General features: G+C 37.1%; 2 protein-coding genes and 1 long non-coding RNA gene across 3 annotated transcripts in view; all 3 read left to right on the top strand.

Moving 5' to 3' along the window:
• prkci (protein kinase C, iota) overlaps window positions 1–9,312 on the top strand; it is a 36,606-nt gene extending 27,294 nt beyond the window's left edge. The window contains 8 exon segments of the mRNA NM_131855.2: window positions 1–37; window positions 149–284; window positions 1,669–1,756; window positions 2,418–2,543; window positions 2,628–2,707; window positions 3,112–3,201; window positions 5,047–5,162; window positions 7,717–9,312. The exon segment at window positions 1–37 is cut by the window's left edge and continues 50 nt beyond it. Coding sequence (NP_571930.2) covers window positions 1–37; window positions 149–284; window positions 1,669–1,756; window positions 2,418–2,543; window positions 2,628–2,707; window positions 3,112–3,201; window positions 5,047–5,162; window positions 7,717–7,804 — 761 coding nt within the window. The 3' untranslated portion in view covers window positions 7,805–9,312.
• An 11,389-nt stretch (window positions 9,313–20,701) lies between these two features.
• skila (SKI-like proto-oncogene a) lies at window positions 20,702–70,439 on the top strand. Its single transcript, XM_017351932.4, has 8 exons — window positions 20,702–20,756; window positions 22,425–23,699; window positions 52,718–52,822; window positions 56,869–56,954; window positions 58,555–58,700; window positions 61,200–61,462; window positions 63,652–63,873; window positions 66,366–70,439. Exons 2-8 carry the CDS (start codon window positions 22,578–22,580, stop codon window positions 66,606–66,608), a joined length of 2,187 nt encoding a protein of 728 aa, XP_017207421.2. The 5' UTR covers window positions 20,702–20,756; window positions 22,425–22,577; the 3' UTR covers window positions 66,609–70,439.
• Window positions 42,053–49,017, top strand: LOC141378479 (uncharacterized). Its single transcript, XR_012393123.1, has 2 exons — window positions 42,053–46,960; window positions 47,009–49,017. It is a non-coding gene; the product is annotated as an uncharacterized lncRNA (long non-coding RNA).
• Window positions 70,440–72,089: the final 1,650 nt, after the last annotated feature.

Genomic DNA, 72,089 nt, shown 5'->3' with positions numbered 1-72,089 from the left:
TGCAGCGGCAGAGGAAACTTCCGGAAGAGCACGCCAGGTCTGAGGACATCCAATGCATAACACTTTTAACGTTGTCTGAACGCCTCGCCACAGGAACAGAAACAAAAATGAGGTCACTTACTGTGTGTCTTGTTCTTTCCGCTCGCAGGTTTTACTCTGCAGAGATCAGTCTTGCCTTGAACTACCTCCATGAGCGTGGCATTATTTACAGGGACCTGAAACTGGACAATGTTCTGCTGGATTCAGAGGGACACATCAAACTCACTGATTACGGCATGTGTAAGGTAAGTCTGAATGTGGTCATTGGTTAAATTTTCCACTTGCTCCAAACCGAAAGTAATTGTGAAAAAAGTTGGGTACCAAAATTTTGATGGTAACCTTTGAATGAGTACACCACCTTTAGAAAATGAATTTTTATACATGTCCTTGTGGATATTGAAAATGTATGTATTTTGGTCCATTTAAACAAAATACAGTTATTAAATATTTATTAAAATAAGAGTGTGATCACCTGACATTTTTAGGAATAAAAAATGCATTTAAATTTAATGTTGTCAAAAAAATGACAAACTGAAAAATTTCAATGCAATTTTCTATATTTTTGTGGTTCTCTTGATTTTTCTGTATTAAAGATTTATTTTACATTTTCCTTAAGATATTCATTAGTTGGTACTTATTTTTGCCCATCAATCTTAAGGTATTTTCTTAAGTAAGTTTTGGCTTTAGTACTGACTACTGTAATGTATGGACACAAATATCTTATTGTATAGCATCCTTTTCAATAGCAGACCCCCTAGTTTTCACTTTTTTAGAAAATATATATATTTTGTGGTGGTAATTCCCAGAAATTTTAGGAAAAATTTGTCAATAAAAAAATAGTTATTTTTATAAATTTATATATATTTACCATATTAGGTTGCCTACTTTGTTAGGTGTGCAATCTGACAATGACACAAATCATAAAAATAAAGCTTCTTTATTTTGGTCTCTTGTCAAGACAAGATCTAAAACAGTAAGGATTAAGTCAAAGGAAGGTTGTATAACTCTTAATTTTATCCATGATCCCAGATTTTACTCTCCGGAGCATCTGACATTGTGTACCTCACTCAGGACATACATTAGGGTTTCCCCTACTGTAATACACCTTAAAAACAGATTAACGTAAAACTCATCAATGGCAAGGAAGCGTTTTCTCTCGGTACCTGCAGGAAAAGAGTCGAACAAAAACATTTATCGATTTTATTCACATCGTATTACCAGCCATAGATGTAAAGCACAAATAATGTCCTTCAATTCAGTCACGTCCAGCGGCCGTCATCCTTGAATCAACCTCTATCTTTGTAAGCTGCTTGTTCTTCTGTCTGTTCCATTGCTCTGTTTGTTAGATGTTTTGCTCATTTTTTTTTTCAGTCTGAATTGTATCAAATGCACAGACTAATTCGTGCCACAGGATGCCTAATCTAGTCTTTGCATTGACTTCACATGTAAATCACTGGCGCTTCATCCGTGTCTGCTTACATTGTAAATCTCTCTGTCTGCTCTGACATTTCCATCAATCAATTTTTTATTTTGCTTGTATCCAAAATGTGCATAAAAATAGGTGCATGGAAACATAGCTAATGTGTGTTATAAGTTTTTTTGGTTTCATTATTGTTATCTATTACACAGGAGGGACTGAGACCAGGAGATACAACCAGCACTTTCTGTGGAACTCCCAATTACATTGCACCAGAGATTCTGAGAGGAGAAGACTATGGTAAACTCAATTCACACACAGCAGAGACTCTTTATGAAGATTTTCAGTTAGCAACTATGTTTGCTAACGCTGTAATCACAAATTTGCTTATGCATAAAGGTGCTGCATGTAAGTTTATGGCTCTTCTAAGTCTTAAAAATACCATATGTTATATATGCAGACATTTAAGATGAATGCTTAATGAACATACTTGTTTATCTGAAAAATGATGCTAGAGTCAGTTATTCTCCTTTTGAAAATGGGAGTTTTGTGTCAGAATGTCTTGGTCTCTGTAACTCCACCCACTGCCAGTTTACTCATTATATTTTGGCTCTCTGAGCTGCCAAAATATGACCTGTATATCTACATGAGCTAGTTTTTATTTAGCAAAAAACTACAAACATAAACATTAGCTGATCCGTTTACAGTGAAAGGCTAAACTGAAGGCACTCTTTCTCCTGTTGTTGTAATCAATCTGGCAACCTTTGTGTCAGCAGAAGGGCTAAGTGAGAAAAAACAAACTTCAATATTTTGAATTTGGACTGCAATACCTAGTTCAATCAAGCCTACATACTGCACCTTTGAAACCTTTATTATAGTTAGCGATTGCTTCATAACCCCACTGACGATTACATTTATACCAGTATTAAGCCTTGGAATGATGCATGTTATTTGTGTCCAGGTTTTAGTGTGGACTGGTGGGCTCTGGGCGTCCTGATGTTTGAGATGATGGCTGGAAGATCTCCCTTCGACATAGTCGGCAGCTCTGATAACCCTGACCAAAACACAGAGGATTATCTTTTCCAAGGTACATGACTGGCAGCATGAACGTTTCAATAATGCTTTGTTTTTCTGTGCATATCTCATGTTTTCCTTTACACTTCTTCTGCAGTCATTTTGGAGAAGCAGATCAGAATTCCCAGATCGTTATCGGTCAAAGCCGCAAGCGTGCTGAAGGGATTCCTCAACAAGGTGAAGCAGACCAGACAGATCAATGCTAATGTCCTTACGTCAGATGAGCTTGTTATAGTGCTGCCATAATCATTCTTTACTTTATTTCCTTCTGTTGTGTGTTAATCATTCTGTGTGTCTGTTCATCTCTTTGCATTTACACTTATTGATTTAGCAGATGTTTTTTTCAAAGCAACTCACAAATGAGGTCAATAGAAGCAAGTTAAATCACCAGAAAAGTAGCAATATATAGATCCTCTTTTTTAGTCTAATATTGTACATAATACTGTTTCGGTTTTATTCATACAAAGACCAGATGAATATCAAATTAGACCGCTAGCAAACAATTAGCTGGACAATTAGAGCAAAAAAGAACTAAAATATATCTTATTTCTTCTCACTGACATTTAGTCCTTTTTTTGTAGGAGTCGAAGGAACGGCTGGGATGTCATCCTCAGACAGGCTTCGCAGACATCATGGCCCATCCTTTTTTCCGAAATGTAGACTGGGATCTTGTGAGTCATTGTTATCTCCGTTTCCTTTATCTGTCTTCTTGGATGTTTTGACTCGAGACGCAGAGGAAGCAATGAGTCATTCTCTCTAGCCTGACGTTAGTGAAACTAAACAGAGGACTTACTGGAGCCTGAAGAGCTGTTTACTGTTGTTTATGACCTTGAGGAATCCTTCATTTGATTAGTCATTCCTGTAATTTGGTCGTGAGCTCTTACCACTTCAAGTAGCATTTCAGCAGCGTCAGCTTTGAAAGTATAGCTCACCCAAAAATGAGTCATTATAAACACATCCTATTAGTTTTGTGTATATTTTTTTTTTACACAAACAGAAAAGTGAGGGGTGTATTTTAAGATTACATACGTTAGATTCATAATAAGTCAAGAACTTATTTGTGGCGTCAAAATTAAAGGTTTTAAGACACCCTGGAGTACTTTTTTGAGTTTTTTGTGTCTTGAGCATTAGTTTAGACAGCATTAGCGTTTAAAATCCTCCAGATTACATTTTTTGTTTATTTTGCACAGATTTTTATCAAATTTAAAATACTTTTTTAGCATTAAATAACAAAAATTGCATGTTTTTAGATTAAGTTATTTTACAACACAATACCAATGTTTTAACTGTAAAAAATCAAGAGATCAATAATGTATAGGATAACAACCCTGCATTTCAATCACAACAAATGAAAATGTTTATTATAGAGACAAAATAAGTTGAAATTGAGACTTTTTTCAGACCTTTTTAGAATTAAACCAATATTAGTGTTTTACTTTAACCAATGGATATTATTTCCAGCAAATCCTCAAGCGGTTTATAATTCTTTTTTTGATTTCTGTCGAGTTTCCGTACTAATACATATTGGTATACTATATCTGAATCTGTAGAATGTATAAAAGTCTGAGTGTTTTATTTTATTGTGGTTGTATTATGATCGCGTGTAAGGGCAGTGATACAATGAAGGTGATAAGGTGTCATGTTATTGATTTTTCTGCTCTTAGGGTTGAGACTGTGAACTGTATCATGTGAGGCAGGTTTAAATGATGTCAAACCAGCAGATGAGACTCAGACAAACAGTGACCTCTTGTCCCTGTTTTGTCTGGGCAACACACACACAGACAGCTGTAGCGGTCAGACAGTTTGAACGATCAGATTACACTTTGCTCTCAGACAGACTGCGGTGTTTGTGGTGGCCTGCAGGGGGAGCTCATCCTGACCTTACAGAAAGGACAGAGTAAGAGCTGGGAAGAGCAGCCCTAAAAAACTCAGTATTAAGTTTTTGCTCAAAGTAACAAAATAAAAAATATCAGAGAATTATTATCACTCATTTTTATTCTTCAAAAAGATTTATGTCAAACACAATTGACAAATTTGTGTGTTATTTTAGCATAAACAGACAAAATGAAAATGCTTAATGTTGTTGTTTCTCGTGTATTACATAAAGGAATAAGTGAACATATATTTGTTACATATATAAAAGAATATTTAAATGTAGTACATTTGTATTGAATTAAAAACCCACTGACAAAAGGGTAAAATATAGTGGCTGGAAGGATAATTACAAAGGATGAGGTATCTAAAGTAGTATTTTTGGGCTGAACCTTTTAATAATTTTTAGGTGTATAAACTATTGCTACACTGAATGATCTTATCATGATTGTCTTTAGTAAATCATGGTTAAAATATACGGCATTTTTGGCTCAGACACATTGGAATGTACATGTAGAATTCTTGCTTCCTTTACTGAAACATCTGTTCTTTATAGTTAATGGTTAATTAACTTTAAGAAGTAGTAACCTCATTATGATGAATATATTTCAGTCATTATTTGACTCATGTTACCTGTATTTCAGATGGAGCAGAAGCAAGTAGTTCCACCGTTCAAACCTAACATCTCGGGCGAGTTTGGTCTGGATAACTTTGATGCCCAGTTCACCAACGAGCCCATTCAGCTCACGCCTGACGATGAGTGAGTGTCTGTTCATGTACATCTGTCACTGTCACGCCTCTTGCTTTCTGAATCACAGGCTCAGACGCCATTGATCTACTTCACATCTTCACCACAGCAATGCAGCTTTCATCAGGAATATTGCTTTTTACGATGTATGATGACACATTACAGACTCGATTCACTCATTTCCACATAACCCAGTTTTCCTGGAAGATATTTTAAAGCCTGTCTCTGTTTGAAAATAGTGGCTAACTCTTTGATGCGCACGATCACACTGGTGTGATTAAAATGATCAATGTGTCACATAATTAGCTGCTGAATAATAATATCATAAATGTAACATTGTTGGTGTTTTCAGAAAAATGACATTAATTTTAGGTTTCAGTCATTTAAATTAGGGCTGCATGATACTGGAAAAATCTGACATTGTGATATTTTATTTTATATTGTGATATGAATATAATTTTACCAGATTAATTTATTAGCTCTATTTGGAAATGTAGATTGACTGGGATGATTCAATGCAGTGGATCTGCATAAATTATTAAAAATTACAAGCAAAAGCAAATGGATAAACGGTACTTTATGATTTTTTGTTAAGTCTAAGAGTATTCATGTACAGAAATCGAACAATCAAATGTAAAACAACATGCTTATTATTGTATAAACAGTTTTAATAACAATAAAATGTAGTAATATCCTTATAGTTTAATCTTAAAAATAATCTAATCCTGGTATGTGACTATTGCAGATACACACATTGCGATATCGATGCTTTACGATATAATGTTCAGCCTTAATTTACCCAAGTGCTAGCAAAACATAACATTTATTGGTTTGTAAAACTTCACGCTAATGTTTATAATAGTCTATGATAATCATGTTACACATTATCTGAAGATGTGTGTCACACTGTTAATGTTACTAAAAGGTTTAAGGTCTTTGCACACTGAAGTCCAAAACAGTCCACGTCTCGTGTGTAAGACGGACAAATACAATGCTTTCATACTGAGTCCGATGCGTGTTAATCCATTCAGTAAAAAAATGCAAAACATTTCGGAGTCAATTCAAGCAGCGATACTTTATTCTCCTCTCTTTTCTGAAGTAGAATAAGAAAGAGGAATGTAAATGCAACACTTATTTCAGAAAATCAGTGGAATTTTGATACATTGCTTGTGATGCTTCACATAAACTGAACGGAGACTTGCAGTACCATAGACATTAGAATAAATGGCGGCCACATTGACATTGGAGCAACGAACCGAAAAAAAACATGAGGTGTCTTTTCTATTATAATGTCTATGGGCAGTACGTCAAATGTATCGACACATACACAGAGACACACACAGCCCAAACAGCAGCAGGTTAGAAGTGAACTAGTCACTGATTCTGACATATGGGTTTTCAACTCTTTGACATGTTTTGTCTTATATCATGCACTGTGTTTGTCATAAAGTTATCTGTGGCTCAATTAAGGGGATTTTGTGTTTTGCCTTTTGCTTGTATGGTGGCTCTGAACTGTCAAAACGCCTCTCAAAACGTCTTTTTGGACGTGAAAAATTAAAAAATCAAACCCGATTAAATTTCTTTTTATAACGGACGAAAGTTTCAGAGGCAGTCTGTCAACAGGATAGACACAACGTGAGGTTGAATTTATTTTTTAATGTGCAAAAATTACAGGCGAAAATTTTGGACTCATCGTGCAATAACTTTCACTCTGTTCATTTCTCAGTTAAACAGTAAGTTACTTTCATGTAATTTGGGTGAAGATGATGAATTACCATGTTTTAAATCCAGCAGCTCTGATCCCACATCAATATGATCTTTATTAAGGTTTTTGAATAATAAAGTCTGTGTGCTTACACATAAACATTCTGCAAGATATTTTATAGCCTGTCTCTTTTTGAGAATAGTGGTTAACTCTTTGATGCGCACGATCACAATGGTGTGATTAATAGTCAGTGCGTCACATGATCAGCTGCTGGATAATAATGTCATAAATTTAATATTGTTGGTGTTTTCAGACAACTTGCATTCAGTTTATGTCTTAGACATTTAAATTAGTCCATGTCCTTACACATATTTTAGTATTGGCATATCAGATATTTCTCAATAAAATTAGGATGTTTGTCAATATTTGCAGAATATACATAAAATGGGATATACATAAATCTGGTGTTGTGGCATTGCCATGGAAAAGTTGAAGTGATGCATTCTAAGTAATGGTCACATAAAAAATTAACTCATGCAGAGGCGTCAGTGAGAGTATTTCGACTTTACATGCAAAAGTGACCAAGTCCCAAAACAGACTTGCAGCCAATCAGCACCAAGAGATGTGTCTATAGGAACTTTAGTGGAGAAATCAAAAAATTGCTTTCAGATATCAACATTGTTTGGCCTCTTTAAATTTCACACTAAGAATTTTTTATTGAAATTTTGTTCCTACCACCACTCTAAGCTGATTTTGAGGTTTTTATTTGAATGAAAGTCAGTGGACCAAAGGTCAAGCAGACAGTTACGATGCCTGTTAAAGGGTTAAGACTGATTGATTATGTGTTTGCCTTTCCCCCAGTGATGCTGTAAAGAAGATCGACCAGTCTGAGTTTGAAGGCTTCGAGTACATCAACCCTCTGCTGATGTCTGCGGAGGAGTGTGTGTGAACGGTCGCTTTATCCCTCTGTTACACGCATATCATCGCTGCCTTTATTTGCATGGTCGCAAACAATCACACGAAAGGAAACAACAAGAACCTGACTTTGCTTTGTTGGGACCAGATGAAACAGTAACTTTGCCAAATGTCTTTCACTTTCTGCCATTTGTAACCACTAGTCCTTAAGTGTCTATTTTTTTCTCAATTATTTTTGTATCATGTTAATCAGCAGCACTGATGAAAGGACATTTGTTAGTGGCTTCGACCAACAGTTTTAGCTTTCCGGACTCTGCAAACTAAAGGAAAAAAGAATGACTGTGATGGTACGCAGGACCTCCCAATGCTAAAGATATGCATTTTATTTTGTAAATATGAAAGAGAATCCTTTGAGCATATATAGTAAGCCATTTTAAAACTCTATACCACATGGGATATTCTTGAAGAAAGTTTCTGATTATCTGTTTTCTGTAGCGTAAGGATGAGAACACTTTGTTTTATTACTATATTTTTTATTTAAGAGTACTGTCATCTATATAGAATGTGCACAATGTGTTGAATCAGAGTTTTCCAGAAGTTGTTTTAAGACGGTTGGACTTGTTTCCTCGTTTTAGATTGAAGATTGATTGGAGCAGGGAACATTATTGAACACTGTTGTAGATACTTACAACTGTGAATGGAGGAGACATTTTCTGTATAGAGAGGTGAAAACACAACAGCTTTCTTCAATGCAGGACCAAAATAAGACACTAAAATGAGTGTTCCTCTTGGCGATCTCCAAACAGACGAGGTAAACGCATGTTACTACTCTAACTGCAGCATGTATAAACTATTTCTCGCTTTCTTGTTTGATTTCTTGCTCTTTTTCTTGTGTTAAATGTTATATATTGCCTTTCTGGTTATGATATTCCGTTGATGTATTTTTGCATTGAACAAACTGAGCATCGGTGAGCATTGTTTTTCGATACAGTCACCGAAAAGTGGCTTCTTTCAGCCCTTTTGGGGATTTCAAGCCTGATCAGATGCATGATGAGGTTTGTGTTTACTCCACACGGCGCCCGGTTTTTGGGGTGATGCGTTTTTTTAAACATCATGTCTGGACGTGTTTTTTGTTTGTGGACTAAACTGAAAGGACCTTTGACCATAATGACCAAATGATGACATTAAACAGGCTACTCGTATGCAGCATCACCCTCTCTCATTCCACTCCATGCACGCTTCAACTCGCTTACTATTTCACAGATGTTCACACCGGTTTGGAGCTGCGAGGATCTCGTTAGCAACCCGGCGTTAGAAATGATCAAATCGCTTAAGGCCCTCGATGCATTCCCAGAAAAAAGAAAATGATGTGCTAATATGCTTTAAAGAAGCATCGGGGGGCTGAATTGGACCTGTTTTTTTCTTCTCTCTGTATGTTTTGTGTATTAATATGCACACTGAAAAACACTATCAACTGACTGGAATAATAAACTGTACCACTTATTTTGTTAACACCTCATTAAAGTATTTAAGAAAATCTCATTCTCTTTCAAGCGTGAAAGCAGTTTGTTTTGATGTGATTGGACAGTTCACACCTGACTTGTTACTTGTAATTAATTAATTCAGCTCAGAAGGACTGCATAAAACTAATAATTGCTCTTGGCAACGTTATGCAGATTTTATCCGGTGAAACATCTGTATGTAATACGAAAGAAAAAATATCTTGCATTTTTACCTCCAGTGTCAGACTAGCTAACTGCATCGCAGCGATGAAAGATGCTGAAGGTTTGTCTTATTTTGACCTACACTGTAAAAATGCTGGGTTGTGCACAATTTCTTCATGTTGTCTCAAAAAGAATCGATAACATTTTTTTTATAAACTGAAGTGGATTGAAGCAGAGTCCCTTTAAGGCTAGTCATTTCACTCAGCGGCCGTCTTTGAAACGCCTCTCGGGCATTTTGTTTAAATGGGGAAACAACAAATTCTCTAAAATTGCATGCCAAGCTTACATTTCATATTAGGAATCTCCAATAATATTAAACAACGACTGTTTTTTTAGATCAGAGATGCTCAAAGTTGGGCCTGCAGGCCAAAGTTGGCCCGTTGTAACCTTTGATTTGGTTCACCACCCCAACTGAGATGAGAGTGAGAATGATGGAGAGGGTTGGGGCAAATGCTTTTAACACCGAGATCATTAATTCTAATTTGACGTAACCTTTTTTGATAGTGCAAGGTCCCTTTTATTGCTGCTTGCAGTTTTAATTTGTTTGTTTTGTTGCTGAGCTACAAAAAAAGCAAACTGAAATTAAATCCTTAAATTAAATGTTGTAAATGAATCAGATTTTAAAAAATTTAAATGACGGACCTTTCGTACGATCTCGACGGACTATGCAGAAGACATCGACGAGCAAATCAAGGCAAAAATTAGATATTTAGTGTAATAAGTTCGTTGTAAAATGTTAAAAATACTGTATAAGTTCATATAAAGCAATGTAGTCTAGACATTTTTAAATCATTTTAAATAAATAAGGAAATTACACATGGAAACTATATTTGCCTTCTGCCCAATCAAGGTTTATGGCCCTTCATAAGAAAAAGTTTGGGCATCGCTGCATTTAGTTTATTTATAAATGTTCGAATCACACAAGATCTGTTGAAACCAAGCCCCTTTCCTGGAGAATCATCGATCTATAGCGATCAATGATAACTTTTCTTGAGATCTTTTGAGACCTCAGAGGAGATGATTCCAACCATAGAGGACTTCTAGAGGTCTCCATAATCCTTGACCAGGCCATATCCTGAGCAGATTCTGGAGCAGTCATAAAGAAGTGGAGAGCATAGGACTGAGTCCTGAAAAACTCCAGTGACAGACGAGTCTGTGCATCAATCTTGTGGCCAGCCTGAACAGCCGTCGCACCTGCAGCTTCTCCACGTCTCTTCTTTCTCCACATCCTGCATTCTCCAGCCTCTGGTGCCTAGACTGCAGTAATGCACATGAAGTTTGGCCAGAAAACTGTACTTGCCCAACTGAGCCTGGTTTCTCTTGAGTTTTTTTTTCTCTCTACACTTTTGTCAATTGGTGAAGTTTGTTTCTCGCCACTGGCTTGCTTGGTTTGTAAGTAGTGGAGCTGCACATCGATGGATTTGCCCTTCAGTATTTTGGACTTTTGAAAGTGAAAATTAAACCAAACTGAACTGAACCAAACTGAAAACTGGACTAACATTTTCAGTTTGCTAGAACTTCTATATTATGCTGCTTTTTACACAATCTTCACTGTAAAAGTGCTATAGAAATAAAGATAAATTGAATTGAATGATTGGCTCTTGTACTAAAAGGCAGTGCTTCATTCGTCATATTGACCGTCACAATTTTACCCGTTCAAAACTTTACGAGTGACACGTCTTGACTGTATATTATATAGTCTTTGGTTGAACAAAGTTGTTTTAAGAAACAATGTAAGAATTGTGTTTTCAACTCTAATAATTTCAAATAAGTAGTTTGAACTTGGTTTGAAGTTATTTTTGGAGTTTAGTTCATTATGCATACAGTATATCTTGTTTCATATAGCTAAATCAGAACCACTCTCACAAGTCATATAATGCGCATTTGTAGACTAAACAAACGAAGCTCAAAAAAGTTCCGACGTCAATCAGACTGTTTCTTTGCTGTAATTTCCTATGAACTTGAGCCGTCTGTAAACATGATGCAGAAATCCGTTACAGTAATATGAAGCAGTGGCCTCTGTGCATGCATATTCAGACTTCGAAGTTTACAAAAGTGAAAGCCACTTCCTGTGATTTAAATAAACATATGTAGAACATGGCAGTGTGTGGAGCTGCATCTTGTTGTCCAGATGGTTGAGGGCTTCACCTCGTGCGTCTGCCTTTGACGACTCACCTTGTGTGACTTTGGCCGTTACTGTAAAGCCCTGGAGGAGCGATGGTTGTGGCTGTTTTCTGCTGTGACATTGTCTCCGTGTCCTCTTTCTCTGGAGAACAGGGCACACGATTCCCTGCGGAAGACAGAGCCGAGCTGCCCTCCAAACTGGAGATGTGTGACCTTGTTTGATTAGTGGTAGAGAACAATGATACGCTGTGAGAGAAAAAAGAGTGGCTGTGTGATTTCCTTTGAACCCAGGCAACAGAACATTTCCCAGAAGGTACCATTTGGTTCCTGTTTTCTTATTTTTAGGGAACCAAATTGGAACATTTTGAGAGCGTTCTTTGGGTATACTTTTCTGGTAAACAAAAAGGAACCTTCATAAAATCTTTCTGGGAGGTTTTTTGTGACTGAGAACCTAAAAAGGTCCATCTTACCTGAAGGGTATGGGGAATGTTCTATTTGTGTAAAGAGCATTTCTTGCAAATTAACAGAGAACAATCTTGAAAACAAAGTATGTTACATGCACTAAAAAATGAATCATTGGATTTACTAAATTTTTAAGGTAAGTGGTTGCAAACAATTTCTATGGGCTGATCAACACAATCTCACGGCAATTTGTAACTTTTTGATTTAGTGGATAATTCGTAAGAATTCGTACGATCTAATTTGTACAATTTAGTATGATTTCCTCATCCCCCAGTGACGGTTGCGTTTAGGGGTGGGGTTAGGTGCCAAGCCTCCTTTTTAAAATCGTACAATTTCGTACGACTGAATTAACTGGCAAAACGTAAAATACTTATGTTTTCTCGTGAGATCAGCTGGGGCTGAATTTAAACAAAGAAATTTAGTTGAACATTACAACATTTAATTTCCAATTTAATGTCTACATTTAATTTACATTCAGCCCATATACACTGTTTGCAACTTACGTTAACCCTTATGTGCTGTTGGGCATATTTTCATCCACTCTGGGGTGAATGAATTCTTAATTTGGCCATAACTTTTTTTTTTAAAACACATTTGAAAAGTTTTCTATCAAAATGTTTACATTTTTAACTTCTATTAGTATGATTTGCATAGCATCTTGTATGTATGATTCCACTTTTTTTGTTGATGTTGTTGGAAGCACCCACACATCCTAAAAAAAAAATCCTTCTATTTACACCAAACACATCTGCCGTTTTGAATGGCTCTTTAGGGAGGAGGGATCCAGGTGCGTTTCCTTTACTTCATCTGTTTAAACAACAAGCAGAATCTCCTTTTCGGAGCAGGTCGCAGCACATGTAGCAGTAGTGTTGGCGATAAGCGTTTGTTTGTCTCTCTGATGATGCATTTGGCTATAGATTTTCTCTGAAGCTCCGTCCTTAGGGGGTGCTTAGGGTTTAGTCCCATAGTCTGTAATGAAGACAGCTGCCTGACTAACTGTGTGGCCCATCAGCGCTTAATCCATTTCCCTGCCATTCTTTATCCTTCATTCTCCTGCACGCAAACAGCATTATGTCAAGCTTTAAATGAACTATCAGCTATTGGAGAGTAATTACCCATATTAAGTTTAAATTACTCCTCACAATACCAGGATGATGTTATTACCCTCTGGAAAAAAAATCAATGTGGCAGTGTTTGGAGTTCTGTGTGTGTGTGTGTGTGTTTGTGTGCAAGTGTGTGTGGGCGCACCTGCTTTATAATACATCTGCTGACCTTGCTATCTGCAGCCAGAGCTGAAAACGCCACTGAAATGGGCCTTGATCACTGGAGCATCAAACCACACACAGCCTGCTGACATTGAGCTCAGGACATTTGATTTGATACACATCATGTTCAAATCATAGTTAGTAGCTTGTTGACAACTATCTTGTTCATATTATATTATATTATATTATATTATATTATATTATATTATATTATATTATATTATATTATCTGTCTATCTTTAATCTCTTTGATCTATCTCTAATATCCTTGGTCTGTCTATCTATTTATCTATCTACATTTCTGTCTGTCTATTCGTTTTTCCGTCCCTCCGTCTGACCATCTGTCTATCCATATATCCATATATCTATCTATCTATCTATCTATCTATCTATCTATCTATCTATCTATCTATCTATCTATCTATCTATCTATCTATCTATCATCTCATCTGCGTTAAGATTTATCCATCAATCCGTCCATCTACTATCTCTAATATCCTTGGTCTATCTATCTATCTATCTATCTATTTATCTATCTATCTATCTATCTATCTATCCATCTATTCATCTATCTATCTATCTATCTGTCTGTCTGTCTGTCTGTCTGTCTGTCTCTGTCCGTCTCTGTCTATCTATCTATCTGTCTGTCTGTCTGTCTGTCTGTCTGTCTATCTGTCTGTCTGTCTGTCTGTCTATCTGTCTCTCTGTCTGTCTATCTATCTATCTGTCTGTCTGTCTGTCTGTCTGTCTGTCTATCTATCTATCTATCTGTCTGTCTGTCTGTCTATCTATCTATCTATCTATCTATCTGTCTCTGTCTGTCTATCTATCTATCTATCTATCTATCTATCTATCTATCTATCTATCTATCTATCTATCTATCTATCTATCTATCTATCTATCTATCTATCTATCTCTCTATCTCTCTATCTGTCTCTCTGTCTGTCTATCTATCTATCTATCTATCTGTCTGTCTGTCTGTCTGTCTGTCTGTCTGTCTCTCTATCTATCTATCTATCTATCTATCTATCTATCTATCTATCTATCTATCTATCTATCTATCTGTCTGTCTGTCTGTCTGTCTGTCTGTCTGTCTCTCTATCTATCTATCTATCTATCTATCTATCTATCTATCTATCTATCTATCTATCTATCTATCTGTCTGTCTGTCTGTCTGTCTGTCTGTCTGTCTGTCTGTCTGTCTGTCTGTCTGTCTGTCTATCTGTCTGTCTGTCTGTCTGTCTGTCTGTCTGTCTGTCTGTCTGTCTACTTCTCTATCTCAAAATCTTTAATGTCTAATCTCCTTGGTGTTAATATCTATCCATCCACCCATCTCATCCATCCGTCACTTGCTCAAAATGGATAACTCATTCCTCAAAAGCAAGTATTGATGTCAGTCAAAGTGTCAGTGTAAGATGAAAAGTCCTGACAGCATTGTTTATGAACAAGATAGTCAAATGGCTTTGTCATGTTTTCATGGTTTCACAGTTTACACTAAGTTTTTTTCCAATGCAATAAAGTCAGATTTTGGTGACACTTGCTGAAAATGCTCAAGACAGGACTATATACTATTGGCACAGCCATTTGAAAACTACAGTAAAGTTAAGACATACCTGCATTTAATGAGGGATTTGAGTACAAGACACTGAATATGTAAGTTTCACATTTTACTGCATTTGCATTTTGCAATACTAATTTAGTCACAGCATTGTGCAGAAGAATAAACACACCCCTATTTACAACAAACATAAATTTCCTTTGGGTAGAGCTGTGCACAACTGGAAACAATAGAACTGAACCTACAACATACATAGTGTAGGTCTCTAAATCATTCATCAAATTGTTCAATTTAGAAGACATCTTCAGGAATTTTATTTATTTATTTTTTTTACTTTTTAAAAAAAATAAAATTTACATTTGACAGATTTTGACATCTAGTTCAACATTTTTGCATGTAATGACTCCAGTAATGAAATGAGGACTATTAGTTTTATATAAAATGACTATTCAGCATCAATTAATTTTGACTGACATGACATAAGCAAATTAAAATAATATAAAACAGCAGAGAGTTGTATGAAAGCAATTGATGCATGTCAAAAAGCATCTGCAGTTTATTGGAAGGATAAGAAACTGCTATTATGATGTGCACAAATGAACTAATTGCTTTGAGAAATGCATGAACTAACTGTTGTGCAAATGTAAATAGTGTTGGGAGAAATGCACCAAAGCGACTATAATGCAAAAACTATTTTAAAATACTTCATATTATATTATAATACTCTAAATTAAATTAACTAAAACAAAGCATCTAAGAAAATATGCTTTGTATTTGAAAAAAAGTCAAAATGAATAAATGTATATATATATATATATATATATATATATATATATATATATATATATATATATATATATATATATATATATATATTTACACTACCTGACAAATGTATTGTCGCCTATCCAAGTTTTAGGAACAACAAATAATAACTTCACTTCTAGTTGATCATTTGGTTTCAGAAGTGATTTATATGAAAGGCAAAGGTGTTAAAATTTCTGCTTATTTGACCAAAATAAAATATGATCATGCTTTGATTTTTAATTATTTAATTAAGACAGTAAGGTCTGAACAGAAATGATGTTCAGGATAGAATATAATGTCATGGTGCGGTGGTAAAAGAATGAATATTGTATATGACTCCCATGAGCTTGGAGGACTGCATCCATCTCTGCAGTGACTCAAATCACGTATTAATAAAGTCATTTGGAATGGCCAAGAAAGCGTTCATGCAGGACTCCCAGAGTTCATCAAGATTCTTCGGATTCATCTTCAGTGCCTTATCTTTCATCTTACCCCATGCTCAATATGTTCATGTCTGGTGACTGTGCTGGCCAATCCTGGAGCACCTTAACCTTCTTTGCTTTCAGGAACTTTGATGTGGAAGCTGAAGTATGAGAAGTTCTCTCCTGCTGAAGAATTTACCCTCTCTTGTGGTTTGTAATACCTCAGGCTGTTAATGTTGCCATCCACTCTGCAGATCTTTTCCACACCTCCAAACTGAATTTAACTCCAAACCATGATTTTTCTCTCATCAAACTTGACTGATTTCTGTAAGAATCTTGGGTCCATGCGGATTCCAATAGGTCTTCTGCAGTATTTGTGATGATCGTGATGCAGTTCAACAGATGATTCATCTGAAAAATCTACTTTCTGCATCTACCTTCTACCACTTTTCCAAATGATCAACTACAAGACAAGTAATTATTTGTTGTTCTTACAACTGGGATAGAAGACAAGACTTTTGTCAGGTAGTGTAATATTTTGTTGTTATAGTATACAAGTACACTAATAAAAATGTATATACGTGCATGTATATTATTCATTTAAACAACCTATTAACCCATACACTCTATTTTGAGCATTTTTTGCTTATTTGTAATTATTTACATATAATTTAAAAATTTTTGGATTTTAATATTTAAACCTAATTATACAAATCTCTAAATTAGTTTTTTTCTTTAATTAATTGAAAGCACTTTATTAAACACACACACTATGTATTTTCTCCTCTATTATTCCAATAAAGGTTTGCCGTTCCGCAACAACAAGACAATTTTTTAAGTGAAATGTAAGATTTTGCAACATAAGCCCTTGCTCTTTTGTGTGAGCTTTAAGTCTAAAGAAAAAACACAACACATAGGAGCACAAACATCAAAACTGTTGGAATCTCCCGAAAGCTGTCTTGCCTGAACATGACCTGGGTCAGTGTGGAGGAGGAGCCTTTAAAAGTGTTAATGTGCTGCTCTGGGCTTGTGAAGGAGCTGCTGAATGCTCTGCCTCTCCCATTTAACATTTAAATGACACCTAACAAATGGCTCACACAGAGATGGAAACCAAAGCAAAGGTGATCCCAGCACCCCATCATGGGTCCATTGACAAAAACATGAAGGCCATTGGATGGTTGAAGCCCTGTGGACCGAGCGAAATGCTGGATTGGCTCCAGGCCATTACTCAGCCATAGAGAATGTTCTAGTGTTATTACTTAATGTCCTTGGCTGAAGCCTCCACAACATTTGTACTAGCGTAACAGTTACTCACACACTAATGTCCATAAATATGTCTGGGTGGTTTAAAATGAGCTTAATTCGGACATCAAATCCGATAAAGTTCTTTTTAAGCTGTTATGGCCACAGAGTGAGATGAAAAAATCTTCTGTGGATTGATGGGTAGACTTTACTTCACAATATATTTTCATTTGAGTGGAGTTGATTACACTATCGCCTCACCGCAAGTAGGTCACTGATTTGAGTCCTGGCTGGGTCAGTTGGCATTTCTGTGTGGAGTTTGCAAGTTCTCCCTGTGTTCGCACGGGTTTCCTCCAAGTGCTCTGTTTTCCCTCACAGTCCAAGGACATGCGCTAAAAGTGAATTGAATAAGCTAAATTGGCTTTAGTGTATGTGAGAGTGTATGGGTGTTTCCCAGAACTGGGTTGCAGCTGGAAGTTCATGCGTGAAACATATGCTTGATAAGTTAGCGGTTCATTCCACTGTGGCGACCCCTGATGAATAAAGGGACTAAGCCCAAGGAAAATAAATAAATGAATGAATGAAGTGGACATGGGGAATTTGTACTTACTACAACTTTCGATTAAAATAAAAAAGGACAACAATAATTAAAAATGTGAACAAGAAATAAAATGCAAAATGAAATAAAATATTTTATCAAAACTTAATGAGTCTGAAAATGTATCCTTATAGGTGAAATAATTAAAACTTGGATTAAATTTCCCAAATGGAGGTGTAAAACTAAAACTGAATTAAAACCAAATTTGAAATAAAAAAATTCAAACTAACATAGTATACAAAAACAATGACAGCACAGTACAGTACACGATAAATTATTAAAACTACAATCTTTATTTTTATAGCGCTTTTACAATGTAGATTCTATTAAAGTTGCTTAACATAGAAGTTCTAGTAAATTGAAAATGACAGCCCAGTTTTCTGAGATGAAGTTCCGTTTAGTTGTTTAATGTGATTTAATTTTCACAAATTTTCAAATCCAAAAATAACAATAAAACAATAAAAAATAGTTTAAGGCGACACAGTGGCGCAGTAGGTAGCACTGTCACCTGACAGCAAAAAGGTTGCTGGTTTGAGCCTCGGCTGAGTCAGTTGGCGTTTCTGTGTGGAGTTTGCATGTTCTCCCTGCGTTAGGGTTTCCCCCACAGTCCAAAGACATGCGGTACATGTGAATTGGGCAGGCTAAATAGGCCTAGTGTATGAGTGTGAATGACTGTATGCATGTTTCCCAGAGATGGGTTACAGCTGGAAGGCCATCCGCTGCTTAAAACATGTGCTGGATAAATTGGCGATTCATTCCGCTCTGGCAACCCCAGATTAATAAAGGGACTAAACCAAAAAGAAAATGAATGAATGAATAAATAGTTTAAGAAACAATGACAGCACAATACACAATGTATTATAAAAATTACAAGTAAAATGGAAATATAGAAAAACATATCTTAAAAATGTAAAAAAAAAAACTAATAATTTTTCAACTTAACAAAACACATTGAAAGTAAACAGAAATTAAAGCTAAAACTGAAATAGAAATAAAATAAACAAAGCTAAATGGGTATTTTTTTGTAAATAAATACAATAAAATCTGTAAGTCATTTTTCGCAATTTTTGTCATATTTTATACATTTTTTTTGGTTTAGAAATAATATAAATGAAAATCATTTTAATTAAGAATAGGTTTAAAATGCTATTTATGCCAGTGATTCAAAGCTGAATATTTACTGAAAAAAGCATGATTTTCTGAAACCCATTTCCTAAAACTTTTGAACTACAGTTGAAGTAAGAATTATTTGCCCTCCTGAATTAATAGCCTAAATATAACAGGTAAGACTTTCTCCAGAACAAAAAAAAATATTACCAGACATCTGTTAAACATAATTTGTAAAATATTTTAAAAAGAAAACAAAGTTCAAAGGAGGGCTAGAATACTGACTTCAACTGTAAATTGTTATTGGGGAAAGTTATTTTTCAAAGTAATGCATTACAATTTTTAGTTACTCCTCAAAAAAGTAAGTTACATTACTAAGTTACTTTTTATAATAAGTAATGTGTCACGCTACTTTTGAGTTACTTTTGCATTACCTTTTCTGACCTGGCTGAGACTTGATCTGTTTCAGATCTTGCAGGATTTTTTCCTTCTTTTTTAAAATAAAGCAGCTCTGCAATAAACATCGCACTAAATAACCTACACCTTCATTTACCTTTTAAAAACACATCATAAAATAATAATGTAGGATAATCTTATCTTTTGAGAACTTCCTGACCCTCAAGGATATATGCCTATACAGGTAATAATGAAAGTCTAATGCAATGTGACTACTACTTTTGTCTTTTTTGTGCTATTAATAAAGTAAAATCACTATCCATTGAGACTATAATCCTGTTTTCCTTTTCTGTGATTCGTTCAGAATAATAAGAAAACTCCCATTGCAGAAATATAAGGCTCTGCCATGTTGGTTTCTGTCTTTTCCTGCATTCTATCATTGAGTGTGGGATTCAATCTGACATTTATTTTATTTCAGCCATTTGTTTTTATAAGCTAATTAATTAAGCTAAAAAGTCACTCAAATAGTATTACTTAATTTTTAAAAATATGCATTACTCATTACTTAGAAAAGTAATATTATTACGTAACTCGTTACTTGTAATGTGTTACGCCCTCAACACTATAATTGTAAAACAGAATAATGTTTTATGTCTTTACCAAGTACAAAAACTGTGATGTTTTGCATGATATGTATTTCATTTAAACAGCCCATTTCAGATGAGTCATTATCTGTGAAACATTGACAGACCTCAGCTCATGCTGCCATTCATTATTCCTCAAAAATCATGCTAAGTCATAGCGTGAATGGGGATGTGGCTAAAGTTACTATTTAATTTCCATTTACTCCTTTCTCTTACCATAAAGTGATTCAAATTCAGCATGCTCCACTATGACTGTCCCTAAGTAGACAGCAAAACTCCCTTATTTCTAAAGAAATGTCCCTTGGTTAGTCATGTGTGCAAGCGCAAGTTACTAGTAGACCACAGATGACAACTGAACATGTACTACATGCATTACATTACATTTACTGTAACCTGTAAATTCTTGCAAAGTTCATGAGAATCTGGCGGCGCGCTGCAGACAGACAGGACAGACAGACAGACAGACACACATACATAGACACGCCCGCGCAACATCATCCGCTCCGCCAGTGCGCGCTCTCGCTGTGTGTGACGCGCGATCTGTCTGAAGGCTTTGAGTGTGTGCGCGTGTTGTTGACGCTCAGACAGACTAGAGGAGAGACCGAGAGAGACAGCAGAGCAGATCGTTCATCCTGAGGCAAGTCCCTTTAAAACCCACATCTGATTCGCCTATACACTGCGTCCATTACTCTGGTGGATCAGCAGTTTGTCGCTGTGTTTTTTAAAACCGTTTTGAAGGTTTGTAATAGTTAAGTGACGTTTATTTCTGTCTCTGAACGGGGATTTGTAGCGTTAGCTCGGTTAGCGCGTGCTAAAGGGTCTAAATATTCTAGCCGCACTGCTAAAGCTGTCTGTGCGAACGAGCCAGTTTTTCAGATGTTAAACCGGTTTTGGTGCTGTCAATGAGCAATAATAATTTGCTTATAGGTGGCGTGTGAATTTTTGAGATGTGTGTTTTGATGTGCCATTTAAAAGGGTATAATATACGTGTATATTATGTGTTTAACCTGGTCATATTGGTGATCGAGCTGGGAGTATTTGTGTGATTGATTTAAATCTTAGATATGATCTATATTGTGTTTAATACAAATGTCTGTATTTCTGTTTTTCAAAAACAGTTTTGGGGATATCGCTGTTTAACGTATTTTGAGGGGGTGGTCAGGTGTCAGACTGGCTGAATGGTTGGCAAACGTTTCACTGCCGAATGAAGACATGGGAATGGATTTAAAATAGAAGCTTTCGATGTCGTGTTGGGATATTTAATGTGTAATAGCCGTGATCAGGTTTTCTTTTCATGTGAAGGGTTTTCCCGATTGCGGGGATGGTGATTGTCACACCGCGGGTGCTCAGCGCAGCTGTGCCCGGAGAAGGAGAGGGGAGAGACGGGTAGAGGCGGGGACAGAGCCGCGGTGTCCTTGCGGGGGTAAAAAGAGAGACGCTGTCATTCAGGGTTAAAAATAGACCGCGTTTTGCCAGTGTTTCTGGAAACTGGTTATTTTATGAGGAAATGAAACGACGTCTGCGGTCAGGGTCAGTCTGTTTGAGTTGACCCGCAAATCTGGTAACGTTAAAGCAAAACCAAGCGTTTATTTCGAGGAACTTGAGATTATTATGCTTTGGTGGCCCTTTAATTTTCGCCAAAATGAATGCATTCCGTTTGTAGAACAGAAACGCATGTTGTGATTCTGAAATGAAACGCGTTTTTCTGATGGATTTTGCCGAAACCCCACTGGCATGCGCTGAATTTGAGGCTGAGCTTTCATTTTGCCTTCATATTCGTGCTCGGAAATTCCGCCAGTTCAGGCTTTTGCTTGTACGATGAAAACATCCTTTTTTATTTACAATATAATATATACATTTAATCTTGCGTGGCAGAAGTGGTGTTTATGTGTCGTTAATACATTTTGTTTCAAGCCTGCTGTGGTTGGACAGGACTAAATGGCTGCTCGCTGTTAGTTACTGATGCTGTTGGTTATCTGTGTTAAACCGACGTTATTAGTGCACTGACTCATTTACCGCCTTGACGGATTCGGCATGTTGTCAGTAGAGAAAAACAGCGCACTAAACCAGCGAGAAACTGGCCTTAGATCGATTGCTTTCAAATTAGATTATCCTGATGAGGTGAAAATGTTTCTGTCGTCTAGTTTAGCACTGTGCCCAACGCTAAAACGCTTCTGGATGCCTTTTAATTGCTCTGGCAGCATTTTCCATTCATCCGCATTCACGTGGCTTCACATTCTGATTTGTGTTTGATTTAGTAAGAATTGTATTTTAATACAAGCCTTTTTTACCTTTTCATTCACAGGAAGCTCGTTGAACATTTAATTCTGTCAGCATCATGCATGTAGCTAGACGTAAAAGGATTTGCAACCTTTAACACAGCGAGCAAAGTAGGACCAACCCAAAGGTGTCGTGTCTGACGATTATTTTCCACCCAAGGAAGACCAGTTATCTGTGTATGGATATGGCCAGCCCTCAGACAGGTCTGAAAACCCCTTTTAAAGACCTGACCTCATTTAAAGGCAACATGAAGCGGCTGTACAGGGAGCGACTGGAAGATGCTCCCATTAAAAAACGGGTAATGGCAGAGATGCATTTGAAACGTCGCAGCCTGGAGAGCATCCCCAAACCCCTAAAAGTCAAGAAGGAGCGTGAGGAGCACACCAGCTCAGAAATGGACATGGAGGAAAGAGAATTCCACATTGTCGGAGCATCCAAGGCTTTAGATCTGAGCGCCGGCCTCAAGCACACGCTGGCACAGTTCACGCTGAGCAGCCAGAGCTCCCTGGGAGGTCCTGCTGCTTTCTCAGCAAAATCGGCACAGGAGTGCGCCTCTCCTGCTGGCATGGCTCCCCTACCGTCTCCCCCAGTCCTCGGAGGAGGCCCACTCTTAGTGCCCTGTGACAGCTCCACAGAGCTTACCCATTCTCTCCTTGAAGGAGAGTCCATCTCCTGCTTTGTTGTAGGTGGTGAGAAGCGTCTTTGTCTGCCCCAGGTACTCAATTCAGTGCTCCGAGACTTCTCTCTGCAGCAGATCAATGCTGTTTGTGATGAACTTTACGTTTACTGTTCGCGGTGTCATGCGGAGCAGCTGCACATTCTCAAGGTGCTGGGCATTTTGCCTTTTAATGCACCTTCCTGTGGCCTGATTACCCTAACTGATGCCCAACGGCTCTGCAATGCCCTGCTTCGCCCAGGTGCCACCATCTCAGCAGATCCCAACAGCAAACTGCCAGGCCAAGGCCTGCTGAAGGAGAGTGACATCAGTTTCCAGGTGGAGCACCAGTGTCTTGGCAAGTGCCAAGGCCTGTTTGTGCCCCATTTCTACGTCCAGCCGGATGCCCCTTGCATTCAGTGCATGGAGTGCCAGCTGCTGTTTTCCCCACAGAACTTTGTAATGCACTCACACAAGTCCCCTGACAAGAGGACCTGCCACTGGGGCTTCGATTCAGCCAAGTGGCCCTGCTACCTTCAGCTGGGGCGCAAGCATGAGGGCACACAGGAGGAGCCACAGCTCAAGCAGCTGCTGGACGAGATGAAGGAGAAGTTTCACTACCAGCTAAAGAGGCCTCTGGACAAAGTAAGTGTCTTTTTGTCTTGCATGTGTTCTGGTTCACTAAGGTCAAGTTTTGCTTCATGTTCACAAGTGGATTTGCACGTGTGTGACCAGATGGTAATGTGTGATAGTCCGCAGAGGAGACTGTTTGCTATTGTCTGGGCAAGGCTGCAGTTGTTTTGATAAACTAGTGCTGACCCAATTTTATGGGGTGGCACAAGCAGGTGACGCTTGCTTGGTTGGGACGTATGGCCGGAGGGAGGGAATTCCAGTTGGTCTGGCTGAAGGGGAAGTACATTATCTTCCTCTCAGGTCAGTACAGGGTCAGCTTTAGGGGGTGGATGATGACAGCACACATTAAAATGGTGGAATTTTGTTACCTTGGATGTACAAGGTTTTCTAGTACCTGTATTTTTTTTTTTTTTATAAATTCCAATTCAAAAATCTGTATTTAAATATTCAAAGCATTAAAACATATGCAACAGCAGTTTTACACTTACCCTTTCCATCCAAAATCATTAATTAATATATGCATAATGAGATGATAAGAATATAATGGATAATAATATATATTTTTGTATTTAATCTAGTCTATCTAGTGGCAATGTTAAGTTTAAAGGAAATGGATTTAAATAACTTTTTTCTGATTTCCAGTCTGAGATTGTACTAAATGATCACGAACAGTGTTTTTCTGCACACATACCACTTTGTTACTTCTAGTATTTTATCTACAATAGGGATGGGTGGGTATAAAATTCAGACGGTATGGTAACCTTTGATAAAAATATCATGGTTTGGTTTCACAGTATTGTGATTACTGCTCTAAAAAATCTTTTGAAATGTCTAAGTAAAGCAACAACGTTTTTTTTTTTCGCTTTGAACACAATGGCTCCGTACAAAATCACATACTTCCATAAAAACAGTATGCGAGCCGAGTAGTATGTTTGAATTCATAGAATTCGAAAATCAGTATGTGAGAAGTATCCGGATGACCTAGAGTGCGGTGAGATTCTGAAGTGTGTATCCGATGGACGCTTCGCTATCCCATGATGCACCGTTAGAGAATTTATGAATGGGAGTGAAGCGGGTATGTCACGTGATAATGACAAAATGCATCTGTACTACGTCCAAGCTCCATTCATACTAGCCACATTACTACTGTATAGAACGTCCGTTTTTGTCGGGTTGTAAATTTAAATTCAGATGCAGTACCTACTAAGTAGTAGGCGATTTTAGCCAATATATTTTGTTTTCAGAAACATTTAAAATATTTCAGAGCAGTAAACATGTCAGGCTAAAGCCTGGTTTAAACTTCTGCGTCAAGTAACCGGCGTAACCGACGGCGCATGTAACGCGCGTAGCTGTGTATTTATATGTCTGCGCGCTGTCTCTGTTGATCTGCATTAACACTTCCGAAACGCTAGTTGGCAGTGAGGTGTAAATGTGCCTTTTTGTCGAGTTTCTTCACTGTTTTGCTTTTCCTGAACGCTTCGGGGATGTACAAGTGGCTCAAACTCGCTCATTTTGAGGCAGGAACTGGCGGACGTGCAACAACTTTAACTATGAGGTAAACCCAAAACAAAACTTTCCATCCGGAGCTCCTTCACGGAACTCCACACTTGTAAACAATCGCTCTATCAGGCTCGCACCATTTGCGCGGCTCTCTGTCCCGCCCAGACTCGTCAGCGCTACCAAGCCGATCAATCACAGAGCTTGCGCTAAGCGTCATTGCCACGTGTAGTTAAATTTTTTGAGAGGTGCACGTCAGCGTCGCCAACGGCCACGGTGAAGGGCTATGCGTCAGCGCCGTAGCATACGCGTGCATTTGACGCAGAAGTATAAATCAGCCTTAAATAGTTCAAATGAACCATTGACTTTTGCTGTTTTCATTACTCTTAAAATTTATTTACATTTTAAATTTAAAACAGCATCGTTGAATATCTTTTCTGCTGGAGATACTGTTTTCCCAAAAAAGTAATAAAAAAAAAAATTCATTTCAAAATGTCAATGTCCCATGCCTAATCTACAACGGCTACAATGTTTCGAAAATCTTGCACACTGACAGGAAATCAGTGTTGACAAATAAAGTTCTATATTTTCCCATCTGTGAATTTGTCCCTTTAGATGGGGAAATTCCTGCATTGTGTAATTGCAAAATCCAAAAGCAGAACACTGGAGATTCTTCCACTTTCATAATGCAACCTTTGAAACAAAACTCAACAAAGTGTCCTCGTGCTGTAGAATCTATAGAAAGGTCAACCTAGTGCAAAAAAAGATCTGTATTGTTTCCCTCCCATTGACCAGCCATGTCTCATGACCCACTTGACCAAGCCAGAGCTTTTCTAGTTTTTTGTGCTCATGTTAGACAAAGATTGACCCCCTGTCGGTGCTGCCAGAGTCCCTTTTTTCTTTTTCGAATGCAAGTGGCAGCAGTTAATGGTTTAACCGTGCTGTAATGTTCCAGCACACACAATTATTTTTCTTCCGTTCCGACGAGAGCAAATGATTGTGTTCTGTCTGTGTGTGCGGAAGAAAAGCCTCAGTCTCTCCTGTGTGCTTATGCAAGTGTGCCGGAAATACCGTCTGGTGTCTCGTCTAGCACCCAAACCGCATTCCTCCTTCCACCCTCCCCCAACACACACTTCATGTACTAAAACAGACCTTGAGTCTGTCAGTCATACAGTCACATCTGCTACACAGACTGACCTCACCCTGACACACAAACAGCCAGCTACACTGTAACTCTCGGCTCACTTCTGCTTAACGCACACTAATGAAATTGATTCACACGCACACGCTAAACTTCCCCTGAGAGCGTCTCTGCTCCGCTCAGCTGAGGGTGAGATATCAAACTCCCAGAAACACGAGTGAGTCACTGACACCTGCTCTTTGCACAGCGAGCTGTTAACTGCCGAACTCCCGACACGTCCCTGTCTGGCAGTGTCTTGCACCTGACTTCATGCTTTTTTTTTCCTTTTTTTTTTTTACTTCCTGTAAGCTCTTAACTTTGAGTTTTATTTTAAGATGCAATGACCCAAAAAGGGATAGTTCACCCAAAAATGTATTCTGTCCTTATTTACTCACCCTTCACTTATTTCACACCTGTCTTTAGTTTATTTTTTACACTGCTCAGCATAAATGAGTAGACCCCATTTTGACAATCAATAATTTTATTCACATCTCGGTGAATATAGGCAATGTATTTTGGTGCATTTAAACAAAACAGATTTATTAAACAGAAATGTTTATTAAAATAGTATTTTAGTCACCAAACCAATTTAGTAATTGAAAGATAATACAGTTAAATTCAAGCAAAAAAAATGCAAAAAAAAAAAAATGTACAAACTACAATATATCAACAACTTTTTTCAATTTTTTTTCTTCTCTTGATTTTTCCTCATTTTAAAATTTGTATTTAATGTTTCTCTATAACATATGTGTTTGGGTGTACAAGTTTTTGTATCATTATCGTAAGTTATTTTGTTAGGTAAGTTCCAAATTTGGCTTCAGTACTGACTAATCTAATGTATTATGCATAAATATAATATTGTATAGCTTTATATTAAAATTATAAATTTGAAAGATAGATTTGTGAGGGGTCTAGTTATATATGCTGAGCACTGTATATTAAAAACAGTGGAACTTTTTTTTTGTAGATATCTGAAAACCTTGTAACCATTGACTTCTATAGTATTTGTTTTTCCTGCTATAGAAGAGAATGGTTTAAGGTTTTCTTGAAAATTTCTTGAAAATGTATTTTTTTGCGTTCAGTGGAAAAAAAAGAAATGAGGTTTCATTTTCATGTAAACAATACCTTTTATTGTGTTTTACATGTTCTAACACAGTTTTTTTAGCGTTATGATCTTACATACACAAATATATGTTGTTTTAAAAATTATTTATGATTTTTACAATTTATCGGCACACTATGTTTTCCTTGTAATTAGGCATGGGCCGGTATAAGATTCTAACGGTATGATAACCTTAGATAAAAACATCACGCTTTGACTGTATTGTGGTTACTGCTCTAAAATACATTCTTTTTAAATGTCTGGGTAAAAACTGAAACTTTTTTTTTTTCTCCTTTGAATACATTATATTATATTATAGTTTAAGAGACATTTAAAATATTTTAAAGCAGTAAACATGTCAGGCTAAATAATTCAAATGATTCCTTGACTTCTGTTTTAATTTGTTTCTAAAACTTTGTTTCTTCCCTTTACCATTTAAAACGGCATCTTGGATATATTTTCTGCTGGAGATACTGTTGTCCTAAAAAAAAATTTCCAAACGTGTTATACCTTGAAAATGGTTATCGTCTCATGCCTATTTGTGATACAAAAATAAAATTTTATTAAATTCTAGGTATCTGATAAGTTTACAAATTAAATAAGATTAAATTAAAATATTTAAAAATAAGATTGCAAAAACACTTAAGCTAATATTTCCCATCTTTGCTTTGCTTTTAAAGTAAATATAATAACTAAAATAAAAATAAAGCATTTTTTAAAAATTACTATTAATTCACAGATTACTAAAACAATGTTCAAAAATATTCTATTAATAACTTGCAACTAAAATTTGCAACTGCTAAACTTGTCTTCAACTTACTTGTTCCAGTTTATTGCCAAGGCAGAAACGTTTTTAAAACGTAAATTGTATCTCACTTTTTTCCTCACATTTTAATTAACAATCACTGCTTAAGATTGAAGTGATGTCAAGTACACAGGCGCTTGCAAGATTTGTTAAACTGCTTTTGGAGGAACCGTAAACAGGCATATGTGCTTACGTGAAAGGTCATTACCTAGACGCTGAGCTTACACGGGTCTAGCCGCTAAAGAGAAACAACATATGCATACTCTTCTGCTGGTGTCCAAATCAAGAAGTCACTGTTATGCGGGCGTCTGTGTGTGTGTGTGTGTGTGTGTGTGTGTGTGTGTGTGTGTGTCTGTGTACGGGAAGCAGGGCAGACAGGCTCATCAGTTTACTGGGTGAAATGTTAACTCTAAACATCTGTGATGCCGGAGCGGCAGAACAAGTGACTCAGAGTTTCCACAGGTGTCCGCGTGGATGTTGGTGACGATCAGACCCTCATCACAAGACTTCAGCACACGGCACTTCAGTCTGCTCGGATGCAGTCCTCTTCCACTTTATCAAGGACACTGACTCCCCTGTCTGCTGTGCTTTTGGAAACCCTGGCTGGGTTTTTTAAAACTAGTGAGTTGACCAGAGGAGGTGGCATATTCTGGTGGCATAGTCTATAAGGCCCTTAAATTCAACCTAGGTTGACAGATCGCTAGATTTTGAAACATGCCTGAAATATTTTAAGATTTTATTGCTTATTATTTATATAAGTATATATATATTTGTTTTCAGAGCATTATCAAAAAGCTTAATAAAACTACAAAATGGAGCATATTTCTGAGAAAATTGGTGATTTAAATATCCCTCAAATAGCAACAATAATAACATATTAATTACAATTACACAGCAAATTCCTCTGAGTATATTGTACTCAGTTCAGAGAGCATTTGGTCCCTCAAAGGACAATTATAAGTAAAGTTGCTCTTTGTTGAGTTGCTTAATGATCCTCTGCTGAGATTTTGAGAGATTCAATCTTTTATATTTCAGTTGATTTTATCAAAGGCTGTGACTGAAGTCAGTTGTAGTTTTGTGTTTCTCTTTGTGTTTGTTTATTAACAGCAGGTGTTCATCATCAGTGCACAATCATCACCTTATTAATCCTTTCGTTGTCTCATTAACTTGTATAACTTTAATTTAATTTAGAGAAGAAGCAAATACTATCTAAACTAAGTGAATTTTACTTAGAGGATTTTGCTGTAAATAATAATGAAGTAAAAAATATTTAGTTTTAGAACTTAAGAGATGTCCAGTTATTTTTGTATTCATTTTGGTGAAATGTGCATGCTTAAAGATGCTGCCTGGCTAGGTTTTGATGCACAGCTGCTGCTCCAGAGAATTCAGCGCAGGAACCTTCTTGGACAGTTTTTGTGTTTTTGTAAGTCTGTATTTATTTGTGTTGTCAAGCGCTGTATTCGGTTAGGGTGTCTATTCACCTTATTCTTGGCCGACGAGTGGCGCAGCCATTTGAATCTTTTTGGCTTGAGATTTCCAGTCTCATTCACTTCCATTTATTTTTAGACATTAAAAACTGCTCGTTTCGCTGTTTGATGTTGCAAACTGATATTTTCTTATTATATTATTCTACTTGGTCTGTATAGTCATGCAAACATTTGTTTGTAGAGCAAGTAGTTTGATCGTTTTCTGCCGTTTATTATTCCTAGTCATTTCTCCCATAGGCGACTGAATCGTAAGTTCTAAAACAATCGTCAAAACAGGCGCACTTCCGCATTTTACAATAAGGTCAATAGAGCACGAGTGGTTAAGGCTCATATGCTATATAGGGACCACCTGACAAGAAACACTATAGGAACACTTGTCGCACTGCTTTTTTTTCCTATTTACCAAACACAAATATATTTAGCTTTCTCACCCCAGTTTATATTTAGATTGATTTTAGAATTTCTTTCTAAAATGATTTCAGTAGTCTGCTTGGCACTTGTCAAAAACGATGCAAGTCACTGTGCATTCACACCGAGGGTGGCGAGTGTGTCAAAGTTCACTCTGGCCACCCTGGCGACAACGCTGTCTGACTTTACAGCTCCGGCCGCGAGAATTCACTACATTAATCTTGTATTTAAAGTTACAATCCCACATTAAAAGAACATGCTTTCTAGCGTGAAAGTGTTGTGTCCCTTTTATCAAATTAATTTAACAACGAAAAATGAAGTTGTTTCATGTGGTGTGGTTTTGCTCCACTTATCCAATATGTGTCCATATGTCGAAAATATTAAGTTGTTGTAGTTAGCATGAGATACCTGCTTTTTTTTTAAAGGAAAAAAACAAAAAATTAATGCGCATCACACATTTCCTAAAAGAAAACTTTGTAAATAATTGGAAATCCAGTAACCGCAATAATCAAACCCTTGGGAACAACTGTGGTCAGAACCAAAGTTCACAGGACTGTGTTCTCTGGACTCCTCTCAAGCGGTGGACTTGAACATGACTTGTTCCGATTGGTTGCCACTGAACTGCATCACAGCACATTACTATAACGTTGACTTTATTTCAACTCTCCTCGACGCCCACAACCGTGAAGACTTGTCGCTTATCGCTGCAGGCTCCCATTGAAAAAGAATGATTTCCAGCTACTTGGATGCTCTCGACGCCTTTGGTGTGAACGCAGTCATTTGGGCATGTGCCTGTACTTGGAGTTTTCATGATCCCATTAATTTAGCTGTCCTAGTCTTCCCACTTAGGTGGCATACAGTTAGCTCATGTGTGTTTGTTTGATTGTACGACAGTGATAGACATGCAGCTGTAATGGTTTGAGGGCTGGTGTGCCGTGTAGACGTGTCTGGCAGACAGATGGAGTCCTGTCGATCTCCCACAGAGGATGAGACAGCGACTGCGGTGCAGACACCAGACAGCTGCCTCTCTCTCTCTTCCTCTTTCGCTCTCTCTTTCTCGGTTTGCGTCTCTCTGTCTTCCTTTTGTAATTGTGAAATCAGTGACTTCATGCACCTCAGGCGAGGAGGCTAATTCTTCCACTATCGTGCTCTTATTTCCACTTTCATTTTTTTTTCTTCCATTTTAAATCTGCGAAAGAAAACCTGTAATTTTCCTGCCTAATGTATTTTGTTCTGCCGTCCTGTAGCTCGAACCGCAAACCTCATCTCTGACGTACCTTCGTTGTCAGATTTTTTACCCCCCTTGATTTTTTGCTTCCTATCTAATAGCTGCATTTCCTTTTTTTTTTTTGCTTTGCTTTGCTTTGCTGTTTCCATTTAGTCATGTGAGACACACCACTTGTTAGGGCTGGTGCGATTTGGCCTCAAATGTTGATTAATTGAACATTTTAACTCTATTACGATTGATGAACGATTATTTCGTTTATTTATTTTATTTTTTGTCCTCCATAGTTCCTTAAGTTTTATAGGGTAAATAAGCTCACATATCACAAGAGATTTTTGAATGAAGGGTGCATTACTTGATTTCAAAATAAGTGAACGAAGCACAAGCTACAATCTCTGATTATTTATTGAACTTCAACGTTGAACAACCGAAATTAAAACACACATTGCCTAAAACTTATAAAAAATAAAGATAAATAAATAACTTGCTCTTTTGGAAACAAAATGAATTGTTTTCAACGTTTTTCATATTCAAAGTATAAAATAAGCAGCATCTCTTCTAAATAAAATAACCTATCTGTATCCTGTAAATAATATTTAAGTTTTGAATCTTTTTGAATAAATGATAATTTTATTGTAATGGAAAATATGCTGTCTCAAGGCATTCAAAAATGTGAACAATTAGTGGTTTTAAATGTTGATTTCGACTACTTAACGATTAATCGCCCAGTCCTACCACCCTTGAACTAGTTCTGGTCCTCCAGTTTGACTGGATATATGGTGATGATAATTGTAATTAAAAGTGAAACTGACACTGACTTGAATTGTTTCGAAATGTGCATTGTTATTTGATGTTTGACGTTATTTCAACCAAAACACGAAGAGAGAGTGGGACATGGATTAGCTCCTCCCCTTTGTAAAACAACAAAGGAAATTTGCTCTATATATGTGAAAGTGACAAATTACAAGCTTTACATGTTTATATCAGCTTTATATCTTCTAAATGCAAATTTTGTCACTGTTTTGGGCACACTAACTTATAGATATCCTCCTACTATTCTGCCATTTTGGAGAAAAAGTAATCGTCCATCGATTTGTTCTTTTTGCTGTCGTGATGGCAAGCAGCTGCTTTGTTTTTTAATTATTTATTTAAAAAGCGCAATAACATTGAACCTGAAAGATGACAATACAACACTTACTAACACAATCATCAACACTTTTAATAGTTTATTTTACAGACTTATAATATGCTAAAGACTTGTTCTATTGGAATTTTCATTCCAAAATGGCCGCTGCGACACTAGATGCCGCGGCGAGTTTCCCAAATCACACTAGTGTCGCCTCTTAGTTATTCCATGCTCATTGATGCAAGTGTACCTGGGTTCAGAAGGAAAAAAGACTGTGTGAACACAAACCAGCAGAGAAGGTGGCAAAGGGGGGCAAATCGAACTTAGGTTCGGTCCAGGCAATTGAACCAAGTGTGAAAGCGTGCTTAATCTCATTAGACCTTTAATGGTAAATTTAAGCTAGACAAGATGTAACTTGAAGTAGCGTTGAATTGTAAAGCTTCAACAAATATAATCATATCTTTATGATCAGATGTTTCTTACAGTTGATTTCTAACCACTGCCTAATACCATATACCACACACATACCATCATGTATTTGTGTACTTGTTCTGTTTTTAACAAAATACACATACTTAAAATTATATTCAAAAAGCAGTAAATAAAGCATCGCACACACTGAAGTCACTTTCCAACCAAATAACACCTGATTGTATGATTTCCTGTTAAGATTACTGAATTTAACTTCCTAATTTTTTTTCTTTTAGCAGAAAAGGATTAATATGACTGTGCCTTCAGTCCAGTTTTACAAAGATTTCTGCTTTATTTTATACTCCCTGTCTGACCTCTGCAAACATGGCATTTTCAGGAATTTGCTTAGCATGACATTGTGTCTTTGGAGCTTTATCTTCATCCAGCATGTGTTTGGTGAGATATTGAAGGGTAATGAAAGGTCAGAGGTGGAAGAGCCTCGCGGTTTTGTCTGTTTGATGGAGGTTGTTGAGCTCCAGGTCTGCTCCAGTGTAAATATCAGAGACTCCAGTAGATGCAACGCAAGCCCTCAAAATAAGCAGCAGAATGACCTAATCAGTCTCTGTTTACATAAGGGGAGCGGAGGCCACTGAGTGTGTGTTTATGGGAGAGAGTGAGAGTGATTGAGGAGAATTATTGATCTGGCTCGAGTGGATGAATTCAGCAACTGTGTGTTGGAAAGAGAGAGAGAAACACAGTCTGAAGAAGAGTTAGACCCGATAATTATCATCAGTATATGATCCAGGATTTTTGACCTGGGAGATTTCTCAGTAGGCAGAGTTTCCAAGTTTGAAGATGAAATGCATGTCTTTGTGTTTTTAAAAAAATCTGCTCACAGCTACAGTGCATCCGGAAAGACAGGTCCTTTGTCTTCATGCTTGGTTTGTGCTTTGACAAGCACTATCAACCCTTATATAGGACAGGGCTCAACAATAAGGACTGCCCGATGGCCCGGGGCCAGTGTGTGAGATGCTCGGGACAGTAAACAGGATCGTTACTGGCCTGATCGGGCCACTGCTGCCTTGTCACTAAAGTTTTATTTGCCTGTGACTATTTGTCAATTGCGTGCAAATACAGTTTTAGAATTGAGAAACAGTTTGTGCTTTCAAGCCTTCAAATGCTACCTTCTTGGTTCTTATCCGATTGGATGTTGTGAGCATGTTATTAGTACAGCGAAGAGACAGCAACATGGCGGTAACATCAAATGATGATGCTAAAGGAAAACATTTGTTTCTAACATCTTGGAAGCAGACATATACGAGCGTACACCATGACTAAAAAAATTAAGTTATGTACAGTTTGCCGTCAGTTTGGCCGGTCTTTAGCCATCTTTTATTTCAAAACACTTTGAATTTTGCTCATTACACTTTTATTAACATTTTTTAAATATTTAAATTCTAGATTTACAAACATTTTGACACGTTTTCGTTTTATTTGTGGCTAAGAAATAGCTATAAACTTTTTTTGGTGGGGCCAGTGAGAATATTGGCAGGGCAAGTAAAAATCTGAACCACTGGTCCGATTGGGCCAGTAGAAACAATCCTTAGCGTTTGAACCTTGTAGGACCTTATATAGAAAGGTGTATGCGTTTTCAAATCAACTAAATTTACCACAAGTGATCTCCAATTAAGCTGCTGAAAAATCTCAGGAATGATCAGTGGAAACAAAATGTACCTGAGCTCAGTTTAGAGCTTCACGGCAAAGGCTGTGAATACTTATGTACATGTGATTTTTCAGGTTTTTTATTTTGAATAAATTTGCAACAATTAAAAAAAAATCACATTGTCATTATGGGCTATTGTGTGTAGAATGTTGAGGAAATAATTTAATCCATTTTGGAATAAATCTGTAACAAAAAATGTGGAATAAGTGAAGCGCTATGAATACTTTCCGGATGCACTGTATATACGCAGATAAATGTCGAAATGCTAATAATACATACAAATGTTTAAACGGATGAATTTGAACAGATGACAAGTGCATATTTAGGCTACTTGTGTATATATAAAAATAAAAACCTGGCAGGTGTCCGATTGAGGACATGCTTTTACTCTTTCCTTCTGCTCTATTCAATGTAAAGCTTTTATTTTATAGTTTTGCCACCAAATTCAGTGCAATCCATGTGCTCACGTACTCTGAGGTCTGTTCATTTATTCCCAACTGTTTGTCCTCATGCACAAACAAATCACTAACTAACTCTAAAGCCCCCCAAAGAAGCACACACTCTGAGATTTGGCAATCTGTCCTATTTATATAAAGCCCAGAGTTCCTGTTGGCCGTTAAGACAACATATTCCTCCCTGTTGGCTCAACATTCGGACGCTGTGGGCAGAATGGGGGCCCTGCCCTTTGTGCTCAAGCTGGGAATATTGTTGTACCGGTCTTTCGGCAAGACCCTGGAGAAGAGCCAGCGGCCAGAACAACCCAAGGATGGCGCAGACTGCGGCTAACCCAAATTTGTTAAGACATGCTTGACTGTTGAGCCAGGTGGTTCAACTGACATGGAAAAGATTGTCGTCACTTTTTTTCACTAGAAAAATTTCATGCGCTCAGGAGACATGAGCAATACCCTGGATTAGTTTGTTGTCATAGTAGCACTTCAATTTGGCAGCAGTGTTTAATTTATTCTTTCATGCATCAGGCATTGAGAGTAGAAAAGCTAAATAGGGTAGATGAAGCAATCAAGCGTTAATAATACTGGTCATTTGTTCATTTACATTTATGTATGTTTTTGCACAAGAATTTTAGGGCATTTTGAACTATAGGAATACAGTGGTCCCTCATTATTTGCGGGAGTTACGTAAAAAAAAAATCCTGCAATAGGTGAAATCTGAGAAGTAGTTACATAGCTTGCTAATATTACATTTAATGTTGCTAGTGTTTATTTTAAATACTAGCATTACCTACTACTATTTTCTTTAGGTATTGTTTATTCTTTATATACTACCTCTTTAAACACTATTGTATTTAATCAGACATTATTATTTATCAGATCAGCTTTACTAATTCATTGGATTCTAGTAGGCTACCTATTAAACTCAGTGGTCCCTCGTTATTCGTTGAAGTTACATTCTAAAAAATAATCCACAATAGACGAAATCTGCGTAGTAGTCCGCTTTATTTTTTATAGCTATTATAGATGTTGTAAGGCTGTAAAACCCCTCACTGCACACTTTATACACTTTTCTCAGTCAGGCATTAACATTTTTACACTTTTCTCTCTTGTTTAAACACTCTCAAAGTTCAAACCTTTAAATAAGTCCAGAGTTATAGAATGAAGTCAAAGATCAAAACCATTTGATCTTCATTTATTTATTTTATAATAGTGCCCTAAAGCTGCGTAACTTCTACTTTTCTTTAGCATGTTCAGACGTTCAATATTTTGTGCAACGATTAGCATCGCCTTTTTCCTTTGATGGCGCAAAATGTTTTGTCGACATTTTGGAGAGAAAACTTGCAAACATACATTGCAAACCAATCAGGATGCAGAACGCAATGAACACAAGAAAAAAAGCATGTCAAATTATGCTAAAAAGCTGCGAAACTGCGAGGGATCACTGTACATTCGAATGTGTACTTTTTTATGCCAGGACTATAGGAGCTAAAAATGTAACGCAAAGTAAAACATTTTTTAAAAAATTCTTAACTTTTTATTTGAGGTTAACAATCTGAAGCTTCAAGGTGTCCCTCATAATACAGCTACTAAAAGGCAGAAATATTACTTTACAAATTGTTTTGTACATGCATTACCGGTCAAAACTTTGGGGTCCGTTTATTTTATTTATTTTATTATTAATTTTAATTAATAATTAAAATTAGTGTGTTCAAGGCAGCATTTATTAAATGTAAAAAAAGTTAAATTGTTAAATATTTATTTATTATTTACTGTATGTATTTTCAAATGAAATTACTCCAGTCATTGTTGCTTTAATTACGATTTCCATTAATAATAATAATCATAATATTTAATATTAGAGTGATTTCTGAAGGATCAAGTGACTCTGAAGGCTGGAGTAATGAATCTGAAAATTCATCATTAAAATCACTGGAAATAATTATTAAATAAATGATAAACAACTTTTAAACAGTTATTTTATAGTGCAATAACATTACACAATTTTACAGTTTGTACTGTAATTTTTATTAAATAAATACAGCTTTGGTGAGCAGGATAAGCTTATTTTAAAACATTTAAAAATCCTACTGACTTTAAACTTTGGACCGGTAGCATAAATCATCTATAAATATACATACTTTTCAATATTATCACCGGAATTAATATGAAAACTGAATAAATATATATTTACACAGAATTACTTAATATTTAGACTGAATGATGGGCTGAATTTTTTTCTGCTGGTGCAGATTTATCATGGGCCTACTTATGACATACTCCTCTCCCTCCTCTGTGCAAATCCAGCATTGGGTGGACTCCTATTATATACTCCTAACCGGGACGCACAGTAAGTCCCTCTGCTCTACAAGACCGCCTCACCGTTCTGGCAAGTTATGTATCTTAATGTCTCCTCGCAGAACACTGAGAGCGCTATGATTGTGTGCTCACACTGTGGTCGAAGACCCTTCTGACGCATTCCAATGCATAGACCACGGCTGTCTGGCTTCATCAAGGAAGTTGCCAAAAATGGGTCATGAAGATGCATCCTGCAGCAACCCTCATCTATGCATGTGAGGCACTTTTTTCATGTAAAACTGCTGTTTCCAACCCCCGGTTCACCACAATCTCATTAGACAGCATTTTCGCCTCCCCCCATTGCTGCAGTGCTTTTGTTTCCTAACGCCAAGCTCATCCCATAGGAAGATGTGTCGTTCTGCAGACAGCTACGAAGACGCATGCACAACGTCACATGGTTGTGATTAATGCACTACATACGGCTACCTGTTCCGTAAATTTCTCCTCCCACTTGAGCAAATGGGAATGAGGGGCAGGCTGCTGTAGAAGAACATCGCCCTCCCCTCTAGTCTCTTCCCTCCTCTCCCTGCGGAGGCTCCAAACCTAGACTCTCCTGGCTCTATGAGGACAGTCTGTTCCAAGCTTGCGTCAAGCTGGGGGACTCCTCAACCCGAACAACGGTACCAGCCCACACGTTTGTGTCTCTCCAGAGAGCAGAAGGCATTTGAGTCTGAACAGTTCTAGGCAAAACAAAGGAGAGTCGTGTGAGATGTCATCACTATGAATGACTGGCCATCTGTCCAGTATATATTGATCACTAATACAAGACATCCTCAGTATCGATCTGTCCCAGAAAGCAATCCTGTGTGTCTGACATGCATCAGTCCCTGTTTATGTCTTGTCTCAGCACGTTTCAGCTCTCTAATGTGACGACAGTCTTGGGAATTAAGCAGTCATGATTTTTTGATCCAAAAAGCACCATGCGCTGCTGTAAATTTTCCTATTTTAGGATGCTCTCATGTAGCCTTTGTTTGATGAGAATGTTCCTGCAGGCACGTACAGTTGAAGTGAATGGATATGAAGTATGTAATAGAAGGTTACAATTTAATGTATGCGCTTGTGTTTATTCGTTGAATAAAACGGCAGTATTATTTTAGATTTTGTTTATTTATTATTTTAAAAAAAGTTATGTTTTATTTTAGTGCTCTAAAATTCTGCAGACATTTTTTGCTATTTCTGCTGAGAATTTTGTAAGTAATCTGCGGATATTACAGTGCTCCCAGGACAAATGTCATTCAACCGCACTAGTCAAGGCTAGAGCCAATGTAAAGATGCTGGACTTTAGCACTGTTTACGGGTTCAGTAACGAGCAAACAAAGAAAACAAAGCACAAAAGCAAAACATTTCATAGGTAAGATTTCGTTTTTTAAGTTTTTGTATGTTATGAACTTGTTCGAAACAAGTAACGTTAAAAGATGTTAATACAGTCTCTTACAGCACTGACAATAGGGCAAAATAGCACTAACTCGCACTAAATGCTAGGCTTATACTAGTTTTGTTTAATAAAATAACCCAACAATGTAAATGAAATATGACAAGATGCTGCAGTGCTAAAAATGTTTATTATTGTCGGCTAAGAGAGCAAGTCGTTCATAACGGAGATTCATTCACATACAAATCTCTCCCTCTGTTAGAATGAGAAGTGAAAGCAGGACAGGGGGTGTGTTTCAGTACACAGAATAGATCAAATTTAACAGGGAGGGAGGATAATACATTTCCATGCACACAAACACATGCTCTTTGTAAGGAATGCTCAGTTCAGTCACTAATCCATCAATGTAGAAAAGTGATGTAAAATGATAATTTTCGTAATTAGATTTTTTTTTTTTGCATACAGACCTTCGAGAAAACTCTCAATCATAGATATGTATATATGTGTATATGTCTCTGGTTCTGGATGGCCACAGTCCTCTGCTGCATCTTGGTTCCACATTCCTTTCAATGGAGCGCTGCCCTCTACTAAAATAGAGGCTCTATTGGCACAGTCTTTCCCATAGACAACAATAGCGTAGGTGACACCTAATGTAAATATCTATGGTTGCAATTAGTTTTTCAACAGACTTTGAAATAAATATGCTTCCCCAAAACATTAGCAGTAACCATAGCATTAGTTGCCAGAGTCTCTTCGTTTCTCTGCATAGATATTTACATTAGATGTTGCCTACGCTATTGTTGTCTACTGGAAGGATTGTGTCAATAGAGCTGCCATTTTAGTACTTTGCCTTATAGTCAATGCATTAAGAGACTGTATTATCATCAATAACGTGACTTAGCACAAATATTCATAACATACAAAAAACATAAACAAAATCCTACCTATGAAATGTTCTGCCTTTATGCTTTGTTTTCTTTGCTCGTTTTTTCAGCGCTAAATTCCAGCATCTTCATATTGGCTTTAGTTTTGTCCAGGGAGCACTGTACAAATGTGGCGGCGCTATTGAAGCATGCTCAGTGTCCGTATGTGATATCTAGTATATATATTTGATTTCTCTAGCGGAACACACGTGTTCAACAGCCGCTAAACACTGGCTTGTTGAGTTCTTTCATAAACTGAGTGGACATTTATGTTACATTTATTTTTCATTTTAAATAAAAGGAGAGTGTCCATTTGTGCTGCCAGTCTAGCTGAACCCATGTTGAACCCAGGTTACTACTTTAATGCCACAGACATTTAAAGGCAACTCTATCGTACGCTTGAGTGCTGAGGTTTGTAATGCAAGAACCCATGTAAAGCTGTACAGCGGAACCGCATGTTCATATTAGTGTAAGCATCTACTGTACACTACTGTTTAGGTGTTTGTGGTTTATCAGTTATCTAAAGGTTGTATATGATGGCAATATTGACCAGTGTTAGCTGTGTTGTTTTGTCTGTAAGGGCTCATGTTTGTTTATTTTGTCTAAAGCACCCACTTTACACGCGGTGTGTGACGTGCTGATCGCCTCTGCTGAATATTGAGTGTGATTGATGATTGATGGTGTGCGAGTGTGTATGCATGCTCCTATCAGGGTGGATGTGTGTTGACAGCTTCCTCTTGTAGGGATGGATAGGACACTGCTCTCTCTTTCTCTTTCGTTTTTTTTTTCTCAACTGCTCTTCTCTATGCAAAACCAGTCACTGTGGCCCCTAACAGGCTCTGCCATGCAAAATGCATGAGCCGCCTTGTGTAGAGCAAAAATGTGTATGTGTGTGTGCTGTCTGTAGCTCAAACTCTGCGGATGAGACTCTGCTCGCTGTGGGTGGGCAGTTGCTCTCTCTTTTTCTCTGTCTTTCTGTCTGTCTGTCTGTCTCTTCCTCTCTCTAGGGCTGTTGAAAATGGCAGAAGTGAAATGCACTGGTAGTTTTGTGTGTCAAGCTGCCGTGTTGTTGACTCTCTTGTGCCATACACAGGGTTTAATGACATACACCTATGGAGACCAGTTGCTTTCTCCCACTCACACAGCTAACATAATGTTTGGGTAGGCGGCATGCTTTGAAAATCTATCACATATCCATGTTCGATTTCGATTTTTCTTTTTTTCTTCATGACCTGGCCAACAAATCTGGCAAATATCAACAAATAATGAGTGATAATGACTATAATAAGTCTTTATTAGTACAATTATTCTTACCCCTGTCGATGTGTTTCTTATTGAAGGAGGTATGTTGGGCTTTTTTTTTAACCTCAACCAGGTTTTGCTGCTTGGTATTACTAGCTGGAGACGAGAAGCATTGGGGGAGGAGCATTCTGGTTATAAAAAGCATTTCATATGAAAATGTATGTACAGCAGGATGTGTTATCTGTGGTTTGATGCACACGTTGTAATTTTAAAGTGAATGTGCTCAATCTAGTACTATTACTATTATAGCATTATGTTTATTTGATTAAAATACACGTGCCTGCTAATATAGTGAAATATCTCTACACTTAAGGCTGACCTTTCTGTTTTCTCTTTATAAATTCTAGTCTATTCTTGTATAGTCTGGTCTGGTCTATGTAATCCTGTGATGTCGAAGCTAAATATTTAGCAGCCATTACTCCTTTCTTGGGTGTCACTTAATCCTGAAGAAATCCATTAATAGGCTTATTTGGTCCTCTAGAAACTATATATTGCCATATAAATACCAGATGACTTAAATATCTCTATTTGGAAGGAATGAATAATTTTAGATTGATTGGGAGGATTCTCTAGGGAAATGCATCTGAATAAAATAAAATAAACCTTTACACGCACATATCAATACAATTAAAATATACCATTGAGATGAACATGTTTTATCTTTTTCTGAGTCTAACATTATTCAGGTAATTCATTCATTCCTATACCTTCAACTTAGTCCCTTTATTTTACAGGTTATTGAATAATGAGAATAATGCAATAATATTATTCATTATTAACTTACAAATAATACAATTCCTTATCCCTGAATGCTTTTGAAATTAAAGCGATATATATATAGCGATATAAATAACATTTCATCAGTTGACTTGAATATATCTCTTTGGAAGGGATTAATCGTTTTAGATTGATTGGGGTGATTATATAGAGAAGTGCATCTGAATAAAATATAATAAACCATCTACAAGCAAATATCAATACAATTAAAAAAATATATGTAGAATTGAAATAAACAATGCTTTATCATTTTCAGAGTCCAACATTATTCAGGTAATTCATTCATTCATTTTCCTTTGATTTAGTGCCTTTATTATTCAGGTAATTGTATAAGAATTCTATAAAACTGTTCGTTATTAAAGTTACAGATGGTACAATTTCTTGTCCTTGAATGCTTTTAAAATCTTTTTACAATCACAGTACGGCTGTGCAATTTGGGGAAAATACCTAATTGCATGTTTTGTTTTTTGTTTTTATTGTGAGCGTTCCGCATAGTTCGGTTTCACAATTCTGATTGGGTAGAACGAAAGTGTGCTCACTGTATTGGTTAGTAAGACTGTCACACACAGGCTGCAGTCACACATTTGCTCTGGGTGGGGACAAAAAATAATAATCATATATTTCATATTGCAGTCTCTTGCGATTTATCTAATCGCAACGCTTTAAATCGTGATTGCGATTCGATTTCGATTAATCGCTCAGCCCTGATTCACAGACCTCAAAAACACATGAAAGAAAATTATAATATATAAAAAAATATAATCTCAACAATACAAATCCTGCGATGTAACCATTGTGAATGATCACATTGCGAAATTGATTCTAAAACGATATATTTTGCTGCCCTACTAGAAAACCTTTATTATTCTATTTTGTTCAAAAGAACAGCAGTTATTTTAAATGGAAATGTTTTTATTTTAAGTATCTCTTTCTTGTTTTAATTAGTTCAATGTATTCTTGCCAAATAAAACTATTGATTTTAAAAAAGTATTTATTATAAACAAAGTAGAAAATTGCAAACATTTGGAAATATATCGTACTGTGAATTGTTCTATTAGAAAGGATTTAGATTTTTAGGCCTATAACTCAATTTTTTGTTTCTAAATAATTTTTTAAAGCTCGTACACACATAAAATTGACTGACATTTTCCATTGATGTCAGTACAAAAAACTGCAGATCAAGTGCAAAACTCCCTTAGCTAATCAAAATAGATCCACGTTGTCCATGACCCCCTTCGTAACATGGCGCGGAGGTTCGCAGCTGCCACGCGAGCATCCAGATGTTTGTGTTTTGTCCTCTTTTGTTTTTGCCCTTTTGACCACAGACTATGCGTGTGTCCTGCTGAGAGAGAGAAGGTCACGTTCTGCCCCCCTTGCATCCTACAGAGAGCAGCGTGGGCCGTTGCCAACGTCAGAGTGTGTGATGACTCTGCTTGAGCTTCTGTAATGAACCATGGGGGTCCACAGCCCAAAGAACACACCTCAAAGACTCATCTCCGTCGAGACTGCGTCTGACAATGTCTTTGTGCATGTGCGAGTACGTGTGGGTGCATGTTAGCCTAGCGCCATGGGAGGCTTATGCGGTTGCTGCTTTTCAGCGGCGCACACTTGAGAGTACTCAGTTCTAACACGAGCGCATACAGATCTCCCATTCATAGACTATTTAAAGCCGCCCATGTGTAGGGAAGGGAACAGACAGAGCTCTGTTTGACTGTGTGAAATCTGAGAGCAGGAGAGGGGGAGAGAGACTGTTCCTCTGTGTGTTTATGGCTCTCAGCCTTCCAAGCCAATCTGTGATCACCGGCAGAGTATGTTAGTTTTGCACGCGCGAGTATGCGAGCGGTTTGTGTGTGTGGCTCTTATCAAGCTGTATGTTGTAGATTAGACTGTGGATGTGTGTAGACGGCTGTTGGGAAGGGCAGACAGACAGACAGACAGGCAGACTGTGCACTATTGATGACCGCGTCTAGACGGAATGTACGTCTCCCTCCCTCTTCCCTTAAAAAATTTGCCCCAGGCTGCCAGCCAAATCCTCTCAGGAATGAGCACGTCTGAGCCTGTGTGTTTTATCCCTGTGTGTGTGCGTATTGATATTTAGAGGTGTGTGTGTTTGCTCTTTCCGCAAGTGTTTTAGTTTGATTATGAATGTTTAGCTTGTTTTAGTGTGTTTTTGTAGGACGTGGGTTTCGGTACTCTGGTTTATGAATGGGCGTCGTAGGTAATGTCTGTTTATTTATGTCTGTGCCAAAGCCAACCATTCTGCCGTGAGCACTTCCAGGTCAGCTTTCGCTACTGAATTCTTTCCTAAAAGATTTAGGTGACAGCTGGATTTACATTAAACTACATGATGTTGCTGGATTTATTCAGTTTTTAATGGTGATTCTGTCTTTTCTGTACACTCATGAGGCTTGCTTGAAGAAAAGCCAGGGAAAAAAAGACAATTTAAACAAATACTTGTGCTTGCATTAATTGTTAACCTAATTTCAGTTTTGCAGTTTACAAATTAATTCATTAAAGTACTATAGTTCTGTGAAAAATGGCCAGCCTATAATGAAATTGGGTATTTGCATTATGTGTAAATGTCAAAAGTATAGAGCTCAAAAATAATCCATTTACAAAATAAAATTCATACATGCGCAGTACAATACACATTTACAAAATCCATTTTGTAAAATCAAAACACAATTCATAAGTACAAAACACAATTCGTCAATTCTCAAGTAAAAATCACAAGTATTTTTGCCAAATTAATTGGATTTGTGTAAATTATAAATTGTGTTATAAATTGCGTTTTTTTTTATTGTTTTGAATTTATGAATATGATTTGTGTGTTTGTGAATTATTTTGAATTTACAAATTGGATTTATGTTTTTAAATTATGTTTTGAATTTATGATTTGGATTTGTGTGTTATTGAATCGTGTTTGGAATTAACTAATTGAATTTGCATTTTTTTAAACCGCGTTTTGAATTTACGAATTGTATTTGTGTATATTTTAAATCGCGTATTGAATTTGCGAATTGGATTTGCATTTTTTTTTTTATTGTGTTTTGAATACACTAATTGGATTTGTGTATTTACAAATTGTGTTTTGAATTTAAGAATTGGATCTGCATATTTTTGAATCATGATTTGAATTTATGAATTGCATTAGCATATTTTTTATATTATGTTTTGATTTTCCAAATTTAGATTTTGTAATTGTGAAATGTCTTGTGGATGTATGAGTTATACTTTCTAAATATTTAATTTTTGAGACTAATCTGGCTCCATACAAACACGCTGTAATACACACGTTAATAATGCTTGATTATTTTGTGTGTGTGGTTAATTTCTGTGATGCCAAAGTAAACTTTTCAACAGCCATTACTCCAGTTTTCAGCCCATATAAAAAAAATCCCATTGATTCTGTGAGGAAGCTTTAATATTAATGGAAATTTCCTTTACACAAAAGGGTTTAATAGTGGAAAAAAAGTTATTTTGATTATAAAAACATTCATCAAGCTTATGAAAACATGGCTCTTTTAGGGGCTCTTAACTGAAGTTTTAATTAGGTTAACTTAGCTTCTTTAATGGCATTACATTGAAGACCTTATTTTGGAACCTTTATTTTAAAGAGTGTTGCTAATCAGAAAATAGATTGAAAAAAGAATTGTCACTATCTAGATCTTACTTTATTTCCTACTCTTCCCGTTTTACCTCCTAAGCCCACATCAAGTTGGCCTACATTTGTCCACCGTCCAGCCCACATGGAAAAGATGCCTCATCAGTATAGCACAGAGCGCACTAAGCTGCATCCCACAATACAGCGCACAAGGTTTTTTCCCTGTCAGATGCATGAAACGGAAGTAATATCCTTAGTGATATTTGAGTCATTATATGGTGTGACATTTTTACACATACTTGGATAACAAATGCAAAACGGATACATTTTTTGGGTGAACTCTCCTTTGTAATGTGGACGTGCAACAACAGTGTAGCACCCTACTGTTGGTATCATTACCAAACAATGTGCTAGTCTTCCATTGTTTAAAACAGAAATGATTTGCCTAATTTTTCTGAAATCAGCTTGGCCTACATTTAACCGCCATGCACCAGGCTCACACATGTTCCCTCTCTTATTTTTCCCCCTCTTGCCGTGCTAATGATGTGTGAATAGGAAACCTGTGTAGGGGGTACAGTGAAGGGGCCCCAGCAGCTCTCTGTGTGTTTGTGACTGAAAACTGCACGTTTGCGCTGCATTTCGCTTTATGCGTGCCCTCTGCCAGAACTACAACAGATGGACACACAATCACCCTCGTGTGCCGCCTTTCACACGGGTTGTGCTAAACAGTGTGTGCGTGCCCATAATAAAACAGCTACTCACTCACTTTGACAAACAGTCTCACAAACGAAACGTCTTTATAAACTGGCGCACGCATCAAAAACAACGGATATGCATAAGATGGCACTCCAAGGGTACGCGCACGCTTTCTGAAAGGTCATCACATAGTATGACGGAGTGAGGTTGGCCTAGATAAGATTCATCACCAGCCCGTGTGGCTCGTAATTTCCCACTAACGGCGTAGCTAATAAAACGTGCTCGTGCGGGAACTGCAAAGAACCTTGCGTGTGTTTACGACTCTTTCCTGTCAGCCTGTGTGTATGCGCGGTCATTTTTTTTCGTAGCTGTATTCATCAGGGGATCTCCACAGTTAGTAATACAGCAACGTGGTCAGGCGTTTACTTGTTGCGGTGTTCATTGTCAGAGGCAAAGTGGAATTCATGTTTGTGTGTCAGTGACCTCATTGAGCCCATTTCGAGGGAATGCACATGACTTTGATTGGCCTTTGAAGTTGCCATGAAATCAGAACTGAAACTCTCATGAAATTTTGCCTCCATTTATTTAAATGATTTATCTGTGGAGTTACCTTTCCTTTTCAGTGACATCTTTTTTTCTGATGATGTGTTTACGGGTGTGAGGACAGGGCAACCTGCCAGCGAGATTCAATTATATAGCACAAATAAAAACAACAAATGTTAACCAATGTGCTTTTCAGCATTGTCATTCACATGGAATAATGTGAATTTCAGCTGTACTATTATTTCTACTGGGATATTTTTAAAGGTCCATTGAAATTAAAATAAAGTTTTTACATGTATTATCAATATTATTCATTTTTAAGATATCTATAAGCTAGTGTGCTCCAAAACAGTGACAAAATCACATTTAAAAGAGATAAAACTGATTTATGTAAAGCTTGCAGTATGTTACTTCCACCCAAATTGATCAATGGTTTTATTCACATCACATCATACAGTTTCTCATCTCATCATAACCAATCAAATACTCTCTAGTATCTGACGTGCCCCGCCCCCTTCAAGACGCTTCTCATTTGCTTTTCATTTGATGAACTTGAGCTCAACTACTCTCAATGAGAATGGTATAAACCGAGGTTGGAGACGGCTCCATGTGGGTGGGAATTAGGCTCCAAGTGGGCTCTACAAAACTGGAGTTTTTGTTTATTTGTACATGCCATAGTCCAATTTTGTGCTTTATGAATGTCTACACCTACCCCAACCCTAAACCCAACCTCACAGTAACCTGTTGTATTCTATTAATGCATCTACCCTAACTCCTAACTCAACCTCAGAGTTGGCATGGGCCGGTATAAGAATTTGACAGTATGATAACCCTGGATAAAAAAAAAAAACATGTTTCCCTTTTAAAGACAATATATTTTATTTTAGGAAACATTTAAAATATTTTGGAACAGTTAACAAATGGATTCTTGATTTTGGCTGTCTTTATTTATTTCAAAAACCAATTATTATTATTATTTTGTTTTTTACAATTTAAAACGGCATCCTTGGATATTTTTTCTGCTACAGATACTGTTGTCCTAAAAAAAAAGTCATACACATACCTTAAGAATGGTATTGCAGAAACATTTGACTGCTGTGTAATATCTCCCACTTGGAGGTCTCTAGGCTGCAGCGATACCTAGTTGCTCTCACTGGCAGGGCGGTGATCAAACAAATTGCTATTGGTTGTTTTTCAGAAAGGGGAGAGGCTACACTAAATCTCAACCGAAACACAGAGAGAGGGTGGGACAAAGTCAAGCATCAAATAAAAAATGGACATTTGAAAGCACTTCATAGGACTTTTAAGTCTTAATCGAAGCATTATAAGCCATGGACTATTCCAACCAGCTACAAGGTGAATCAAATTTCAAACTTTCATTTGATACAAAGAATCAATAAACAACTTCTGAGATCAAATCTGTCTTTAAAGTTTTATCAATTATCGTAAAGTATAACTTTCATTGTGGCGTTATTAATTCTGGGACCTGACTGTTGTGCTTTGTGAAAAATGACAATAGTCCAACCATCAAAGACTATAAAAAACACAAGACATGTTACTTATATAGTTTTGAATAAGGGAAAAGTTTAACTGTCAATATGGCAAACGAAGCGCTTCTAGTTGTACAGGAGCCAAATCATTTATTGATATAGACTGACGTTTCCCTAGGGAAAAGCTCGAACCAGACATGGGTTTTTCCGACAGATTTTTTTTCTTTTTTTTGTGGTCAGCAAATGAACTGAAATCTCAGCAAATACGTGCTTCACAAAAAAAAGAAATATATCTTCATAAAGCGTGGTATCTGTACGTTTAAATCAAACAGCTACACTTAAAAACAAACGTTTTTTTTGGTTTGGAAATCTTTATGAAATGAACACTGGGTACAGTCCGTTCAGTCAAACGCACATCACATGACAACAACTACTCAAACGCCCGCAAACTTGTAAACAAAGAGTCTCTGTCATATCTGTAGGAGATTTGCCATCAAGATCAAGTTGAGAATGACTCTAGAAGACCAGCGTGATCTGACGACGGTGTCGTGATCTTGTTCCTTTTGAGTGCATATGTGCATTAGCTTGGGCAACCCAAGTGTTTGTTTAATTTTATTGATGATTCCAAATATGTAATCGTAAGCTTGACAAGCAGTTTTAAAGAATTTAATGTATCGCCATTGAGACCAAATGCCCTAGAGGCATTTCAAAGATGGCTGCCGAGTGAAATGACTTGCCTTAAAGGGATTTTGCAAACATTCACTTAACCATTCAAATTATCTCGGTTAGAAAACTCAAGTCCTTCCTACATTTTTTACATGTTCGAGAAGCTATTTCACTCAAATACATCCCGATAGAGAAGAAAAAGGCAACTGATACCGAAGAGCAAAGGTTTGCGCATTCAAACATGCGTGTGGTGTTGTGTTAGGAGTAGCGGGGTACGTTTCAAATGAGTGAGCTGCAGGAATGCCGGCTCCCACCGTTATGTTTGTGGGCTGCTTTCCCTTTCGCACACTTTTGCTTCTCACATACGCTTGTGACAAACAGACTTTGGGTCCTCAGGGTGTTTGTGTGTTGTTGTTCTGAATGCATGTTGGGTCATGAGGGATTGGTGTTCGTTACATTTGTCATCGGTGCAGAAGTCCGTAATGATACAGAGTGTGTGTGTATGTGTGTGTGAGGCTTTAACACACTAATTAAAAAGAGATTAGAGATGGCTGAGGTGTTGCGTCCCTTGAAGAGCGCAAAGAGAAACTCATAACAACCTGATACACAGGATTTTGGATCTTTAGTGACTTTACTGGTCATAAATTTACTGTACATTCAAATGCTTTCTGTGTGCTATACTGCCTGTTACTTTCTTGGCTCAGTGTTTATATTTATTTATATATATATATAGTGTGTGTGTGTGTGTTGATTTATATGGTGTCTCTCATGTTTGATCGTCTGAGAGCACGAGACACCTGTTCTAGTGTAATTTTCTCATGTCCTTGAGGAAAACAGAGCAATAACTCTCTTAGTAAACACACTATTCGCACCATGTGCTGCAGGCCAGCTAGATAAATCCTCTTGTTTTTGTGTTTGTTTTGCTTGAAGGTCTTGCATCAAGGCTGTACTGCGTTTGACGTGGTACGGCAGACGAGAAGCTCTGGTATCAAGCGCGTGTGTGGTGTCTTTATGACTGTGTTTAAAATGGCATACTACATTTGCTGTTTCTGCAGTATAGAAGCGCATACACTATGCATTATACGCACATTTTCAGTGTGTACAGAATCCCTGGATGACTAAAAATATAATGTGCTGTGTTCAACTGTATCCTCTAATGCAATATGCTAGATTTGACCTGGTGTTTTCAGTATGATGGATGAATCAGGGTTAATTTGTGTAAAAATAAAATAAAACTAATTTTATGTACAGTTGTGTGTATTATAAATCAGATATTTTCTTACATGTGCTTATTGCGAGTATACGCAATGTTGATTCTGTTACTGTGTGAGGGTTATGAAAGCATTTAGGCATAAGAAAATGTAACTTTGAAAAATTAAAATAAATTAATTTTATTTGTTTATAAAACACAGACTATGTAGTATTATTTTACATTTGTTTGTTTAATTACTGTATAACTGAATACAGTTTTGACTATTCGGAAAATACTAAAGCGCTAGCTACTTAATTAGCATTTTTTTATTGAATTCATCTATGATTGTATTTTATAAAATGTATTAAATGCAATTATGTATGTATGCATCTATATATGCATCTAAAGCAATATATTCTTTACAAACATTAATTCAACTCGTATAGTGAAATTGCATTCATATTACAATATATATCGTTAAATAAATATCTTGGCACGGCAGTCACCGACAGATCCCAAGTGATGCTCAAGCACTGGTCGTGTTTTTAAATACATTTAATGTTAGCCTTTTTAAATAAGACAATGTTTGACTTGATGTGATTATAAGATTAATGCTAAATGTGGTTGTTTTAGGTAGAAAAAAATTCACTTCAAATATCAGTTATTTGATATAATATTTAAGTAATTTAATGTTTAAGTAATAAAAGAATATTGAAATTTTAAATTATACATTATTAGTTAATTATAAATTATTTTATATACATCATATTTTCACTGTCATAGATGCATGTTGTATTAAGCCTCATATTAATTATATCGAATTTAATATTTAAATTGAATGTTTAATGTTTATTTTAATTTTAGTTTTAAATAAATATTCCTTTTTTTTCTTTAATAATCAGCTGTGTGTGTGTGTGAGTGCGTGTGCGTTTACATGTGCGTGTGTGTGTGTGTGTAATAAATTTTATATTTAAGTAATTATACATTAAAGTACGTCTTATTTAATTTATTTATTTTCTTTTCAGCTTAGTCCTTTTATTAATCAGGGGTCACCACTGCAGAATGAACCGCCAACTTACGTCATATTTTATTGAATTAAATATTTAAATAAATAAATGTCAATATGTTTGATTTAATATTAGTTCTAAACAAATAAACATGTATTTCTTTAATAATCAATTTATTTTAAATAATAAAAAGTACATTATTGAGATGCCACCTCATTTTGAGCCAGGAAAAATCAAGATAAGGTCATGATAGGTCTGATAGTTAACACTGCTGTGTGTGTGTGGAGGGTAAATATTATATAAATATTATGTTTATAATACTTATACCTATAATAATCGTTTACTTACTTTATTCTAATTATCACTTGAATCCCATTACTTTTAAATATCAATTATTTTATATAGAAAATGTAATATTTCATATCATTTAATATTTAATTAATAAAACATTTAAATATTAACTTGTGTATATATAAGTTAATTATAAGTTATTTTATATACATCATATTTACACTGTTACAGATGCATATTGTAATATATTAAACCTCATATTAATTATATTGAATTAAATATTTAAAGAATTCAATGTTAATCTGTTTAATATTAGTTAAATAACTATACATTTATTTCTTTAATAATCAATTAATTTTAAATAATAAACATTTTTCAGGTTCTTTTCCCCTAAATACAGCTATCTATGCACCAGTTATTTGTGCTTTTTCTGTCATGATGTATACTGGTCTGCTACTCATCAAAACACAGCATACCACACAAGTTTTAAGCATTAGAACTGCATACTTAGTTCTCGGGGGATGCGGACCATTTCACTGTAAACGTGAAGGAGACAGATCGGAGACTGTGTGATTGCATGTTTCATGGGTGAGGAGGGAGTGTTGGCTGGGCCATGAAGTGTGGAGAGATGGACCGCTAGACATAGTTTGCGTGTGCGTGTGTGCTTGTCAAGGTTAGACGGGCTTAGCACTGCAGTGTGCTCATTGTTCCTACCCCCCTCAGCAGCCGCCCACCCCTCCCTCGTGCTGCAGTTCTCCTCTACCCTCAAGAAAAACAGCCCTATCTCCAACACGCACATTTTCTTGCGTTTGGCACAGAGGTGTGGGGTTGCCATGTCACCCCGGCACCGCACAGCTGCTTTATGTTGAGCGGCGACGTTGCCATTCATTCTCCAGCCTGCAGGAAACAGGAGATCCCATAGTCTGCAGGAAGTTGTAATTTACTCCAGATAGAACATGTTTCTTCCTCCTCTGGCACGCACCCAGCCACTACTGTTAGTGTCTCTCTGATGAAGGGATGGGGAGGATGTGCATTGCGCTTTCTTTCTGCTGAATAGAGGATGTAATTTATTGTAAACATTAGAAATGCACAGAGATCTTCAGAAGAGTAGAGTTATGTCAGAAGAGTGTAAGGTCTCTTCCCTTCGGTGTCTGTTATATTAGGCTCTGACTGTGTCTGATAACTATCAGCTTGCTCTGGATTCACACACACATACACGCACGCATATGTACATGGCTCGCAGCGTGTTTAGTGAACACGTTGAGCAGAGGAGGTGACGGACAGATTGAGTGTGTTGATTTGTGCTCTGATATCAGATGTATTGCATGTCTGAGTGTAAACACTCTTGCGAATGAGGTTGTGCTCATAAAGCATGTGCTTGTGTGTTTTTTTACAGAAGGTGGTGGATGATGACGGCCACGGGAGGAAGTCCAGCCCTGCTCCCTGCCCTCCTAACAGCAAGCTGTCTGATAGCGGCCTGGAGGAAAAGCTAGCATCTAAGGTACTGCATCACTTTACACCCAAGTCTTTTTAAATGCAAGGTCACTTTACAGATCTTGGCAATATACCCCCCCCACTTCAACAACAGTTCAATCACTAATAAAGACAAAAATAATATCATACCTGCCTAATGCATTGTATTTGTGCATGTGTTGCATTGAAATCAAACAGCAGAACTGCGTTTGATAATTGCATACTATTTTATAGACACAAGAGGCATGTCTGAACTCATAAACGACTGGCAAATGAACTCTGCTATGATCTGCTGATGACTCAGAACTGTACAGACTAATATCATTTACTATTAAATGAGGCCACTGGAGAGGATTTGAGAAATGTATTGAAGCATAGCAATTGATACTAGTAGGCCATTTGATGATGACAACACTGCGTCACATGTCTAGTATGTTTAGACTAAATTTATACTACTACTCTTCATACACACATCAATGGGTGTAGTAAACCATATTTTATTTTCCGATAATTTGGGAACTAACAATAACATAAAGTAGCATTTATCAACAGATAACTAATATAGCTTCTGATATATTGTGCATTACAAAATGTAGGACTTCATTTGCCTTTCAAATGACACTATACGCCATGCTCCTGACTTAACCATGTGGTGTATAAATTTAGTGTCGTCCTGAATGGAACATGTTTTTTTTTACTTTATGGAAATTCAAACCCTTTCACTGTTGATGTTTTATTGGCTGCCAAATTAGTGAAAGAACAAACCAAACTACTAAATATACTCGCCAGCCACTTTATTAGGTACACCAGTCCAACTGCTCGTTAAGCAAATTTCTAATCAGCCAATCACATGGCAGCAACTCAATGCATTTAGGCATGTAGACATGGTCAAGACGATCTGCTGCAGTTCAAACCGAGCATCAGAATGGGGAAGAAATGTGATTTAGGTGACTTTAAATGTGGCATGGTTGTTGGTGCCAGACGGGCTGGTCTGAGTATTTCAGAAACTGCTGATCTACTGGGATTTTTACACACAACCATCTCTAGGGTTTACATCCAGTGAGTGGCAATTCTGGGAGCACAAATGCCTTGTTGATTCTAGAGGTCAGAGAATGGCCAGACTGGTCGTGCTGATAGAAAGGCAACAGTAACTCAAATAACCACTCGTTTCAACTGAGATGTGCAGGAGAGGATCTCTGAACCCACAACAAGTCAAATCTTGTGGTGGATGTGCTACAGCAACAGAAGACCACACCGGGTGCCACTCCTATCAGCTAAGAACAGGAAACTGAGGCTACAATTTACACAGGCTCACCAAAATTAGACAATAGAAGATTGAAAAAAAGTTGCCTGGTCTAATGAGTCTCGATTTTCTACATTTGGATGGTGGGGTCAGAATTTGGTGTCGACAACATGAAAGCATGGATCCATCCTGCCTTGTATCAACAGTTCAGGCTTGTGGTGGTGGTGTAATGGTGTGGGGGATATTTTCTTGGCACACTATGGGCTCATTAGTACCAATTGAGCATTTTGTCAATGCCACAGTCTACAGGAGTATTGTTGCTGACCATGTCCATCCCTTTATGACCACAGCGTACCCATCTTCTGATGCCTACTTCCAACTGGATAACGCGCCATGTCATTATGCATGAATCATCTTAGACTGGTTTTTTGAACATGACAATGAGTTCTCTGTTCTCAAATGGCCTTCACAGTCACCAGATCTCAGTCCAATAGAGCACATTTGGGATGTGGTGGAACGGGAAATTGGCATCATGAATGTGCAGCTGACAAATCTGCAGCATATATGTGATGCTTTCATGTCAATATGGACCAAAATCTCTGAGGAATATTTCCAGTACCTTGTTGACTTTATGCCACAAAGAATTAAGGCAGTTCTGAAGGCAATGAACTAGTAAGTACTGGTGTACTTTATTAGGTACATTAGTGAGGTGTACCTAATAAAGTGGCCGGTGAGTGTAATTCCCTGATGTGTTCAACACTCCATTTTATCAGTTAAATAAGTGCATCATCTGGGTATTTAAAGTACACATATTCTTTTTAAATTATGAATGCACTACTTACACTATTTATACTACAAAATGGCATAGAATAATGAATAAGTACGTGATTTGGGATGCACCTTTTATCATTTTGGAGAGTCAGAACTTTCATACAGCTGCCATATTAGGCTAAGCAAGTTGAGCAGATGAACTGTTATTTGTGTGGTCTATCTCCTCTTGTCTCTGTTTACACATGGGCTCCTCGTTTATCCCCACACACCCTCTTCCTCAAAGAATCACATGCAGGAAATGGCCTCTTTCTATCTTGCTCAGTCATACTCATCTCAGGCCTCAAAACTAACCTCACCCTTCTCTCCCAGCCCTAGGCAACACCCTCCTTCACACCCCTTCCTCTCATTTTCCCTTTCAGTCATTCATTCAGAAATATCTAACTGCACATACACACCAGAGCCTCAACAGTCATCTGGGTGCCACCTTGCGTCTTTATTTTTTCCATTTCTAGTGGGATAATCACAAGTGTGCAGTGCAAGGTATAACAGGGTCCATTCTGTTTCACGTAACCCACTTCATAGGGCTTATTTATTATTAACGTGCATTATATTCTAAGGTTTGTTGGAGGTTTTTGAATGATTTATTTATACTTGTTTTTATGCAGTAGTAAATTTTACAATACTGTTATTGGATATACTGTAAATATAAAAGTAAACAAGCAATTACAAGATTAAACTAGTATTTGTGTTAAATGATCCTTCAAATATGCTAATTTGAAGGTCAAGAAACATTCAACATGCTTAATATCAGAAACTTTTTTTATTTTTTTACCCCACACAACATACAATTCAAAATACATCAACATTCAGGAAACTAATGTAAACAAATTATAATAAAATAACAACAACACAAAAATTATAACCTAAATATAAAATACAACAGAAAGCCAAAATGACAACCCTTCAACAATTTTTTTACATGCTTTCCAAATACTGTAAAAAGCTACCCCATTTCTGATTGAAAGTATGCGTGAAGTATGTCCTGAAGCCTTCTCAACATATGTTCATATGACGCAGTAGAAGTCATCACCTCAATCAATCCTTAAAAGAGGGAGTATCTGAGTTCTTCCAATTTCGCTGCACCATTCTCACAGCCATAATACATCCTGCAACGGCTAGCCCAGCCTGTGCTTTAGACATTCCAAGAAGACAAACTCTTGTTGAATAAGGTAAAGGTTGTCCCAGCCATTTGTCAAGGTTTTGAATAACTCTTGTCCAGAATGGAGCCACCAAATGACAGTTCCACATTAAATGTAAAAAGGTTCCCACAGAATGACCACACTTCCATCTGTGGTTATTTTTCATTAATCCTGGCCTATACAAGACCCCCTATACCAGTAACTACTACTTCCCATTCACCCTCTTCTAATATCGTAAACTTTACGAAACGTTTGATCAATCAACTTTTAATCAGTTTAATTCATGCTTAGTAACATATTATTATAAATAGGGACCATTTTGTTCACATTGCTACAGTCTTTGTGAGACAATCTGAGACATATTACTATGTTACATATGTTACTAGAGCCAGTATACTTGACTCAACCTATACATCAACAGTCAAAAGGCCATAGACCCACCTGGGCTGTTTCCCTAAACGCCGTCTTCCTCTTATCCTCTTCATTAATGCTCTACCTGTCAGCCTCCGCTCTGTGGCCTCTGATGGATTAGCTCTTCTCATGCATACATGATATTACAGCAGGATGTTTATACTGCTCTGTTTGTGTACTCTGCTCCAGGCGTCCACACTCCCCTCACCAAGTTTCCCTCTGTGTGTTTGTACATTTTGTGTGTAATTATTGCTGTTCGCTTGCTCCTGTGCAAATGCACTTGATAATCTGTGTGTAATCAGACCTTAAAGAACTTCTTTATTATTCATGTACAGATTTGTGTAGACATGTATTTTAATGCTACTCAAACAGTCCATTTCATATTCAAACTGCCTTAAAGTGCTTCATTAATATTGATATGTGCTTGTTTGTGTGTATGTGTGTTTGCAGGGCAACTCGCAGTCTTCACTGGTATTCAGTCGACTGTTTCCTGACATCAAAGAGGAACCAGGACATGCTCCCATCATCCATCCGAGGTATGGCCCTTTTTCCTTAGTGTTTCCTTTTTGGCCTTGTTCCAAAATCCAACAAAAACAAGCAAGTGTATATGATAAAATGGACACAATTCCATAGATGTCATGTAGAGCAGTGGTCCCCAACCCCCAAGCTGCAAACTGGTATCAGTTCTGCGGATCAATTGGTACCAGGCCGCACAAAACATCATTAATTATTTCTATTTTATTTACTATCTTTACTATCTGAGTTTTATTATTGTAAAAAATTCTTTATTTTAAAAAATGACTGTATTTTCTCAGTTATGTCTTGGTCACTTGAGTGCCAAAATTAAATCCACAAGCTAGCAAAAACCGACCTCTTTGGAAAGTTTCTTTGTGATAATTAAAAGGGCCAGTGATTGAGTGAAACTAGGTGAAGCCAGTATGTCTGTGCTAGAAGATAAGCTGCTGGTGATCGTAAATGATGGCAGCTTTATGGGTCGTTCACATATCATGTTTTTGTGAGCAAGTTCGTTATTTCCCATGGAGACACTTGGCTTGCGCCACCCGCTCACATCTTCCAGGCGCACCTAGTTGAAACCATCTTTCAGAATGCTGCGAGTGCACCATGAGTCACGTAATAAGATCTGATCAAGCAGCTTCATACTTTGTATGGGATATACACATTTCGGTAGACTAACTCATACCTGCCATTATTGGTCTCTGAAAATGCGGGAGACTGGGGAGGGGGGGCGGTGGTGTTGGAAAACACAGTTCAGAACCGGGTTAGTCAATTGTACTGTGGTGTTAGTACCTGTACTATGGAACGGGTTTCAGGCGACCGCTGCGATCGAATGCTATACCAAAGTTGGTGACCCCGGGGGTGTTACAGACTATACCAAAAAAAGCTGTGGACCGAGGGGAGGTGGTTAAGGGGAGGTGAAATTACAGGAGGTTTCCGGGAGAAATAACAAAATGAGAGGGTGGCAGGAGATCGGTCTGAAATACATGAGACTCCCGGGAAAAACAGGACTGTTGGCAGGTATGGACTAACTAGTTCAGACAAACACAGGGCACCCAAACACTGCAGTGCTTTTTAATTTGCTTTATTAATAAAGCTTGTATCAGAGTTACAGCAATGTTTTGTCAGCTTGTCATCCTCAAAAAAAAAAAGTTGATGGTCGCCTAGCAATCTACGTTGAACTAAAACCCCCATATCCGCCAACCTTTGCATATGTATAGCAACACCCTTCAACCAGTCACATTGCCCTGGCAAACCTCAGACAGTGTAAAAGTGTTTTTAGGCCAGTTGTTAGCATGCGTTTTCAGAGATCTGATTAAAAAGGAATGTCATCTTCATGCATTCACATTCTTTTTAATCATTTGCAATTTTTCTTATTTCATCACTCTCTACGCCACTTAAAGTGATTAAATTGCATTGCCACACTTCAGCTATATCCTTTTCTTTAAAAATATGTTAATTAATCCCCAGTCTGATCTGATTATTGAGATTAGCTGTGTAGCGCATCATTACTTGTTCAGCTATAGACGTAAAAGCTCTCTCAGAGCGACAGTCCTCCTGTTATTGCTGGGATTTTCAGTTTAGTATGTGCACCAGTTTGAAGGATTTTATTGTTTGCAGCTACTACCTGTACACGTACGATAAGATGGTGGCCCCTAACGTGTCCCTGCGGAAGGAGAGAGAGGTGAGCCATGAGGTTCTGGGGGCCCTGCTCAAACAACACTACAGCAGGAGGACGTTCACCCATGACAACCAGCCCACCACAGGTCAGTGCACGCTCACCATTGACTTACACTAGTAAATGATTGTGCATACATGCGCAAGAGTGATAGGCTGTTAGAGGTCAGAAGTTTATGCACATGCGTGTGGTTGACTGTCTCAGAGCGTGAGGAGCTGCTGAGAGTGTCTTGCTAATGATTTATACAGCTCACATTTTATAGTGAAGAGAGGGAGAGAAAAGAGGCCGCCGTCCCTGTGAGCGCCAGATCGCTCTAGAGTAGAGTGCTGGGGGAGGGTCTCCAGTCTCCACCGCAACACGCCACATTTCCTCTCGTCCTCCTTCTGCCCATCTCTCTCTCTTTTCCTTTTTTTCTGCGCCTCGCTCTTTCTTTGTACACTTTTTAATACTCTTTCAACCCCCACTGGCCTACCACTCACCTCTTGATGATTTCCGCTTTCTATTTTTTCTTCTCTCTATCTTGCGTCCAGCTCTCCCTTTCATTGATGTACCCGATCTCCATCCTGGCTACTCTTTTCCCCCTTGCTTTCCTCCCTTTTCTCATCCTCAATTTTTCCTCGCTTTCCTCCATGTACCCGTTCTCCATTCTGGCTCCTTTAGTATTTCTAGCTTCATCGGTCTGTTATTTTCCTCTCTCTTGTTCTCAAGCTGTTCTGTCATTCTGCTTCCTCGACTCTTTTTCTTCCACTGCCGTCCTGCTACAGTCATAATTTCTTTTTTCTATATGCACTCATCCTTTATCCTGCCGCTGACTATCATTTCCTTTTCTTCCACATATCTGTTCTCTGTCCAGGAAATCCCTTATCTCTCTTACACGTACCTGTTCTCCATCCAGGTTCCTCCATCTCTCTTCCTACATCTGTTTATCTCTCTTCCTCCATCTCTCATCCTTAGTCTGTCTCTTTCTCTTTCACACACTCAGTTTTCCATACTGGCTCCACCTTTCTCTCCTAATCCATCTAGTCTACTTCCATATACTCAATACAGTTTTTTTCACATTTAATGCCTTATCTGTCTCTCTCTTTCTTCCTTCACCATCTGCACTTGTTCTCCATCCAGTCTCTTCCATCTTTCATGTCTTGTTTTCCTATTGGACTATATCTATTTTTCCGTTTTTTCTCTATCCAGGCTTTTCCCCGTCATTCTTTCTTTCTCATACTGTTCTCTATCCTAGCTTCCCCTTTCTCCCCCTCCATAACAATCTGTCTATCTCTCTTTTTTACATGTATCTGTTTTCTATCCAGATACCTTCTGTTTCTTTATCTTTTCCTCCCCTTATCTGACATTCCCAATCTGTCTCTATTCTGTGTACCCATTCTCCATTCTGGCTCCCTTCTTTCTCCCTTTTTAGTCCGTCTCATTTTCTTCTACATTTCCATTCTCTATCTAATCACTCTTTTCTGTCTTCCTTCATCTGTCTGTCTTTTTACCACTTATTATATCTCTAATTTCTGTATCTGTTCTCCATTCTGGCTCCCTTCTTTCCCTTGCATTATATCTTTATTTTTTTGTACCCGTTCTCCATTCTGGCTCCCTTCTTTCCCCTTTTAGTCTGTCTCACTTTCTTCTTTCCCCTTTTAGTCTATCTCACTTTTTTCCATTCTCTGTCCAATAACTCTTTCTTTCCTGTCTTTCTTCGTCTGTCTGTCTGTATCCCCCCTCATTATATATATATAATACCCAATCTCCATTTTGGCTCCCCTCTTTTCCCCCTTCAGTCTTTCACTTTCTTCTACCTTTTCATTCTCTATCCAATCACTATTTCCTGTTTTCCTTCATCTGTCTCTTTTTTTCCCCCCATCATTATCTCTTTCTTTTTTGTACCCGTTCTCCATTCTGGCTCCCCTCTTTCCCCCTTCTGTCTCTTTCTTACTTCTGTTTCTCAATCCAGGCATCATTTTTTCTGTCTTCCTTCATTCATCTCTCTTTTTCCCCTCTCATTATATACATTTTTGCTATACTCAATCTCCATTCTGTCTCCCCGATCTCTCATTTCTCTGTCTTCCATGTTGAAATTCTCCATCCTGGCGTTTCTGGTTCTCCATCTCTGACTCATTGCTGTGAGTGTGACAGACAGGTCTTAGTCACAGTAGAGGCCAGCAGCAGAGCGAGACTGTTATTCGGCTCTGCAGTGGCAGACCTGCAGCCTGCCTGTCCTACATTTAAATGAGCTGCATCTTGCACACACACACTCTCTCTCTCTCCCCCTCAGTCCCTCTGGACTCCCATATTGCTCATCTAAACACACACGCTAGGCTGCTGCGGTTTCCCTGGTGCAGGTGATTTGTATGTTAACAGCGTTAAAAAATACTTCAGATTGAGAAATCCTTCCCCCTCCACATGCCGCACGTTTCTGTGTCACACTTTCAGCTCTTCCCCTCTATGCTGACCTTCAAAGAGAGACACCCACAGAGAATTAGTCACACAGACTGTCAGCATATGACAGATAAGGTGTGTGTGTGTGTGTGTGTGTGTGTGTGTGTTTGATCGCGTGAATGTGGTTAACTCTTTCTTCCTTTTCCCTCAGATCTTCCTGCATCTCCTTCTTCCACTGCAGAGGAGGCCAAATCCCACCACACGGGCGAAGCACACGAGCGCCGCCAACCTCCTCCGCCGGTCGCCATGGAGACCAGCCCGGGTGGCAAGCAACACGCCCCCATTTCCATGGCGGGCAAAGACAGCGGCGCAGAGGATGACAAGGACAGGATCATGCTGGAGATCGTGCAGATGTACCGGCGGCAGCAAGAGAAGCTCAATTCCACGCTTCAGAAACAGCTGCAGCTAGAGATGGTGAGGAAGTTCAATTAGATGAATCATGCCTACTGGAGACGCACAGGCTCTGTTCTAAACTCTAATGAGCTGCCTTACTGTCTGCTGTCTACATGGGCAGCTACCTTCTAAGTTAGCATCATGACTTACAGGCTTCTCACTCCATGATTATGGTTGATTACACTTAAGCAGAATGCATCTAATAAGTAGGGTAAATATTTTTTTCAATTTCTGCTGACAGCTTTGTAAAAAATCAGTGGATTTATTATTGTGGGAGTATCGTAACTAAAAACAATAAATGAAATAATAAAATAGCTTTAACTTTTATTTAGTGTTTACAATGTAAATCTATTTAGATCTACTTATTTGGTAAACAAAGTAAGTCTCTCTTATAATATATGAACTAAAAGACAGAAAATCTTACTTTACAAACTGTATTGTAAATAAATTAAACTAACACTTTCATATTAGTCAATAATATTACTGAAAGTAATTTAAAAACTGAATATAAAATTACAAACATTTACTACGGATGCTCTGATTGATTGGCCGAAGATTGGAATCGGCCGATAATCACATTTCATGTCTTAATCGGTACTCGATCTGGCCAATCTCATGAACTGGTTGCAAGTGTTTGTTTACGTGTTTACAACCCAGGTTATAGATCCACAGTGGTACAACACATGCTCAGTGTTTCCAAATTGCAATGTCAGTAATTTTTCTTACCATTTTTTTCTATCTGTTTTATCTGTTATTTTTTGTTAAGCTGCTTCTAACCATTACATGTACGCAACATTCCTAATTTATTCTCTTAGGTAAGGTGAGTTCTTATACATAGAGGGAGAATGTGCTTATGCAATGGCAAAGTTATATAAAGCTTGAAGCATCAAAATCGGTGCTTGGTATTGGCTGATTAAAATGACGAGGGATTGCTACTCGAAATCAGCTGCAAAATTCCTGATCAGAGCATCCCTAACATTAACACAAGTAAATGAATAGACTCAACGATGGGCTATAATCTCCAGATTTCTGCACGCACAAATTTTGTGTGGGCCCTACAAATAAGCTGTTTAAAAGGCTAATTGTGATTTTATGATATATATATATATATATATATATATATATATATATATATATATATATATATATATATATATATATATATATATTATGTTATGTAGTAAAAATATAATATACAGGGAAACATACACACTAAAGTGACTACAGGAACAGAGTGGTAAACAATAATGCAAATAGTAATGTAGAAATAATTGTTATTTGTCATTAGTTCATTTTCCTTCGGCTTAGTCCCTTTATTCATCAGGGGTCACCACAGCGGAATGAACCGCTGATTTATCCAGCATATGTTTTCATGCAGCAAATGACCTTCCAGCTGCAACCCAGTACTGGGAAACACCCACACACTCACAATTACACATGTACACTACGGCCAGATTAGCTTATTCAATTCACCTATAGTGCATGTCTTTGGACTGTGGGGGAAACCATGTTATTTGTCAAGCCCAAGTATTTATGTTTTTTTTTTTTTGTTTTGTTGATAGTACACATCTTAATCTGCTCACAATGTTTGCTGATGAATGCTTAAAAAGGTTCAATGAAACTGATGTTAATTCAATGTGTCAATTGTAATACATTTCATTCATATCTATGTAAGTGGTTTATAAATTGCTTTGACACGTTTGAGTTTGAAAAAGAAAATACCCTTAAGCATCTCTGCTGCTTATAATTTGACATGTGAAATTACATATGGTAAAAATCTTGAGCTTCATAAGCACAAATAATGAAAAACAATCAATTTTCATCTGTACCCTTTTTTAATGCATGTATGCAACAATTCTTGCTGCCATTTTGGATGAAAATGCTCATTAAGCTTGCCATATTGCTTCTGGGATTGTCTCATCCTTAAAATGATACATGCGATTCTGCCCTAGATTTTATCTTGGAAGAGGCGGTGTGATTTTTGCGTCAGATGCATGCATATAATCTCTAAAAACAACTCGTCTAATAGGCAGTTTGATGAGGTTGGAACAGAGCCATAGTTGTCTTTTTATATATTATCATGAAAGCTCTTTTTTTTTTGGTCATGTGAAAAGTGAAAGGACTTGTTACAGCGTGAGCCCGGACTTGTCCACTGCAGACCCGTAAGCTCTGGCACAGATAGTTTGACGCATGTCATGTTGTGTGTGCAGGAGCTGGAGGCAGTGCGCGGGGGCGAGGCGGCCCGGCTCAGGGAGTTGTCTGCGGAGCAGCTGGAGCTGCAGAACGAGCTGGAGGCGGTGCACACTGAGCATGCTCAGAGACTGGGGGAGGTGCGGCAGGAGCAGAGGCAGCTGGAGCACCGGCTCGAGCAGCTCAAACAGCAGAGTTGCGCCTGTCAGCCTAAAGAGCAGGAGGCACAGTACAATGCACAGGTAAATGCATATCTGAGCATGCCCGAAATCACGATGTGATGCAACAACCACAACAACACAAACTATACCCAGTGTGAATTATCCCTGCACCCAGTGGAATATGCTGCTTGTATCAGCACGGCTCATCTGTGTGGGAGTGATTCAGTTATTTGTAGAGAGATACGCATGCACATTGAAACGGAGAGCCAGGATGACTTGCACAGTGGGCCTGATTCCTGCGTTTCAGTCATCAACTAGGTCAAGTGGCTTACAAATGTTTTAAAACAAATAAACAGTATAAAGGGCAGTTCACACCTTGCTGACAGACAGCACCAGACACTTTGTCGAAGCACTGTGTCAGAGGGTTGCCCATTGCATGTAGTGAATCTGCACTTATCAGATTGTAGGGGAAGTGATGTGTTATAATCTGATAATCGTCCACGTTTGTTATTGTCAATTGTCAATTGGCATTCATTATATCAGATCATAATACCTAATAGTACCAATTTATCCGTGCTGATATTAGCACACAGAGCAAATTGAAATCAAAATAAAATCTAAATAAGATTTGCATGTTTTCCTATTAAGGTTATTTCTTACAGAATTGTGTTAGAGGCCTTTATTAAGCACTTGTATTGTAATTAATGCATTGCAAACACATCATTAATGCTATATTGGATGCAAGTGATCTCTGAGCTGTGCATTTAATGTTACAAAATATTTTCATTTTAATATTTAGACATCATCAATTCCGTGTTACTATTGATGATAACATTTATGGAAATGGTCAATTTCAACTTCAGCTAGAAATTATTTTGATAGTTTAAATGAAGTACTTAAAGATTAGAAATGTTGCCTTTGGAACTAGCTGAATTTTATTTTAAATAATAAAAATGTTATATAGTAATATTGATAAAAATAGGCATCAACGATTAAAAATCCCCAATTTAAATAGAAATGTTAGGAATAAAGCTAGACAACACTTAACTTGAAGTTCACAAAATGTGCGTCGGATTTAAATGATTGAACTTCTCCGTTACTTAGAAAGTTAATTCTGTCCTTCTGAGCAAACTTGATGCTCAAAGGCAGCTGACTCATTTCTTGCTTTCCATGTTTTTCTTGCTTTAGATACTTGTAACTATTAAATAGACACCAGTACTTTGCTATTAAATGCTAATACCTTTCGATGCTGGAATTTAGATGCTAATACTCATTACATACTAGTCCCTATTATTAGAAACTAGTAGTTATTGTTTATTATACATGATCTTCTGAATTATTATGGTACTCCTCTTTTCTGATTAGCATTATTGGACACAGTGGAGTTCAGTAAAAAAAATTGACTAGTAAATTGAATTATCTTGCTAATAACATTTTAAGTAAGAACTAATATCTATTTTATAGACACAAGTACCTAATCAGTGAGTGCTAGCATTCATTAAATAAGAACTAGTGTTTGTTTTAATGCAACAGTATCTTATAGGTAAATACTAGTATGTAAGGATTAAGTACTAGTATCTAGTATTCTTGCTTGTTTTCTTTAGCCCCTGAGCTCATTAGTTGGGTGTATTTTTCACTCCATAATTCTGTGAACAGCCAGAAAACAAATGCTTCATATGATCAGGCTAATTTTGTATGAACAAATACCTTCATAAAAACCTGCAAAATAGTAAGTTTGGAGTATGTAAGTGCTGCTGAAGTGGAGATTTGTCTGTACTCTGGGCTGATTTTGAGTATTAATTTGCCCGCAGTTTTCTCCGTGTTTCAGCAAATGGAATGATTTTTGGTGACCAATCTTATTTTGACGCAAATGTTCAAATACTCAACAATACACTCTGCAAATTTAATATCCTTCCATTGTGTTAGTGACCTTTTTGCCCCATTTACTTTCTTTTTTTTATTTCAAAGCCTCTGCATCATATTAGTATGCATTCTTGATTGTTGCTGGTTTTCCCTGTTGGGAAGAGGTACGATTTGTCATTTTTACCGTTGATCATCAGTTGCAGTGCAAAACAAATGTTGTTTCTGGCTTTTATGTGGAGTATAGTGTGTGTGTGAGAGACCTTTGCGCACTTATCTTGATATATCTGAGGAAATCAAAATGCTGCTTGGCTCTCAGAGCATAGTAAGTGTGTTTAAAGCATGTTTGCACAGGCCTTTCTAAAGGGTTTATGCTGCCAACTCATGATCAACAGCAAAAATGACACATTTTACCTCTTCCTAACAGGGAGGAGTGCGTGATTATTTGGCGTCATGGCTTTGCAATCAAAGAATGTTGTTGTAGTGGAAGATAGTAACGCAAAAACAGCCACCAACATAACAAAAGTGTAGTCAAACTGAACAATACACAGGGGTTAATGACAAGTTCAAATGCCTTAAATTGAGATGTTGATGAGCAAACTGCTTTTGCCTGCAGTGTCATGCATAAAATGCAGTGCAGAAATCACTGATGTTTAGATTTGATGTAATCATTTCCAACCCCTTTCTCTTTCTCTCTCTGCATGTGTGTTCAGCTGTGTGAGCTGCGCTGTCGTCTAGAGCGGGCCGAGGCGGAGCGGCAGGAGCTGCAGGAGGAGCTGTGCAGAGAGCGAGAGGCCAGAGAGAAGCTGGAGCTGATGATCGCTCAGCTTCAGCAGCAGATGAGCCGCTCCGCCAGCAAAGGCAGCAACAGCCCTGCCCAGCCTCCGACCCCTTCCGCCAGCCCTCAGTCCCAGCATTCACCCTGTTCACCAACCCCTGAGGTAACATCCGGATAAACCCCACACTTCAGGAACACGCAGAGCCCTACACAAAACACAAGACAACAGCTCTGCTGAGAAAGAGCAGCTCTCCCATCACGACCATCGCACCCAGACTCAACCTTTGTGTTTAATTTAAAGACTCTTGGTGTCGCCCGGCCTGCAACCAGTCGTTTAGCGTTTTTGGATGTACATGTTTGTTCTAATTTATAGTCGTGCTAAGGGGCTGATGGGACGCAGGAGGCCTTTTTTTTTTCTTTTTTAGGACTTCTTGCCTCCTGTGGAGTTGCTCGAGTGTTTCTTTTTCCTGTCCCGGCTCTTTGCAACAGGAAATGACACTGACACTCACTAAAATACTACCTGTCACGCGGAATCCCAGGATGCCGAGTGACAAAGACGCCAATGCCCTGCAGCAGCAAGAAAACCATGTGGATGTTTACTTTTTTATTTAAATCCTGTGTATTGGTTATTTCGTACAGAAAAATGGGAGAATGTGCTTTTTTTTCTTCTTCTTAAAATATTATTTAGTTATTTTACTTGATAGACAAGAGTCCCTTACTGAGGCCCCCCTGCTTTAAGATCATAATCCTCCTCTTTTCCTCAGCGCTTTTGTTTCCCAGCCTGCCGTTTGTCTTTTTGGGGTCTGGTGTTGATTATGCGTTTCCTGTCTGCGCTGCTGACCCTTTGCAGACTGCTGTAAAACACCAGGCCGCCTCATTCCTATGAGAAGCCGAACGCAAAAACACACACATTTGCCCTCTGCTGGAGAACACTATGTATAACAAGCTATTTAACGTTTCATCTATAAAAAAACCTACTTGTATCAATTCCCGTGCTACTACTAACTATTTTTAAATTCTAGTATCATAACTTTAAGTATTAGTAATTATTTATTAGCTACTGTTTCTCATTTTTATTTATGTAGTAGTGCCTATTCATTAGTTCATATTAATTAGATGCTAATACTTCATTATTAGATACTTGTAACTATTAAATAGACACCAGTACTTTGCTATTAAATGCTAATACCTTTCGATGCTGGAATTTAGATGCTAATAGTCATTACATACTAGTACCTATTATTAGAAACTAGTAGTTATTATTTATTATACATTATCTTCTGAATATTATGGTACTCCTCTTTTCTGATTAGCATTATTGGACACAGTGGAGTTCAGTTAAAAAATTGACTAGTAAATTGAGTTATCTTGCTAATAACATTTTAAGTAAGAACTAATATCTATTTTATAGACACAAGTACCTAATCAGTAAGTGCTAGCATTCATTAAATAAGAACTAGTGTTTGTTTAAATGCAACAATATCTAATAGGTAAATACTAGTATGTAAGGATTAAGTACTAGTATCTAATAAGAGGAACTAGTACTAACTACAATTACATGAACATGTGTAAAAGGCACCGCTGGAATACATACTGATCTAAACAGCCAGTTATTTATTTATTGTTTACTAGTAACTAAAAAAAGTACTTGTGTGTGTATTTTAATAAGTACTAGTATCTAATAAATAAGAACTAATGTGTAACAAATTCTAGTATGTTGCTAGTAACTAAACAGTAATATTATAAGCATCTAAAGTGTTCGCACTAGTAAATAATAAGAATTAATATCTAATAAATAACAAATAATGTGTAACATAAAGGTAGCACTTTAGTTTTGGTCACAATTTACACCATTAACAAATCATTAACTAACGCCACTAGCTTAATAAACCACTAATTAGCTGTTTATTAATAGTAAGGTAGAAGTTGGGTTTAGGTTTTGGATAGGATGAGGGATGCAGTATAAGATCATACTTTATAACTGCTAATAAAAAGTTAATATCTTAATAACAAGCAGGTTATAAGCCAGTAGTTAATAGCATGAATTGAGACCTAAACTAAAGTGTTACCTAAATAAATACTAGTATGTTGCTAGTAACTAGATGCTTATAATGTTAATGTTTAAAGCACTTTTAAGCAGGTACCAGTATCTAATAAATAGGAACTATGTAAAAATAAATACTAGTATGTTGCTAGTTACTAGAAATTTATTTTATAAGCATCTAAAGTAGACACACTAGTAAATAGGTACTAGTATCTACTAAAGACCTAATGTGTATTTTAATATGTACTAGTATTTAATAAATCAGAACTAATGTAAAAAAATAGATACTAGTCTGTTGCTAGTAACTAAACATTATTTACTAGTGCTTATACTTCAGGTGCTTATATTAACATTTAGTTACTAGCAACATATTAGTGTTTATTTATTACACATTAGTTACTATTTATTAGATACTAGTAAATATTATTTACTAGTGTTTATACTTAAGATGCTTATAATATTAATAATTATTAGTATCTAATAAATAAAAACTAATGTGTAATAAATAAATACTAGTATGCTGCTACTAACTAAACATGAATATTATAAGCATCTGAAGCATAAGCACTAGTAAATAAGTCCTAGTATCTTATAAATAAGAACTAATGTGTGACAATAAATACAAGTATGTTGCTAATAATTAGATGCTTATAAAATTAATGTTGAAAGTATAAGTACTAGTATTTAATAAATAAAAACTAATGTGTAATAAATAAATACTAGTATGCTGCTACTAACTAAACATGAATATTATACGCATTTGAAGTATAAGCACTAGTAAATAAGTACTAGTATGAAATAAATAAGAACTATATGCAACCAACAAATACCAGTATGTTGCTAGTAACTAGATGCTTATAATATTAATGTTTAAAGTATTTGCACTAGTAAACAATACGTACTCGTATCTAATAAATACGAACTAATGTGTAACAAATAAATACTTGTTTGCAGCTGGTAACTAAACATTAACATTATAATCATCTAAAACTGGAGTGCCCAAACTCTGTCCTGGAGGGCCGGTGTCCTGCATATTTTAGTTGCAATCCCAATTAAACACACCTGAACTAGGTAATTAAGCTCTTTCTGGGTATACTAGAAACCTCCAGGCAGGCGTGTTGAAGGAAGTTGGAGCTAAACTATGTTTGGGCACCCCTGATCTAAAGTATAAGCACTAGTAGATGATATGTACTTGTAATAAAATAAAAACATCATAACCCAGAAAAATAGGTACTAGTAGCATGAAGGAAATCAACACTAGTACGGTTTATAGATTAAATTTAACACTATGAAAATCTGCCCCCTTTGAGCAAGATGTGCAGTTGTGCAAACGAGCTATCAGGATGTTGCAGTTCACACTTTCTACCGTTGCGTCAAAGGAATTAATTGGTTGTAGTTGCTAAATAATTGCAGAACAACGTCCTATCTAGAAGCAGAGCAGACCTTATATTTTGACATCTTCCTAGTGTTAGGATATATCAGGATAGATAAGTGCAGCTCTCGTCTCTTCGTTCATTATTCCGGGTGACTGAATAAACAGGTCTGATGGAGAGAAACAGAGGCAGTCAGGAGGCCAAAGGAGGGACGCTGAGGAGTGAATGAATGCGCTCGCGTTTGCTCTCTGGGGTTGAGGAGGCTCAGAACGGGGCAGCTGCATCTGATGCAGTTCTTCATTTCAATGAGAGTATGTAAACAATACCAAGCAGAAATCGGGGCTTCTTTCCTTCACGATGTACATATATCTCGCATCAAACATTCCACTGTGCACAGCTCATCAGCCAAGAGACTAAATGTACAGTGCAAAAAAACAACCCGACTTATGTGAATACATCCAGCAATGAAGAAGAATCCATAAAAAAGAATTAAGACTATATTGTAAATGAGTGCTTTTTTTGCCATTTTGGAACTTTATTCAGAAATTATTTAATGTATTATTAACTAATAAAGATTTATATACACTTTGTACATACAGTAGTCATTAATATATTAACGAAATTCTTATAAATGATAACCTTTCAAGCTTTTTTTTTTATGACACTTACTAAAAGATGGGTGGTTAACATTTATTTTTAGTTTATTAGTCTTTTTTTTGGGGGGCCTGAAGAGTGGTTGTTGCTGAAGGTGGTCTCTCTGAACCCCTGCTCTCTATCCCATAGGAAACAGCGACGTTTGCTTGTCCGGTGCCTCATTTCATCCATTTCATTGGAGCCCACTGAGACTGACAACAACCTTTTGTTATTTTAGTGGGGTTCAATCGTTATAAATAAAAATGATATATAAATATATTTAAAAATATAAATAATATTTAAATTAAGGGCGTGAGATAATGCATGTATTGTTAGCTACTATATTGTTATGCTAAAACAGATTCATTATTGCTAAAATGCAAAAGTGACTTTCTTTTTTGTACTCGAGCTTTCAAAGAACCAATCCTCCTCCATATTGTCTGAAAAGAGCAGTCTTTGTCAAAGGAGCGCTAATTGTGCTCAAGAGCCTAATAGAAAAGACTTTTGATACGAGTGTGTGTCAGTGCAAATGAGATGAAAAGAGCGAAGCTTTTTTAAATGATATACACACACACACACACACACACACACACACATATATATATATATATATATATATATATATATGTGTGTATATATATATATATATATATATATATATATATATATATATATATATATATAGCTCTGACTTCATGAGTAGTTCTGTTAAGAGATTGTAGCATCTGTTTTTAGCACTGTAATAATGCATTCCTACAGTGCGTCGACTGCAATTTCTGTACAATCAGTATTAGGGTTCTTTTGTTTTCACCACAGTTACCTCTGTAGCAGCCAGTTTCAATGCTGTTTTTGATAGTTTTTGGGTATTAAAATGTATTTCTGAAGCTTTCTAGAGTATACCTTTTCATTTGTAACGATTCTATGAAACGTGTAAATTGCATTTTATACACAGGGGGGCGCTGTATATCTTCTATGTAGTGAATTTTGGCCATAGGAGTACAGTTTAGACTCTGTTTTCGGCGGTTCATTTGTTATGCAAATGAATACAGATAGCGCTGTACATGTATATCCGAGAGGAGTGGAGTATGTCTAGTTTAAAATATGATTAGCAAGAATACCTTAAAGCATTCTAGAGTTGCTAGATTTTTCGGCAAAGCTATCGTGTATTTTGCATTACAGAGGAATAATATCCCATTTTACAAGGGGATGATGAATACTGTGGCTCCCTTGAACTGAATAATAGGTAAAAGAACATTGCAAATATTATAAACGAAGCATTTTTTATATATTGGTTGACATATGTAGAGTACAAATAACTACCTGCCAGCACAGCATGTGTCCCTATGATCTTGATCACACCTTTTCTAATGTGTAACTAAGAAAAAAAATATATAAATCAGATGATGATGATGCTTTTTTTTTGTTTGAGAACCCACTCAACACTGTAATAGAAACGATATTGATGTTTACGACCTTTGTGAACAGCAAAGTTGCGATTCTGAGATCTAAAAATGCAGTGTTTGTGTGTATCATTGCATTATAATGTTGCCAATCCTACAGTGTGATGAGAGGTTTTTTTTTTTTGCTCTTGCATGAAAATGAGACGTTG

Source organism: Danio rerio, chromosome 2 (genome assembly GCF_049306965.1).
Source record: "Danio rerio strain Tuebingen ecotype United States chromosome 2, GRCz12tu, whole genome shotgun sequence".
In the NCBI taxonomy this organism is placed as follows: Eukaryota; Metazoa; Chordata; class Actinopteri; order Cypriniformes; family Danionidae; genus Danio; species Danio rerio.
The sequence above is the reverse complement of the archived record's forward strand: the minus strand, read 5'-3'. Positions and strand labels throughout refer to the sequence as shown.

Excerpts from the sequence above, each read along its gene's own strand:
- skila (XM_017351932.4), top strand. The coding sequence starts at position 22,578 with ATGGATATGGCCAGCCCTCAGACAGGTCTGAAAACCCCTTTTAAAGAC. Across the intron at positions 23,700-52,717 it reads TAAAGAGGCCTCTGGACAAA|AAGGTGGTGGATGATGACGG; the intron begins GTAAGTGTCTTT and ends GTTTTTTTACAG. Across the intron at positions 61,463-63,651 it reads AACAGCTGCAGCTAGAGATG|GAGCTGGAGGCAGTGCGCGG; the intron begins GTGAGGAAGTTC and ends TTGTGTGTGCAG.